The 72,089-nt window shown below is 28.8% G+C and overlaps 2 protein-coding genes across 5 annotated transcripts in view; both read right to left on the bottom strand.

Annotated features, from left to right (window-relative positions):
* LOC107438705 (SEC14-like protein 2) overlaps window positions 1-12,275 on the bottom strand; it is a 78,483-nt gene extending 66,208 nt beyond the window's left edge. For 2 of the 3 annotated variants that reach the window (XM_043049352.2, XM_071183205.1), the window contains exon 1: window positions 11,984-12,275. Coding sequence is in view for 1 of the 3 variants with exons in the window: in XM_043049351.2 (XP_042905285.1) it covers window positions 3,614-3,626 (13 nt within the window). In the remaining 2 variants the exon portion in view is untranslated. Of the gene's footprint in view, window positions 1-3,613; window positions 3,799-11,983 lie in introns of those variants that run through there. The other variant, XM_043049351.2, reaches the window with a different exon arrangement.
* Window positions 12,276-29,167: 16,892 nt separating this feature from the next.
* Window positions 29,168-56,823, bottom strand: LOC107438702 (SEC14-like protein 2). Of its 2 annotated transcripts, none has more exons than XM_016051028.3 (13): window positions 56,610-56,823; window positions 52,668-52,754; window positions 52,316-52,391; window positions 50,690-50,733; window positions 49,477-49,539; window positions 48,653-48,746; window positions 44,246-44,340; window positions 41,368-41,446; window positions 40,874-40,954; window positions 39,437-39,523; window positions 37,537-37,643; window positions 34,851-35,163; window positions 29,168-31,336 (listed from the first exon to the last, which is right to left on the bottom strand). In XM_016051028.3, the coding sequence occupies exons 2-13, from the start codon at window positions 52,749-52,751 to the stop codon at window positions 31,233-31,235; spliced, it is 1,227 nt and encodes a 408-aa protein (XP_015906514.1). In that variant the 5' UTR covers window positions 52,752-52,754; window positions 56,610-56,823; the 3' UTR covers window positions 29,168-31,232. The 2 variants fall into 2 exon arrangements, with proteins under 2 accessions (XP_015906514.1, XP_042905289.1); XM_043049355.2 differs by lacking the exon at window positions 56,610-56,823 and adding an exon at window positions 53,594-53,795.
* Between the last annotated feature and the right edge of the window lie 15,266 nt (window positions 56,824-72,089).

Below are 72,089 nucleotides of genomic sequence, written 5' to 3'. Positions count from 1 at the left end.
AAATCGATTCAATTTACTTTTCAAAACAGATTAAAACGGAATTTTTTTTTCTTTTTTTCCTTTTTTTTTTTTTTGCTATTTGGTTAGAAATCAACTGAAAAAATTTCTATTGCCGAAAAACTTCGAGATATTTTTTATTAACTATTAATTAATAAACCTCCCCGAGAGTTTAGAGAACAATATTTCATTTTTTTATTTTTCTGAACTTGGTTGCAACGGAGTAAAATTAGGTATTGTTTTCTTAAATTTCTCTATGGCTATTTTAAAGTACTTATTTGCAGTGGTGACTTTACTTGGCTGTTATTCGGGACTATCGCCAAATGTATATATCTTCTTTGCCCCCAATTAATGACTCAATCTTTTCGAAATTTTGACCCTTATTTTGAGGGTCAGGAATATGTAAAAGAAAATAGATGTTTAGTCAGAGTAAATAACTTTTTGTGTCTGATTTCTTAACCTAATAGTTAACATTAATTAATTAACATATTTGAAGTCCCCATCCGGGAGCTATTAAGACTGACACTTAGTATGTGAAAATCCGATCATTAGAACGAAAATTATTCAGGGTGATATCTTTTTTATTTTACGCTCTGTTAATCGAACAAAAAAACTAATAAAGTTTGATTAATCTAATAAGAAAATATTAGCTTTGATCGAATTTTGATCTTTTGATCTAATGATTTGATTTTTACCTTTCTAAGATTGTACCTTAATTGATGGGAGTACTCACGTTTTATATTAATAAGTACTACTTTTTTATAAATTTTGAAATCCGACCCAAAAACCTTCTTCCTTTGAGTAAGCATTCCTTTTTTCTACTCTTTCAAAACATAAACACTCATAATCGGAAAAGAAACGGTAGCTATGGAATAGATTCCTAGTCAAGAAAGAAGTAGAAAATCTGATTATATTTATAATACATGGGAAAAAAATCCTGATTATGTTACCGTACAGTGCGTAATCATATTTGTGGTAAAAATGATTAATATGGTAAAAAATTATATGATTTTACCTGATGACAGAAATTAACACAATTTGTTTAAAAAAATTTCGATACATTTCTATAAATAACGTCAGAAATATTTTATCCAACTAAACGGGTTTAAATTTTAGACATTCATGCTGTTAACTGAGTTTTATTACTTAGTGTCTACAGAGTAAAAATTTCTGTTTTTCTTATAGACTTTCTCTGTGGAATTGACAGTTTAAGGCTGTTTTGTCGTCAAAACGGTTTTTCTCTCTCCAACTAATTCTAAACGGATTAAAATCGTTTTATTCTTTTTATTGCCAATCAGTTTTGCTCTCAGTACGAAAACACTGATCTTTATTTTCTCAAATTATTTTACAATTATTTTCCATTCTACTCTTATTTTCTTAGTTATTATTACTTTTTTTTACATCGTATAAATAAAACAGCGATTTGACTTCATTGTTAAATTGATACTCTACTTGATCATTATTTGCCTTTAGATAAAATTTTTCGGTAAGTTAAATTGCCAGATATTTTTCTAAGGACGGCTTCTGCAGCTTATAAAATTTTTGAACTTAAATATTATTTCAAAGACTAAGACTTTGAAGATTAAAACAGCTGAAGATTTTTCTTGATACAAAGATGCTAGAGCTGTGGTAGCTCATAGGAAGGAGTGCTTGCCTCCCAATGTGGTGACCCAGGTTCGAACCCCAGCGTTGACTGGCCGTTTGATTGTTGCTCTCGGTTGTCACCTACCATAAGGCTAACATATTTATTTTACAGAATTTTTTTATTAAAATAACAGTTTGTTTGTTAAAATAACAGTATTTATCCACAAGCGTCTAGTTTTAAATAATTGCGTTTTTCTATGAAATAAACGGTTGCTGGCACACTTGCTCACAGTTTTTCCCCCACACAAATTTTATTGTTAACGATACTCTTGTGTTTTGAAAATCGAAGAAAAAATTTAACATGGTGTTAATTTCATTGAAGTAAAAAAGTTCATTGCAATATTTAGTGAATATAACAAATATCAATTGAATTCAAAATTAGGTGCTGCTAAAGTTATTGTTTGGTTATTGTAATAAATATTTATTAATGGTTTTATGAAATATTTTTGTAATAAAATCTTTTTTCTTACTTGTGAAATCCTGATGACTTAAATTCAGACACAGTTAGTTTTTTCTTTCTTAAATTTATTGTTTAAGATAATCTGATGTCTTAAAATTCAATCAAAGAATTTATTATGGTGTTAATTTTATTAAAATAAAAAAGTATATTGCAATATTTAGTGAATATAACAAATATCAGTAGAATTCAAAATTAGATGCTGATAAAGTTATTGTTTCATTATTGTAGTATTGTATTTATTAAAGGTTTTATGAAATATTTTAGTAATAAAATCCTTCTTTTTCACTTATGAAATCCCTGTTTGTAAAATTTACGTAACGTGCAAAACACCGAAAGTTTTTTCCCATAAATTTATTGTTCAAGATAATCTGATGTCTTAAAATTCTATGAAAAATATTATTATGGTGTTAATTTCATTAAAATAAAAAATATAATGCAATAGTGCATATAATATAGTGCGTCAGTGGAATTTTTGATTATCCTCTAATAACGTCATTATTCCCATCTGGCAGAGAAGTAGCAAAATATATTTAAAAATAAAAAAGGCTTCCTTATTCTGAATGACGTAAGTACATAAACATTTCTCGAAGTTATCAATGTTACCAACAGTAACTAAGTATTTATTTAAAGAGGTATAAAATATAGAAATAATGAGGAAAAAATACTTTCATAAATTTATAGAAAATTGCTCAACTGCAAAATTATATCAATAAATAAAATATATTTCTAAAATTGCTTGACAAGAAAATATAACACTCAATTAAAAAGTAAAATACAAAAATGGCAAAATTTTTTGCAAAGTGGTTTTCCTTATAGAATTTAATTAGTTAATTTCCTTACAAGTTAGTTTCCTTTTAAAATTTAATTAGAAGTTTCAATGCCTTTCTTAACACTACACGGAGAAAAAAATTACGTTACGTTTATGTATGAAATTTCTAGTAAAAAAACATATAGTAACATAGCAATAACTAAAACCACAGTCAAATTGCCCCATACAATTTATCTATTCTGATATATTTATTCTTATATGGCAATTTAAGAGGGGTATAAATCTCCAAATATACTACTGATATCTAAACATTCTAATTGCTCTTTATAAGAGCTGGGTTTTTTTGCTTTTTTAATATTTACTTATATATAATTATTTTCTTTTTAATACCTTGCGATATTTTTTCAGATTAATAGATTAGGAAAGTTATTTAAACTCTTATAAAAGTTTTAATAATTTGAGGATTATGATATCTTTTAAAATTTTTACCGGAATTTGTAAACTTATTTGAATTTTTATATGATTTGAAATACTTTTTTACGGTGTAGGATTATTTGTTTATATTTTATAGCACTTAGAATATAAATTTGTTTAATTAGATTTGAGAAATAACATTATTTTGTATATATATTTCAAGTACTTTTCTGGTGCATATATATATATATATATATATATATATATATTCTTAGTTATTTCTCAATTCTCAATGATAATCATAAAAACATGCAAAAAATTGTACTTACATAGAAGAAACATGCTTCTCTTTATATGTATCACTAATGAAAAAAATACTAAATATTTATGCGAAAGTTTTGTTTTAATTGAGAAAAATCGTTTGCCTTAGCAAACGATTTTTCAACTACTGATACTAAAAGTGTGAAATATAATAACCACTTAGAAATCGGAAGCATCTATTCCAATTTCGCTGTCTATAAACTAGTCTATCTAACAAAAAAGAACTTTGACATCTGTTATCAGTTTTCGACCTTGTAATTTAAAGTGAAAGGATAATTTATCTAGTATCCTTCACCCAAGTAATTTTTATTAAAGATATAAAAACTTGGTAACCTTTGGTTTTGAAGGTACGCCGCGTCTGCGGTAACAACTTGGTGACACAGTCGCGACCTTCCTGTTTCTTCTAGGTGTTTCATCTGTTCTCTTTTAACTCTAGAAATAATAGTTGTTCTTGGCCTTCAGTATTCTGCAAAAGTGATATCTGTGTTCTTCTTCGCTGCCCTTGGTTCAATAAACTTTCGACATCATATGGAATATTTAGTTTTGATTTTGTAGGAAATGTTAATTCAAGCTTATGGAAAAGGAAAAAGCTGGATGCTGATTTATGCTGGAGGAGTGATAATTATTTGAACGCATTTAACAGGCAATAACGCGCGGCGTGAGGATGAATAAAATGCCCAAATTAGGCTGATAGTTTGTGTAACATCAATGAGTTACGTCTTTTCTTTTTGCATATTTCCTTGCAATACCATATTATGCTGCTGTAATACCATATTATGAGCATAGCTGCTAGCTGCGCTTCTTATGGAAGATTCTCATCTTGGTAGAAAAAATAATGATTTAATATTAACTTTAATTTATTTTTTTTAATATTTGTGTTCAAAGTTTGTTTTAAAATTAAACTCATCTCCATAAATAATTTAGACACAAAAGGCTTGATTAACGTGCGGAAACGTAATAAATTACTAGCATTTTTATAATTGTTTGACTCCATCCAAATTGAGCAAACGTGGGGATCTATATATAAATTCGTGGCTAGTGTTCCAAATCCGAACATTCCTGGTGTGGTAGACCTTCATTGTCATCTATGGAAAAATCCAACGTAAACTGTTAAACAAACTTAAGATAAATCAATAAGGTGCCTATTTATTTGAATTACCCAAAGTCTCTTAGGTTATATAGCCTTTGAAGGCATTTTATTACAAGCTAGCAGGATAAAATAAATTTTTTGGGGAATTATGGCCACAGAAAAAAAATTTCAACCAAAAAAAAAGTAAAAACTTTTTTGTAATGTCTCTTGTAAATTTTAAAAGAAAGCTCTTAATAAGTGATTATGAGCTTTCCACAGATGTCACTAGCATTGTAAAGGATTACACCCTATGAAAGTATATTTTATTTCAAATGTTTTCTTTCCTTATAACATCATATTTTGTTGTATAGATAATTATTGTAAGGTATATTCATTTGTTATTAAATTTTGTTTTATGATGCAAAATGATATTCGTGGAAAATCCCATCACGATTCAGAGCCTTATTACAAAATTTGCCAAAACTTTTCAAAAAAGTGCTCGAAACTTTTTATTCTTCTGAAGATATCGGGTCGAACTTTGTTCATAAGTTACCAAACACGATTCTCAACAAAGTACTTAACAACATGTGCATGCGAATGAGCAGTGCGAAAGATTACTTTATATGTCCATATCTTAAGTTATTTTTATGGATTTTTTTCTTAAATTTTTAAATTAATAATTTTGTTATTAAAAATTACTACTAAAATTTTTTTTAATTTTCTTGAATATAATTAAAGTTGTAACAACAAAAAAATAAGACAAAAAATTCGTTTTGTATAAAAATGTTCATATTTTCAAAAATATTTGAACTAGGATTGCGAAATATTTCTTGCAATTACCGCTTACAATAATAGCAAAAGTAATCAATTTAAGTTGAAAACTTATTATGCTTTATTTTCTAGTATAGGGTGTCCAAAAACACTCTTTCTTTCTTCGTAATTTATTGCTGGTCCCTCTAACGGTTTATTAAAAGTTTTAAACTTTATTGAAAAATATAAGGTATTACATGAACTAAACAACCCTAAAATTACAAAGTTATTGCCTGATTATAATCGATATGATATGATCATATGATAAGAAATCGTCTGATTATAATCGATATGATATGATCATATGATAAGAAATCGTCTGCATATTTGATTCACGCAGCATTTTTTAAAGTTTTTTTATTTTTAACGACGCAAGTTTTATCTCTTTTTTTTAAAAAAAAAAAAAAGAATCATTACGAGCAAAAGTTGTCAAAATATCTTTCTTATCTTCTATGGAAAAAACTGTCCTTCTTCTTTGTAACATATTTAATTAAAATTGAATGCGAATCATCTACTACGATGCCACTAAATACAATACAAACAATTATATTTCACAGTATATTTTACTTAAAAAATAGTCTTATACTTCGACTAATAGTTTTTTTTAAAAAAAAACATTCAGTTATAAATGTTAAAATAAATTAAAAATAAGATTATAAAATAAAAATAAAAACTGATTCTAACTCGAATCCTTTATAAAATAGTTCCTTTTTATGAAATCAAAAGTTTGGAAGCATACGATTTTAGACTTAAAACTTACAGTGTCGATATTTTGGGCAACACCATTTTACTGCATTTCAACATTCAAATTTCCTTTAGCATTAGAGTTCCCTTGGAAACATTTATTTCAGCATAAGAAAAAAATATCTACTGTAACATTGAAAGTTTAAAAAAAAATGAATATATGTAAAAAATTGATTAAAAAATTTAAAACTGCAAATATTAATTATATATTACGACTTTCAAGTTAAAAACAATTCTTTTTTAAAAATTATATTATAAACAAACACATACTTTCAAATTAGTAGATAAATATACTCATACACTTACCAGATAAAAACAAATTTCAGTCTCGTTCTTCACTTTTATAGAAAACAATTAACCAGGAATGGATTGCTCATAAATCATTTTACTCTTAAAATTTCTTTTAATTTTTTAATACTTTAGTAGATTCCATTAATTCTTTTTGTACTCTCCGTTTAATTTTTTCTTCAAATTTTTTTCAAAATTTCTAACAAGGACCACTATGATTAAGGAAAATTTTATTTATGAAATTAGACAGTGTAATATAACAAAAAGTCTAAGTTATTTCACTATCAAATTGGAGTTAATTTTCTAAAGATTAGGTTTGGAATGTTGCAATGGAAATATTTTTCCGAATAAAAATACCCGGTAGTAAACTAGGTGGGATTTTTATTTTAGTATAGAGGAAACAGGCTAAAATTAAGTATTTAGTGGAACTAATTCCCTTAAGTAGTAGTAGTAATAGTTCATTTACGTCACACTAGGGCTGCACAACAATGGGCAATTTTATTTAGTAATCGGCGTTAAACTGCAGATCCAATTCTAAGTTTATGACTATTAATATTCAAATCCATGTCTTTGTAGTTTTCAGAACAACGCAGAAGACTAGAGAACGCCTGAATCAATCATTTGGACAAACTATTTTCGTATTGGACTTTTTGATGTAACTAACCTACATTTGCATTACATGGAGAGAAAAACCTCGAAAACCTCCCATGGTTAACCTGGTATCAAGGATATTCTTACTCATGATCTATCACGCACTGATGATATTTCCCGTAAGCACTGTTGTGAATGCGATCCAGGAGCAGAATTCGTCTCAACCAGCCACCACTGGGGTTCGAACCTGGGTAACCTCATTGGGAGGTGGACGGTCTTGGAAATACCCTGAAGATGATCCAAAGGAATGCCACCTAAATTTTTATCGTCTGCTGGGGGTTCCTCCTCCTCAGTAGCTCAACGACCAATGAGCGAAGTCGAATTTTTTACAGTATATCAGTTAAATGAGGACCTATACAGGTTCTGGTTCAAAGTTGTCACCTACTTCGGTGTTCTCCTGGGAACGGTGCCTACTGCTGGACCTAATTCCCTCAAAGACGAAACTGAACATCTTATATCGTTGTAAATTGCTTTTTCACATACTAAAAGTCATACAACGCAGTAAATTATAATAAAAGTTTGACAGACTGAAAAAAATCTGGCAATGCAAAATGCATTTTTTTTTCTGGGGCGTCGTCTTGAAAAATTGTAAATAATCGTGAGTTGAATCGAATTACAAGGTATTTCACAATAGAGAAAATTTAATATTTGTTTTTAATTGAAAAAATTTTACATAGATAAAGTAGGTGGTAGTTTGTTGTTCTGCTAGAAAAATGTGAAAGTTGCTCAGCTTGAGTTTCTTAAAAATGAAGCAAAAATGTGTATGATATCATATTGTATTTTATTTTACGCTGCTGAGTTGAAAAATAATGTAATAATGGCTTTTTTGAAGTAAAATATTTACTTCGGGAAATAAGCATTAAATTTGACACATTTGAAAATTGAGTGTGCAAAGCGCGTTTTTTTTCTGCTTTCACAATTACTAAATCCCAGGTAGTTAAAGTAAGAGAAACGCTAAAATTAAATTTTGGGTTCGATAAATTGTTCCAAATAATTTGTCCCAATATTCCAAATAATTTTGCACGCAATAATAAATATAACGTACCAAAAAAATTTTTTTTATTTATTTATATCACAGTAATGATTGAAAATTTTAAGTTTTAAGGTTTTATATATTCTTAGAAATCTCTGCACATTAATTGCGATTAGGATTCAAACAGAAAATGAGGAGAGAAAAACACTGGAAAAGAAATTCTGCAAAATCACCAAGAAAAGAAAAGGTTGCTTTTAAAATCATTATGCAAAAGTGAGCCCAAATTGTATATAGATGAATGGCAATTAATTATATACTTTAAAAAATAATTACCATACAATAATTAAATTAACGTTTAGAGAAATAAAACTTTAATGTTTCAATCTTGTCCGAAAATAAAACGTTTACATTCGAATCAACTAACTATCCGAAATTGATCAAATTAATAATGTCTGAAATAGTAAAATAATAACTTACGATTGAGAGAATACTGAGTTTTGTTAATTTGTTTATCACTCTAACTGCTATATTAACTCTGATATTTTTCTTATAATCATGAATATTATAGTTTATCCTAAATGTTATCTCCTTGACTCATATTAATTTGGACCAATCATTGTAGTCTTATATAGAAAGAAAAAAACACTTAATATATTTTTTTCTAGTGTCATAAACTATGAGAAAAGGGTTACTCAATAATTCCACTTTATGTTCCAAACGAATGCTTTTTTATTATTTATTTTGTCCTTGTAGTTTCCTTCAACATTCAGTTGAATAAACTCTCAGCCGACACGTGTTTTGCTTCTTCCTTTTTTCAGAATTATAATAGAATTATCAATTCTTGCAAACAATTCTTCAACTTAAGAAAAGATTAGATAAAATGAATGATTTGGATTTAAATTGGTATTTTAAAAGAGTTGTGTGCTGTATTTGTAAAGATAAAATTATAGACTGGAATTAATTTGTATTTGATTTTGAGTAGATTTTAAAATAATGTTAAAAAAAATTAATATTACTTTTATAAATGTTTCTCAAAAACAATTTAACTTTACAAAAGATTAGATGAAATGAATGATTAGGATTTAAATTGTATTTTAAAAGAAATATGTGCGGTAGTTGTTAAGATAAAATTATAGATTGGAATTAATTTGTATTTGATTTTGAATATATTTTGAAATAGTTAAAGGAAATTAATATTACTTTTGAAAATGTTTCGCGAAATTAATTTTCCAACTTAACAAAAGATTAGATGAAACTGAATGATTAGGATTTAAACTGTATTTTAAAAGAATTATGCGTGGTATTTTTTAAGATAAAAATTATAGACTGGAATATTTGTATTTGATTTTAAGTAGATTCTAAAGGAATTAAGATTAATTTTGAAAATGTTTTTCAAAATAATTAAACTTAACAAAAGATAGGATAAAATGAATGATTAGTTTTTAAATTGTATTTTAAAAGAATGATGTACGGTATTTGTTAAGAGAAAATTGTAGACTGGAATTGATTTGTACTGTATTTTGAGTAGATTTTAAAATAGTTAAAAAAAATTAATATTACTATTAAAAATGTTTCGCGAAATCAATTTTCCAACTTAACAAGAGATTAGACGATATGAATTATTATTTTTTTAATTGTATTTTACAAGAATGATGCGCGATATTTGTTAAGATGAAAATATAGGCTGGAATTAATTTGTATTTGATTTTGAGTTGATTTTAAAATAGATAAAAAATTAAGATTACTTTTGAAAATATTGCATTTAAGTAGATTTGATTTTGAAATAGTTGAAAAAAATAAGTTACTTTCGAAGAACAGGCATACTTAAGTAAATAAATGAAAACTGACAATACATTAAATGAAGGATTTTCTTTTTTTGCATAAATTTTAAATGAAATTGTATTCGAAACACTCATGCATAAACTCAATTTTAATATATAATTTATAATAGTGAATAAATGTATTATGGAGTTATTTACGAAATTATTTTTTATGCTTCGCGTGGAAATATAAGCTCTTTTTATCAGACTAAATCTTAGTATTTAATATAAGCTGTTTTCTTTTTTATTGCTTTTATAGAATTAAGTATTAATTAGTTATGCAAAGTAAGTCAAACATTAAAAAAAAATCAGTGAATGAATTCGTTTTTATTGCACAGTCAAATTAAGAGGAGAGTAATTGTTATTGTCCTTAATTTTTTTATTATTTATTCACAGAAATAATAATGTATTTTTTATTTAATTATCTATGTATTATTCATTGTTTTAAAATGTTTTCCTTTTTATTGTTTTACTAAAATTACACCTTAATTAATTATGGAAAGTCAGTTAAAAATTACAAAAATCTTTGCATGACTTTATTTTTTCGTGCGCGTTGTCAAACTAAGATACGAATAATTGTTATTGTGATTTATTTTTTTCGTATTTGTAGATTATATTAATAAAGTAATTTTTTTTAAAAATACATGTGTATTATAATTTAAACATGCTTTCCTTCGTATTATTTTACTAGAATTATGGAAAGTCAGTCAAAAATTTGTGCATGACAAAAATCAGTGCACGACTTTATTTTTAGTGCCTAGTCTAATTTACGATGAAAATAATTGTTAACGTTTTTTTTTTTCTGATTTCTAGAAGGAATTAATCGGATGATTTTTATTTAAATGCGTATTATATGTTATTTCAAAATAGCTTAAGCGTAGACTATTTACTCAGCATATTTATGTTTTTTGATGTAATTTTCAGTTCGATATAAAAATACATCTTTATACTCCACGGATAAGGGCGAATAAGATTTTAAATAAATAAGTTTTTGATCAATTTTCTCGAGAGAGCCGCATAAAATAACCTATGTATCGATAATTGTAGTTACTGTTAAAATTATAAAGGTGGTCTATGACACATTTTGTTTTTTGAAGTTTATACAATTTTTAAAACTTTTAATTCTGTTGTACCATTAATGAATATACAAAAATTGTTCAGAAACCTGCAATTAAACATTTAAAAATATTTAAAATTTAAAAAAAAAAACAAGTTTTTAATTATATATTTATAACGGAAATCAGTCTGCCTTTTTAATATCTACAAATTATATTTCAATTATACTTAAATTATTCAAAAATTCAATTTGTTGTCACCATTTTTTGCTATTATCATTTAAACTTCGAATTTTAAAATTGAATATTTTTTCTTCTTACTGTTTTTAAGAAATTTATTTAAAAATTAAATATAAGAGTTAAGATGAATTGATGATAGATTTAAAGCACCCGAAAGAAAATTAAAGTAAAATACATTTTAAACTTAAGAGAATATTCGGCTTCAATTTTTGAGTTATATTGTTTAAAAGTAGAAGAAATATAGCGAAATTAGCATTGAAGAAAATAACAGTTTCAGTTTCAGCATCCCTGGAACATTGTAAAAAATTCAGAATTAAATTGCTGTATAAAATATCAAAATTTTGGTTGCATCAATCATAAAATCCATTTACCGTAAAATATTATACCGTAAATTTTACAATAATATTTGTTTAATTTTAATCTGATTCAGTAATTTTTACTGTAAAAATTTTGTAAATCATATTTTATATGTAAATTAGATATTATGTTACAATAAAAGTTTATCTTACGGTAGTAATAACGGCAATAATAAACGTTACTTATCCTTATTTCACTTCTTAGTTTGGACACGATATTTTCCCCCGCTTTAAAGAGAGATATTAAAATTATTTTTACCGATAAGGAATCAAATCCCTACATTTAAAAAGACATTTTTTCAGATCCCCTTAAAATAAATCGCAATTAATGAAACACACAATCAAAGATCAATATGAAAACTAAGTACTTACTAATTATAAGATACCAACACAAACAAATGTCTAAAGGCACATTCCGTGCTGAAGTTTTACAACTTCATCACTCATAAACCTTATTTAAAGTAAAATTTCCCAGACAAAACTATTATCTGTGGAGCCCCTAGTATCACATTCATCATTCAAAAGAAAATTGGAATTCTCATCAAGATGAACTCCGTGTAAACCGGATAGTAGGGGGAAGTTTGACTGGCTTACTCCCACAATTGGGGGAAAATATGCCCTTCCCCTTACTCGTATTACTGATAAGTTTAAGAAACTAACGGCATATCACCCTGTTGCCCACCAGTGGACGTGCAAAGGAACTCGTCTTTGTATTCTGAAGGGGACATACTAAAGGACAGAGCTGTTGTTGACTAAAATAATAGACGAGATTATTTCTCTTCTATTTATTTTGTGCTTGGTATCTCTACTGAAATTATAACAATTATTATTGTTGTTGTCTTAAAGAGATTTTTTACTTTTTATAGATTAAAATGAAATGTGTGATTAGAAATTGGGGTAAGATGTTTAAAAAATAGCACTTAATTCATAGTGAGTGTACTGTAAAAAAATCCCAGATCAAATTACGATATAAAGCTCTGAAACTTTGAGTACATGACTTGTATAATTCATTTTTACCATAACATATTAGACCATAGTTTTTACTGTAAAATTTATTTAGTTAGAGTGATTCAGTGACTATCTGTGAATTATCAGAATTCTTATCTGTTATTATGTGAATTATCTGTTCTCATGTGAATTATCTGCGTATGTGATGAATCAGATTTTCTTTGTGATTTTTTTAAAGCAAATATATTTTTAGTGAGGCTCCAAGATAATAAATTTAAAATTATTTTTATTGTAATTATTTTAGTTTAAATACACGATTCAATCAATTCGAATTTATTTCTATCAATGCTTAATTTTATACTTTCATAAAGACAAAGTCAGAAGACAAGAACTGAAAAGAAATTTTTTTTTTATTAAATATAATTCGGTTGAAGTGCCGATTTTTCAAATTTATATTTATTTATCACAAAACATGATATTATCTTGAAAGCAAGGTTTTCCTAGAGGAGCTTTTAAAGTTCATAAGTTACTAGAAATATTTTGCACTTTGAATTAGTTTTTTAAATAATGATTATAACATTGTTCTATTTTTTACATTATTTATTTTAAAGACTCAGGGATTCATCCTCGGTTCGAATCCCAGGGGAGACTGTTTGATACGAATTCTGCTCGAGTGCTGATGCTTAATATCCTCAGTAGTAAACGAATCATGTCTTAGACCAGTGATTCTCAACCTTTTTTTTTGTGACTGCACACTTTTAACGATTTCGAAATTTGACGGCACTCAATGAAAAAAATTAGTTTAGAAGTTGCTTACTTACCTATAATACTCCGTGTTAAATAGTTTGTGATAATAATTTTGAATGTGAAATAAAATAATATGTACTACAAAAGAAGTTTATTATGAGATTAATTATTTTTTTCGACTAATTTTTATTAGTTGGTAACAGTTATTTTTTTTTGCTAGCTATTAATTGTTAGCTTGTTCTCTATAGTTATTAACTGTTAGTTTTTTTACATTGTTATTTTTTGTGATTTCTTGTTAACTAGATTTTTTGCTAATTATTAATTGTTAGCTATCTTTTTGTTAGTTATCCTTTGTTAATTTGCTTTTATAACTATTAATTATCTAGCTTACTTTAATGATTAGCTTTTTTATTTCCGTTTGAAAGTTAATATTTAGCTTTCCTTCTTTTGTTAATTAATAATTTTAATAGTCGTTAAATTTTCTACTTATTTCAACATTTTCTAAAATTGCCAGAGACAATTTAAACGCTTCAAACACTATATATATATATACCTANTTCATTGGATAACTAGGATGTAATAATAATCAACAAGAGCAACAAAAAAAAATTACAACGTTGAGGTTGGTGTGCCCCTAATGTTATTCTAAAATAAATAACACAGAAGTACTTTAAAAAGTTCAATAGAATTTTGAGAAAACTAGCAATATTAAAAAATTTATATATATATATTGTAATTTTTATTGTATCATTTCTAATATTTGGTGGCACACAAAAGTGCCGCGGCACAGTGGTTGAGAATCACTGTCTTGGACTTTCTTTGCCGTCTAGCTAACCATGAGTAGCCTTCCTCTTCATGTAGCACAAATGCGGGTTAGTTTCATCATAAGGTCCACCAGGAAGGTTTGTTTGTCCAAATGTTTCATCCAGAAATTCCCTTGCCTTCTAGGTTGGGTTCAAAATTACAAGGCTACGGAGTTTATTATTGATAGCTGTAAACTCAGAATTAGATAGGCTGTTCAAAGTCGGTTATAAAATAAAATAAAATGCTACTATTTATTTTTATAATGTTCAATAATTTTCTATGCAGAAGCGTTGCACAATTCGTTCGTAACCACTATAAATTTAGGGTTTAATCGAAAATTACATTCAAGATTTCTGAAATCATCACTTAAAATGTTTATTCATACCTAAGACTCAATAAAAATTATTTTAGAAAATTCATTTCTAACTCAAAATATGTAAAATAAAAATGAAAAAAAAAATTCTCAAATTGTAAAGGAAGAAAAAATATTTTTGAAAATAAATCATTTTATAAATGTCTTAATTTTGTTAATTTCGATACCTCAGCTTATTTTTTTTTACTTGAAAAAGGAATGCAATCTTCAACCACAAGATATTGTTATAAAGAAATACATCATTAATAAATAATGACTATAATTTGCTTCAAATGGTTAAATTGCATGGAACCCTGCTCTCTAAATTCATTTTAGTTTATTTTTGACTATTTTTTTCCCTCAGACATTGGTTTTATAATTTCGTATGGAATATAATGAAGGGAGATGGGGGGGGGAGTGGGTATAATTGAAAATGCTCTTAAAATCGAACAAAATAAAAGTAAAAACAATCATGAATACATACGATAATATCTACGTTTTTTTTAAATTTCGTTTAAGGAATAAATATACAAAGGCTTTTAACGCAACCAAAAGTAAAATTTTTTTTAGTTTGTTGTTAAATTTTTCAGACATTCAAACTTTTTTTAAAATTCCAACTTTCATTTTATAATTTGAAAAGTCGAATAATAATAATAATAAGCCGTAAATAACTATTCAAATCCAAAAAAGAGAATCTGCTTGAACTAGAATCTGACCATTGAATTCAGATGTTTTTTCTGGGTCTCTTATTTCTTATCTGTCACGGATAAACCATTTTAGAATGTTGTAAGTTAACCTTCATCTGCCTCTTATAATTCATCTACCTCTGTATTAAAATTCTCGAAAATTCTTTTAGGTTCATCATGACTAAGCCATCAAGTTATTTTTTTAAATTAAATTTAAAGAATTTATTTTTCCCCCAGAATTATTTTGAATTTTGTTTTTAACTTAATTAAATTCGAAGTTACGATATCTTGAAATAGCAAGGTCTGTCTGCTTTGCCGTACATCTCAAAACGTGTTCGCTCTCAAATTCCTCTCATTTTAACTGCGATACCTTAAAACATTTTAATCTTATTTTTTCTTAAAATTCTGCATATTTTTTTCTTTCCCCCTCTCTGATCAAACTAATATTTTATATTTTGCAGTCAAATTAAAATAAAAATGATTAATTAGATACTAATGCATACTCTATTCCCAAAGTTAATTATTTTTAAATGCTATAAAGCAATTCATAACTAAACAATTATAATTTGCGGCAACCTTACGCGTTTTTTTAAATAGCCATTTTTATCCATTTAACACCCTTTTAAAAACTGAAATTTTTTTTCTCCAGGTTTTATTGTATTTAGATCTTGTTTAGTAGGGGAGAGTGGGGTCAATTGCAACAGGGTACGATTGTAACAGAGCAAAAATTTCGAGTGTCGGGTTCTAGATTTGGTTCCTAGGTGGAGCACAAGGTGTCTTTAATAAATCTACATGTACACCCCTGCTGGCAACCATTTTTTCGCACTTTTGAAAGAGTTACATCCCAAAAGATATTTTCACGCTACGTAAGTACTTTTTTTGGTATTAGAATATTATATTGTGAGAAAGTAATTTTGTTTAAACAAATAAAAATTATTAACCGTATATGTAAGTGGACACCTTAATTAACATTTCAATTAAAAAAAATTAGTTTTGTTAACTAACTAGCATAATTTTTAACAAATGAAGCTGAAATGGCGTCTTGGGGACGATTGTAACAATAAGTAATGGGACAATTGTAGCAACTGAAAATAAGTAATCTTATGTTTACAAACCATTACTTAACTCTTTAAGAACCACCAATGGTTTTCTATATGATTTATATTATATTGCATGTGCATTATTTTATTTGTCACCTTTCACAGCATAAATTTAAATTTTTAACCCCTTAAAGTTAAAAGTTTAACCCTTTAGGCCTCTGCTCATTTTTAGTTTTACTCCTAAAATATCACTGCTATTTTGATCAATAAAGAAATATATCACAACTATGATAATATGTATAATTAACTATGTTTTAGTTGAATTTATGAACTGTTACAATTGACCCCGTAAGTGGGGACAATTGTAACAAGTGCATGACTGTTATAAATTGTTAATGACTAATGTAATAACATTTAAAATAAGGTATTTATTTTTTTTCCTTGTAGAGGACAGTCTACTTTACTCGTCTGTCGATTAATACTAATAATATGTTAGATTTTTTGTTAGTTAAAAATAATTAAGTAAAAAATGTTACAATTGACCCTACTCTCCCCTACATTTATCGAAATGAAACAAAAGTCTAAACTAAACACATGATCTTCGATGACTTGGCGCACTAAATATTTCCATCAGTATATCCATCTCTATTAGTACAACCAACTCCAACCGCATATGCAAGTATGCCTATTTTCCTGTGATCCAAATCCTATTTCAACAACAAACTCAATGAATTCACATCCTCGAAGTTTAATTAGTAACGCCTGATCAATTGCACGCTCTAACAAAGGAAGAACCTATATAACAGATTAAGGTGGTTAAACATCGTACAAAATCAAGGATTTTAACACGTTGAATGCCATGGGGGTCACCGGTGACCGGCGAAGCCAAGATTATTAGAAACACATAATTTGACTAAATTTTTAATTTTTTTTAATATTATTTTTGTTGCTAAAATGGTTTGAGGAAATTATAGAACGCACAAAAATGTATTTTTAGTTACATACACAGAGATGCCAACTTGCTCCGGACAGCGAATAAATATTTTCAAGTGGTAGTTTATTAATTGTGAATTTTGGTTTAATAAATTCAATTTAGTAGATTTTTATCCATCATTATTTTTAAACAATTCGTAGGCTTATATAATTCCCCACTTTTTTCGGATATCTGATGCTAAACCTTTTCAGAAACTAGCAAAATCTGTCTAATATTTACAAATTTAGTTTGTTGTTATTTACCGTCGTGGTCAGACGGGCAAGCCATGTAGAATCAGCGTGGCATTCAACGTGTTAACAAATATCTTTGTCAATCAGAAAATGACACCGCGAATTTTCCTCAGATAGTTCGGTTTATTGATCAAATTAAATTTATTTTAGATATCCAATGTAGATTTGTCATTTTTCATCAGTAAACAAATATTTCATATTTATTCAGAGCATAATTATTGATAGCGAAATTCTCTTTAAATTCTCGCATTTAAATAGTGTGTAAGATCGCTTTTGATTCCCGTAGGTCAAACCTCCCTTATAGTGGATAAAAGTACAGCCTAGTTTGATACAGTTTGTATACTCTTAAAAAATCCCTCTATATTAAACATAAAGGCCAGCGATGCTGCTGTTTAGACTGTTCACCTTAAAGTTGCATTTAGTTTAATTGCACGAAAACTATACAGAAATTTAAGATTACTAAAGTGTGTAGAAAAATGTATATGGATAAAGATGGAATAAAAAAAAATACAATCTGATTATTAGTTAAGAAATTCCTATTTGCTCAAAAATTATTTCAACTTTAAGTCCATTTTAGCGACTTTTTTCTCTCTTGTTTTCGCTTAACATTACATTTTTTTTTACTGCGCAACTGTAAATTTACTATAAGAATTGGAAAGTTTATTACGCCGGCGAATAGAATAAAAAAAAAATATATACGATTCAATTATTAGTTTGAGAACTATTTACTGTCAAACTCGTAGCTCGTTCGTCAAACTTTTTCCTTAAATAATAATTATTCATCCATTGTTATACAAAAAATTTTCCCACTCGCAATTTGCATTTTATAAGCTCGGTCTTTACTAGATGTCAAAAATTGCAGCGAGGAAACATGAAAAAACAACAAATAAAAGAGATGTAGGTTAGATGTTTCCATATATACATCTTAACATTTATATCGAAATTTTAAAAACATGAAAACTGGTTAAGAATGATATGTTTCCAATACAAAATGCTATGTAATATAAGGTGTCCGTTATACGTTGCTAACAAGTAAAATTACTTCTGACTTATTTACTACTTATTGTATCGCATATTCCGTACTAAGTTTAATTTTTTTCAAGTACATTTGATAATTTTCCAAATCCAGCTATCCTTTTATTTCATTATGATTAACATATTGATCAAATACGCTTGCATAAAATCCTAATAATTTTTTACTTTCTAAGCAAAATAATCTTTTTTATCCACTTCTAAATATTCATTCGAGAAGATAAAGGGGAAGATAAAAAAACGAATTTCGCACTAACAGGAACTGTATTTCACTGCTCGATCCATCTTCACCGAGTAATAACTAATAATTCAGTACTGGGGGGTAACAACTTTCCATCTTATTGATTTGACAAAACTTAGTAATTTTCAAAATTGCTACAGATAATAGTCAAATCATAATAGTTATAAAAAATGGACTGAAACTGATTTTACCTCTTGATCTTCAATGATTTGAGAGAAGCTATCACGGGGATAGGTGAGCGAAGCGAACAAGGTGCAGAGCTTCCATCATGTCATTTATAAAAGGAATGCAAAAGGGGGGGGGGAATAATAATGAAAAAAGAAACCAAACAACTTTTTGCGGATATAATCATGTGGGCTGATGAAAAGATTATATCTTTTATTTTCCGGATTTTTAAAAAAAATTTCATCCTTTTTTTCTTCTTTTTAATCAGTTGTTTGTTTGTTATTTTCTTCATTATTATTCCCCCCCCCCTTTTGCATATGTCTATAATTTTCTTTTGTTTTATCTTCATTTAGAACTTATCTAATGAGTTTTGTTTACTTGCAGCTTATGCGCAATAAATGAAACTCATTATTTTTCTTAACTTTCTTCGTGTTTCCTTGTATTTATTTATTTTGTTGTATATATATATATATATACATATAGACATAACATTTAAGTTCAAAGTTTTAATTAACACCACAGAAAATTTCCTATTTATTACATAAAGCTTTATTCTGTACAANCTTGTAGGTTAAAAAATAATTTTAAGGGTAATAGTAAGCAGTGCGCATGAGTCGTCATTGCATTATATATAGTTAAATAATATTTTTTACAAGTTTCGATTTGGTTTGACTTTGTGCCTTTCTAATAAAATTCTTGTTTCAAGACAATTATTTTTAACTTAATTCTTGAAATGCTGAAGCTCTAAAATATTGAACAGTGGTCAAAAAGAAATTAAAATTACTGTGTAAAAATGCGTATCGAAGTATTATAACGAAATTGTAAATGTAATTATTGCACGTTGTGTATGTAATGTTCTTATTTCTTACATAACAACATAAATATTAATAATTTCTTCATAAAGAGATGATATCTTTTCATTTTCCCTAATCTTATCTACAACATAGTTCTTTCCTTGATATAATTATTTCGAAAAATCTAGAAAATTTCGATTTGGTGTTACAAATTGGTCAGATGTTCTCTGATGTTTATCTCTTCTTTTTGTCGAAGATTTTTATCTTTCCTACCAGTATTCATAATTACTTATTTAAATAACTACATTTTTTAAGCGAGATATATAATGGAAGAGTAAATTATATTAATCAATTCTTCAACAATTGCGAAAAATGTATATAATCAAAGTTTCAGAATCAGAAATTACGTCTTATATAAAGCATTTTCCAAATGCAGAGTTACGTAACTGAAAAAACAGTTATATATATATATATATATATATATNTCGAAAACCATTATATATATATATATATTTGAATTTTTCTTTTGTTGCCAGATGCCAGATATTTCGCATAAGAACGCATACCATCGCTAAGCTTTTCCCGTACCCCTAGGGGTACATGCGCCACACTTTGGGAAACACTTACTTAGAGCACCTAGCAAAAAATTTCAAAATCTAATTAAAAAATTGCTTGAAAATTATAACATTTTTAAGATATTTAAATCGGACTTTTTTCTCCAGTTACCAAACAGGACCCTAAACAAAATTATGAAAAAAAATTTGTAAATGTTTACCATTCAACCGCAGTATGAAAGGGTTACTTTAAATAGTCATATCTTCCCCATTTTTTAACGATTTTATTTTTCAAAATTTGAAAGGATATTTTTATTATTAACAAAAAGTTCCTCGAATTTTTTTGAAACCTTTATTGAACATTTCTGCAGTTGTAGTAAGAAAATAAAAGTTAAAAAAAAAATGTTTTTTTTTTCTTTATACAAATATCCGTACTTCCCTGAATATTTAAGCTAGGTTAACCAAATTTTGCTCATTTATTGCATAAGATAATCACTGTGATGGACACGTGTTACGAACTTATCGCTGCATTTTTTGGCATAGGGTATTCTTTTATTCTTCCCGAAAATATAGCTCTTTATTTAATAATTATAAAATAGCCAGACATTTTTTCGTTCAGTTTTGTTTTGTTGTTAATTGTTGTTTTATTTTTTAGTATTATCCATTAGCAAATTGGGTGTCGTATTGAGTTTTTACCCATTGGCAAAATGGGTCTTGTTCTGGATTTGACGGCGTGCGCACCCTATTTGGACGTCATCACACTTTTCAACTGTGTTTATGAGCATATATGGCAGTACTTTTACTTTCGTTACTTGTACCGCCGGTACAAGTAAAAAGTACGTACTTTTACTTGTACTTCGTTACTTTTTAAATTTAGTACTTTTACTTGTACTTTCGTTACTTTTTTAGGGAAAAAGTACAAGTATTTGTAACGGAAATGTCGAATGAAATCGTTACTTTTTTCTAAAACTCGGTAAGCTTTCTGAAAAAAAAAGAGATTAAAAAAAGAAAAAAAAATGCTTATGTTTTTTTAATTTATGAAATTAATATGACATATATATGCATACTTTTGAAGAAGAGCTTCATAGTAACATTATTAAAACAACAGTTTGTAAACCTTAAACAAAGCTCTTTTAGCTGGCGTGCGCGAAAGGTTTCGCGATGTGAAATCGCAGGAAGATTTATTATATGCTGCAGGTCTGGTACCTTGAATCAAATTTAATTGGTTGGAAGAAAAAGCTAGGGAGGAGGCTACAAAAAAACTGGAAAGAATTGTCCAAGCTGAACACCCTGCTATAACTATAACGTAACAGAAAAAAACCCAGGGATTTTAAATTTTCTAAAGTTGAAAACATCATGCCAATCACCAGCGACAGAAGAATTTATGGCATACATGAGCTCAAATGTCGAAACCGAAAGCATATCAATTTCGAATCGATATCCAATCGTAAAAAAATTATATGTGAAATATAATACTGCAGTACCTTCTAGCGCTCCCGTGGAGCGCTTATTCAGCGTTGCTAAGCACGTTCTGAGAAATTCTCGCAGCAGACTCAGTGACACCACTTTCGAAATGCAATTATTTTGCAAAATGAATACAAATATTAATTAGCAAGTTATTTTCATTCATTTTCGAGTTTTATGCATGTATTTAATACATTTTAAATAAAAAAATTCGGATTTTGTTATTACGTTTTTCAATTTTCCGTTTGAACTCACTAATAATACATTTTTTACTAAATACACTTTAACCAAGTACATTTTTTATTAAAATTATGTTCATGCCCGAACTTGTTAAATAACGCCCAGTCAAATCTCTAAGAACTTCAGAACTATTTGTGCTATTGAAAACTATTATAATTACTATTTTAACTCTTGAAAACTCAAAAGTATTAATTTAGCTGGTGATACTAAAATTCGTTTACAAATTTTAATTAATCTGTTAGGCAGAAATGTTCGGAAAATGATTTTCTCGCATGACTTTAACATTAGCCATTGTTACAAATAAAAATGTAGAGTGTTCTGTTTCAACTTATACTGCACATTCAATTATTTTTTACTAGCTCAAAGATCACAAGACTATCTGAAACCTTGTGTTTGCTTTGTTTATGTTTGTGCTTTCAAAACGCGTTTCTATAGAGTAATACAATTTTAAATCAATGGTAATTTAAACAAATAAAAAAAAAATTAAAACTAAAATCAATAGATAAAATTTCTTTTTCGTGAAAATCCATAAAAAATTTGATATTAAAATTATATTTGATTTTAAAGTTATATTATACGATTATATTATAAAATTATATTATAATATTCTTCCGAATTTAGAAATAAATTAATGTCCATAACTTTCAAAATTAAAAATAATTAAATAAATAACAACAATTTTACAAAAACATTAAAGAACATAAGAATATTATTCAATAAAATTTTAGGTTACTTTGAATTTTCGATTTCCTAGAAATGCACTTTTAAATCGTTACTTTTTTTATTTAGAACTTGTACTTTTACTTGTATTTTTTACTAGTTACTTTTTAAAATAAGAACTTTTTACTTTTTACTCGTTACTTTTTTTAAAAATACTTGTACTTTTACTCGTTACTTTTTAAAAGTAACGTTGCCATATATGTTAATGAGTAATAGTAAGCAGTGCGCATGAGTCGTCATTGCATGCGTTGCTATGACGACCGCCGCTGTTTCATAATTTTTTTTGATATTCGCTATGTCAGATAAATTCAATGAATATTACGTGGTAGCACGTGTGGTCTACGTCACCAAATTTATACTTTGTCTGATGCAACGTGCTTTTATTTTTTTCATATTAATTCTTTTCAACGTGTTTCTAAGAAATTACTTATTTAAAACCAACGGAAATGGAATAGAAAAACTAATATTTGTGTATTCAAAAGCAAAAATTAATGGAAAAATGGTACTTATTTGTTTAGGAGAAACATTAAAAATCGGTGGCATTGGGGCTTAATTATGTCAACTATGCTTAAAAAATTAATGTAATATATGCATTTTGAAATAAAAGAATCTAGTTATGTACTTGAAAACAAAAGAAATGGAGTAAAGGTATTTTTTCTTTTTGTTTTTCTCACACTTTATGAATGATTTGCTTTTTCAAAAAATACAAAAGATATCGAAAACCATAAAAATTATTATAGATTATAGAAGTGATCGTAAAGGTATTTAAAAATTAAAATGGAAATGAATCAGCTATAAGGGTATTTAAAAACTGCACTTTAAACGATTCCGGGTCAAATTACAGTAAAAAACACTGGTACCATGACTGTAGCATTCGTGAATTTTATTTTACCGTTTTATTAATAGCAGTGATTCAACAATTTTACTCTAAATATTAGTGTTAAACCTGGGGTACGTTAGATATTTTGTTCTGTAAAATTTCCGAAATAAAATGTATTTTACCGAAAAAAGTACTGTACGCAAACTGAGTGTCGATACTTTTTTCTGCAATTTGATCAGGAATTTTTTACAGTGCATCAATATAATTAAAAAAAATTATAAACACAGCAGAATCTACATTTTCTGTTCATTTGATTCACTTAGCATACAGTTATGAAAAACATTGTTTCTCGAAAACGCGATTTAAAGTTTGATAAGGCCTATTTTATTTTCATGCACTAATACCTGTGTTACGTGGTTTTGTATGTAAATTTAGTGCGTCACTTCATGAAGGCACTGTAAAATTCAACTCATTTCTAAGATTTTAAAGCTTTTTACTTATATTTTTAAGGCATCTCTTAATTATGCACATTCGCAGTTAACATTATCGATTAAATAACATTATCGTAAAAATAACATTACCGATTGTTCGGAAATTTAATAATTTCCTCTTGGCATTATAAACAACTTTTTGCTCTTTACTACAGAGCGACTTGAAATCTTCGGTACTATAAAAAATTCCAGATCAATTACGGTAAAAAGTACAGGCACTCCGGACTTTTTTACTGTGTAAACAGTTCCCCAGTTATTTGACTATTCGACCGATTTCGTTATTTTGCTACATAAAATTACATTCTTTAAAATGATAAAAAAAATTTATGCATTACAATTTGAAATTTTTTCGACCAAAACTCTCTTGACCTTATTCAATTGGGTGCTTATTTTTCAGTCTGCTACTATCCCCTATATTTAGAAGGTCAGGAATCATAATCTCATAATCCGTCGAAAAAAGGGTATGAATTTAAGAAAAGTCGTATTTTTAAAATTTGATTTCTCAGGAACTATTGGATCGATAATGCTCAAAATTTTTATTTTTGCATTAAAATTCCATTCGTTAAATTGATGTAAGAAATTATAAATATTACAGTTCAAAGCGTTTTCGACTATTATTCAATAAAATAATGAATATTTATAAAAAAAAAATATTTTATGTATGGAATCATCTTTCGACAAACGAATTTTATATATTGTGTGCAAAATCTTTTTTTTAATTCGCTTAAAAAGTTCTCGAGGCTAACACCCGCCGTATTTTGTTTGAAATCCGAATCCGTGGATAGAAAGTTATATTTGTTCAGAGAAAGTACGTTTTCCAACTGATTTCGTAGTTTAAAATATTAAAATATAAGTTAATAATAAACAATATATATATATATATGCATTAAATAATTAGAATATTTGAAGTCACACCCTCAATTTATTAAGATTGAGTTCTAGAAAGTGAAGATCCGATCATTAAATAAAAAGTTATTCAGGGTGTTCCGTTTTTTTCCCCGCACTGTGCATAGTATTGCAATAAAATATTTATCAGACTAAGTTTGCAAGGTTTAGATATTACTAGTCATAAATCATACCAGATGACGCAACATGAGCCTTTGTAAAATTACGCTCATTTAATTCAGTTTCTTGAAAATGTTATTTCTTATTTCTGAAGTTGTCAGTAATTAAAGAAAACAGTTAAAATTAGTAGAAGTCAATCGCTATAAGTCAAAATTTTTATTGTTAGAAACAATTGAATTGAAATCAATTATTAAGATAAATTTTTTGTTTCGATTTTCTTTTTTTTTCTTTCTTTTTTTTTTTTTTTTAANTTTTTTTTTTTTTTTTTTTTTTTTTTTTTTTTTTTTTTTTTTTTTTTTTTTTTTTTTTGCAATGTAGATATACTTAAATTAATTCATACTTTTGCCCTCGTTTTTGCCAAGAATGAAATTCGTTTGGCGCCGTTTAGTATAACAAGATTAAATTATTACTAATTAAGGCTTGAATTGGTGCTTACTAAACTTTAATTGTTTATAAGCATGAAAAAAAGCGAATCAAAATTAAACAATTTCAAGATTTTTTACGAGTCTCACATGCATTTTTCAAGGATAATATCATATGAATATGTTTTATATAAACTACTTTTATAAACTACTTCATTTACTTTTTATAAACTAATATAAGACATTTATGATTAAGTTTCAGCATAATAAAACAACAAATCGATATGAAATATTTTTATGTTGCTTATTGGTGCTTATGTTGTTCTCAAATAAACCCGTCCAGCCGAAATGGTTTAAAAAAAAAAAGTAATGCGCCATTGCTGCACATCTGGGCCTTTTCGCCTTCTTCAACTACTAGCGAGCGCCACGACAATTTTTTCGACATTTTCCATATCTCAGCATTCATTTGAAATGTAAGTAAATAATATTTGGGCTGAATACTCTTAGATGTATACTTTCCAAAGTGTTTTCTAAAAATACCAAAATAAGTTCGATATTTGTAATGAAAGTGAATGATGAACATTTACTTTACATAAGCATCAATAGATGGCATTACTAGTTACTAAAGTTAATAGTTCCATAAATTTTTTTGACTCATTGAAATCTAAGATAACCATTTACTGTACTATAAAATTTTCTTTTTTTATAAAGTAAGTTCTATTTCCTCCCTTCTTCCATAAAAACAAATTAAAGCCTTTTTAATGAATCGCGAATAGCATTAAAAGCAAGTTTTGTATTATTTTTGAAAGGAATAATGAAAAACTTTTATTTTTAGCTTTGCCACTAGAGATAGCACCATCTTTAGAAGAAGGCGAGGTTTTTTTAAAATTTGAATTCGTTTTCAAAGGTGGAGTGGTGCCTTTTATTTTATCCTCTCCGGTTACTCTAAACGGCAATATGAAAAATCCAAATAATGTAGAATAAATTTAGCAGTTTTCGTGGCGCCATCTACTTTACCAGTATTAAACTATTACTTATGTGGTTTATTAATAACAATAATGAACTTTTAAGATGCAAAATAAATACCAACAAAAACTGGGAAATAATGATCTAATATGTTTAACTAATAATATATATTAAATCCAATTCTAAAACATCAAAGACACATTTTCAACGAAGTATTAATATTTTCCTGAAAAATCATTTATAAACTGTTTATTAAACATTCTTTATTGTAAACAAACAAATAGTTTTTTTTGACGTGTATAAGCTATAGGTTGACCGTAAGGCATCGTATATATGTTGCTTTGCGTTAAATTTATAAGCAAAATAGTGGTTTAAATAGCTTGATGTAAATATATATAATAACAGTTATTAGCGTAACAATTATTAACGTATAATTGCAATTATTTATCGCAAGATAAACTTTTGCCCATGAATTTAATGCAGGTAACAATTGTGACCTGTATTAAATTCATGGGCAAAAGTTAAGAAAGTTAAAAAAGAGCTCATCCGAAACATCTAAAAAATAAATAAACAAATCGAATTTGTTTTTATGTACTAGAAATTGTTTTAATCATAACATTATCCATGCGACAATTATAAATATAACATTATTTTATGATTAAAAATAAATATTGGACCATTTTCCTTCAGACGCTGAGACCATTTGGTGAGCAGGAAATAGATTATGAAATTTACTTCGTCACCTGAAAAATTTTAAAGGTAAAAATTCTATCAATTAACTCACAAGCAATGAATATTACGTAAGAACTTATGCACCCAGAAAACTTGACTCAAACTAAATTATTTATGAAAAAACTAAATTAAAATTATGAAATTATTCGGAGGTTTGTCTGACTCAGTTTGTTATGGTCACCACCAGAGAAATTTTTTTATATTTTTTTTTTATATATTTCTTTTATATTATTTTAGTTTTTTTAAATTACCAAAATACCTATTGATTTAATATTACCAGTCAGTGTGCCATTAGTTTTTAAATTCGTGAAAGATTCATTATTGCTTTAAAATTAACAGAATACCGAAAGCTTTTAGAATATCCAAAATATTGTATTAGAAACATCGATGTACTGATTGCTTCAGAATTACTTAACTATCAATTTTTCTTGGTATTCCTAGATTTCAGAAGTTTCTATTGTTTTAGAATTACCGCAATTTCTACACATTCTAATGCTTATAAATAAAGGTACTCAAATTATATAAAATTTTATACTCTTTAATTTTTAGTATCTGAAATATTAATTTTTTTCTTTAATAAATATTAATCTTTAATAAATAATGTCACCATTACTTTTACATCTCGAAAAAAATGGCAGTGCTAAGATGCAAATAAAAATTATTTATTCTTTATCATCATTGCATCGTCATTTTGTTCGCTTTAATCAGCAGACATGATCTTAAATTGATCCAATTATCATTGAATTTTAAATTAGTTAATTTTATAGTTAAATTACATTAAACCCTTGGTATGTTTAATGCCTTCTCATATGCGGAGTGTCCCAAAGATTGCACGTGAAGTGAAAAATAATTTGCAAATAAGAATAATAAAATTTTTTTATAATAAACGGAAAGAGATATAAGTGTACTGCTCCCTCCGTTGTAGGCTAGAGTTTTCCTCACAAAATTTTAAAACTAGTCACAAATTTTGTCAACTGATGGCGTTACTGACTTTTAAATTTTTAAAACAATAATTCTTGTGATGCTTAACTGGACTATCCAAATATAATGAAGTCTTAATATATTCCTCAAACTGCACCACGTAGTTGCCGTAAATGCAGGTTATTTTTGTAAACCTTGTTTTATAATTTTTCTCATTTAAAAGCGTCACCTGTTAGCGAACATTGTTACTATTTTTGAAACATACTGGGAAGAAACCACCAATTTTCTAAACAAAGCTCAGCAAATTTCTTTTTAAAATTAATTTTTAAATTTGTCTGTCATTTTGAGATTTTCGGTACACAGCAGCAAAACCTAAAATAAACTTAACTATTCAAGCGTTCATATATTATTGTATGGTTCTTTCCAGCGTCATGGTTACCAGCTACGAGAATTAAACTGATAATTTTAAATAGACATTACTTCATTAAATAGTATGTCCATTTTAATGTGTTTTTTAAAAAAAAAAAAAAAAAGTGAATAAAGCACAAACTTTTTGTTCAAGCTCATTCCCGTTTCACCATTAGTTACGCCACATTTTTAGTTACAGCAACGCATTTCTTTAACACCCACGAGATAGGATATTCGCTAAATAAATCAGTGGTGTTGGTTTCTCTCGTACTTTCTTCTGTCATTTTGTGTTTCGACACTGAAAATAGTTCTTATTTTTAGAGCCAAAGCTAAAGCTCTTTCAGTTTTGTGCAATTATTTTTGTTTTATTCACGATGTTTTGCTTTTGTTCAAAAGGGGCACATCCTACATTCATTTTTTTTTCGTTTTGTAGTATGACTGTTTAGGCAGTGGGGGGTGCGATTTTTCCTGTTTTTCAGTGGCGCCATCTATGGCCAGGAATTCGACTTTTGCAACGCCATTCACACAACCACAACCCGTTTATAGAGCGGGTCACATTCACACACAAAGGAGAAAGGACATAGAACACACAGAGAGAGAAAGAAACATCCATGCCTTGCCCGGGATTCGAACCCAGGACCTTTCTGAAGCAAGGACAGTTCCCTGCCCCCTACGCAGGCCGGTAGGCCCCATATTCATTGTTCAATCGCAATAAAATAGACAAATAAAGCATTTTAATAATTTTTACTTCATTGTCGAAATAAAAGATGCAAGTAAACATAAATTTTATTAATTTTTATTTGCTTTTTTGCATAATATAAAATAAATTAACATTTAAACATTAAAACAGGTACTTCATTATCGGCTAAATGAACATCTTTTTTTCAAGGGTATCAAATCAAGTTGGATTTTTAAAAATAATTTATTCACAACGATATTGAACGAATAAAAAGTAATTGTTAACACAGTCTTATGGCAAAACAGTGTTCGAGAAAAGCAACACTGATTTTAATTTCAAAATAACAGTGTCGATCTCAGAAAAATTTAAAGATTGCTGATTTAATATGTACTTAATTTGAAGAAAAATAGAATGCTACAGAAGCTGAAATGGTAATATTGTGAAAGTAAAATAGCTAGGTCATTTGAAAAATTTTAGTGCCGAACAATACCATTATTTTTCAGAAAAAAAGAATTTAAATTAAAAAAAAAACCTACTTGCATTAAAATTTAACTTTTCAATCACTTTAAAAGATGGAGAGAATAAAATACGAGCTCATTACCATAAAATATAGAAATGAAGATTTGTTATCGTTTGATAGAATGTATAAACATACATTTATATATTGTATGCTTGTAAAAAAAACAGTATTATCTTCAATATTTTTATCGTTATTGATAATCAATGTATATATCCATGCTACTCATAGAAATCATTTGAAGAAGTTTACCACGATATTATTTTAATGATTTCTTCTTTCGTCTGATAAGAAGTTTTGATAAATTTCGAAGAAATGCAATTACCTGAGTCATCAAAAATCAATTATATACACAACACAAATGAATGTGAGTCAAAATTTATGATGGTTATTTGTTTGAAGGATCAAAATTTTGATGAAATATTTATCAGCAATTTTGATGGACTATGCTTTTTCCATTTTTTTTGTTTGCAAATTATTCATATGAGCTTTATACAATGATTTCACGGAATACGCTTTTTATGTTAATTAAGCAGTTAATTATGTTTACACGATGAATGAGAAAAAAAATAACGAAAATTCATATGCAATTTTAAAAAGAGAAAATAATAGTTTTGTATTATTTTCTTCCTAATTTTCTCTAGGTGTTTCAATAACGAGAAGAGAAAACTATTGAAATACGCAATTATAACTTCAACCTACAAACAATTTAGAACATACAAATGACGGAAAGTTTGTTTCAAGAACATGCAGGGTGACAATTATTGAACTGTATGAAATAAAACCATCATAACTTCGAAACTGCTAGAGTGATAATGTTCTAACTTCGTGGTTGGCCACATGGCATAATGGGAATTAGTATGCGCATGCAATCGATTGCTGTCGGTATTTTGCAAACATTGCTGCGCTGAAAACTGCAATTCAGGAGGTTATCAATAGCATCGATGTTCCGACACTTCAGAGGTCATCATTGGAGGCGGTCATCACTGGTCAAGCAGAATTTTGCTATTCGTCTTCGCCACATCACAGTCAATGATGTCAGGTGTATCGAAAATGTCATAACCTAAATCAGAATATCTATAGTGACAGAACCGTAGTGGCACAGGGGATAGAAAATTCGCTTTCTAATGAGGTAAACCGGGTTCGATTCCCAGCGATAACTATTCGATGCAAATTCCACACTCGGCTCGCATGAACCACAGTGCTGACGTAAAATACCCTCAGTGGTAGACGAATCATGGGCTAGAGTCCCCTTGTCTCCAGGTTAACCATGGGAATCTTAATGATTTCCCTCTCTGTGTGAGACAAATGCGGGTTAGTCCTCTTCGAATGCAAAGTTATCCCAATACTTGATCCAGGAGTTCTCTTGTCTTCTGGATCAGGTTAAAAATTACAAAGCTACAGAGTTGAACTTCGTATATCGTAAGCCCAAAATCTGGTCAGCTGTTCATAGTTGGTAAGAAAATAAAATGAAATATTTGTAATGATGTTTACATGTGAAATATCACTTTGGTTTTCTTAAAAAAAGAAGGAAAAAAGCGCCATTCAGGACATTTAAGCTTAATTTCATTGAGTTCAATAATTGTCAGCCTGCAGTTAATGCACTATCATGTTCAGTTCAAAAGGGAAAAACAAAATGAGCTGCTTCTTTAATCACTTTCACTTTCGGTTTTTATTGGTGGTAGAACTGAAGCTTTGTAATAAATTTCTTTAGAAAACATCCAACTGTAGGAGTTGTCAAAGACCAGGTGATCTGGAAAGAAAAGGATTATCGTTGAATAAAATTTTTAGTGGTTATGAGAAGGTTAGACTCTAGATATGGAAAAATTAGCAAGGTTAAAAATTGTTTAGTTTCTTGTGGCTGTATCACTGAATCCCGTTCAATATTATAAACTATCTGTACGCTTAACTTCAGGGCATGAAGATGCTGCTGGAAAGGCACTTTCAAAAATATTGGTGAAATTCGAACAATACTGCGGAGAAAATTTGCGAAACATACTAAAAAGTGTCAAAGTTAACCAATCGCACAGTAAAATTTGTGGCATAGTATCTCTGAGAACTTGCCTTTAGAGAAATTTACCATAAACACACCCTTGGTGGTCTATGGTAACCTGTGGCAATCGTAAAAATTTGTATGGTATTCATATGACCAGACACCATAGGCTTATGCTAGTTTACTATACGCATGTGTTTTTATGCAAGAGAGAGGACATGGTTGCAGAAAGAGACATGAGTATTTCTCTGCAACTTCGATTATCCAATTATTATTTCGATCCATGAATTATTTTCGATATTTCAACGAAAAAACAGCATTTTTCAAAAATTTTAATTGCCGTCAAGTCAACGGCAAGGCAAGCGTAACGTCAATTCATCGACGGAATAATATTCGACTAAAAAATTTAGAACATCTTTTTTTTCTTATTTATCTATTTTTTGAAATTTATTTTTGTACTCTGTTATTTTATTTTTTCTTCGAATTTCTGACAAAACTTATTTTTAAACTTCTTAAAATCAAACTATATCCTACTAGTTTCGACAGACTTTTTCTAAATTTTTTAACTATGAACAGCTTGATTCTGGATTCAAATGATTTTGGAAGAATCCAGAACCGCCGCAACAATAATGTTGTGTACAATTTCGCTAATATCAAATTTTATATTTTGTGCCCTTCTACGATGTTGTTGTGATTAATTTTGTATTTGATGTTGTGATTAATTTTTAATTCATGAATGATGGAGAATCAACAAATCTTTAAGTCCATTCCAATTTTTTTTTAGTAACTCAAATATCTTTATTGTTTTCTAATTAATTTTTGCCGTAAAGATTTGAATTATCTGGGTATTGTCCGGAAATGATCCTTCGCATTCTAACTTAATTATATTGTATTTTGTCATAGGTTTAATTACTTACTCACTTTAATTATCTCACTTTAATCTATCTTATTATAATCATTCTTGTAGCATAATTGTTTTTATGAAAAACTCTAAAAGCTCACGGTAATTTAATGATCCTTGTTTATGATTGTCTTTGTATAAATTTGCCGATAAAATTTGTACCATAGTACTTTGTACTTACGAATATTTGTACGTACTTTGTATAGATTTGTACGATAAAATTGCTTAATACTGTGCAGAAATGCTGCCATAGTCTGAGAACAAATTTAATCCCAGGCTATAGCGCACCATAGTTTTATGGCAAAAATTTGCTAGATAAAAAAAGACCATATGATATCCCAATGTGGTTTTTCATACGGTTAAATTTCATTATATATTTTTGCCACATACGTATTGCCACATACGCATATGGTAAGAATTTTTCATGCATTGGCAAAATTTTTTTATATTCTTATCTATATGTTTTTCTACATGCTCTCATGGCAAAAATTTTCCATATGTTATGGTAAAATTTTCCCTCTATCAAAATCCCATAGAGATATCCTATGGTATTTATTGCAAACCTATGACAAATTTACCTATAGGTTTAAACAAAGCAGAAGGAATTACAAATTAAAAATTATTAAAGTATACAATTAACAGATATTTAAATATTAAAATATAATAATACTAATTGGAGAACTGATAAAAAAACACGCATTTTGTTACAGAGAACTTTTGCTTCTGCTTAGAGAAAAAAAGTGTAGTCAAAACTACTAGAATATTATAACATTTATCGGTTTTCTATCTCCAAGGGAACACCTAAATGCTTGGTAGTTTTATCGAAAATACTTTAAAAGCACTCTTTAAAAGCATACTTTATCGAAAATACAATAAAAAAAAGTTTTATTAGATACGATAAAATTTTTTATATGTGATTAAATTTGGTTAATTTTTTCATGATGTCTTAGATCATGGCACTGCAACCATTACTTCTCAGCTTTGAAATATTTACTAAACATGTGGCAATAACAACGATAATTTTGAAACCGGGAACTTCCAATAAACGTTACCTAATAAAGTAAAAAATTACCATATGATTGGTTTAAATTTAAACACCGTATATTTGAGCTATATTAACCGGAATGTTTCTTTTTGGTCCTTTATTTTTTTTTAACTAGAAATGTCATTGCTATTAAGTATGGTAATTTTACAAGAATTTCTTTTTCTGTAAGTAGACGCATATAATAGTGTATAAGATAATAAATTCCCAACACGTCGATCTCGATAATAAATAAGCCCCGTTGCCCTCGAACGGTATTTAAACGTGCTCCGACTTAGGTGTTTTCAAAGATAATCATTCATGAATGGTCTGAACGAGTGAGTTCTGGGTAAGCATTTTTCATCATTATAAAAACACTTTATTTGGTATAGTGCTCATTCACATAATTTTTGGGGCAGTTCAGCACCAAAATTGAATTAGTTTTAATAATCTATGTGCACTGTGTGTATGTTAGATTAACAAAATCGTATTTTCAGAACGTATGCATGCATCTTAAATCAATAATTCTAATTTTATATTGTATCGTAAAAATAAATTTACTAACTCTTATGTGTATAATATCTTACCGATATTATCAACTTTAGCATTATTAAATACCAAAAATGTTGGCAGTTGCTTTACACCATGTAATGTAAATAAACATTCTTGATTTTTCTTTATGCTAATCCTTGTTTATGTTTAATACTTGACTTTTGGTGTAGAGAACCACCAACAACCAAGAGTATTTTTTGGTGTTCCGCCACACCACTCTGGGGCATAGTAGTTGCCAATAAATTTGTAGCTTCTTATTTTGGTTCTTATACAACTCACCTAAAGATAAACCATAATTCAAATTAACTCAATAGGATACCGATTTATTTAAATAACAAATTGAGTGGAAAATGCCGAAGTTAAGTTTTTGTTTTTGAATTGTTCGAAATTTTATTGTAGAAATAGTACGAAATCAATCTTGATGTCTACACTTAATACATTTTCATAAAAGTACAAGTGTTTAGTTAACCGTTTGAGTGCTGAAGAGTTTTCTTATATATATGCTAATAGTGCGGAAAGAAATGCGTACAACACTACTAGCCCACTACTAACTACAACCAACCAACTACTAACCAACCTATACTAACCAACAGCAGCGTCTCCGCATTTTCGGTGCAAAACAAGAGAAGCGCTAATAGCGCATTTTTGGCACTCGCCACACTCAAACGGTTAATAAATAAAAAATACTAGAACAGTCGAGATTCTTCTTATTTATGGCATTCTTAAGCATAGTATAAAAGTAAATTACAACCCAAGTTAAGATTTGTGATTCCATTTTAGAAGTTTCTAACATTACTTACACGATCCTGTTCTTTCACATTTGTAGATACCAGTTTCGGGTTCAAATAAGGTACAGATTCTTAGTTTGGGCACAATTTCTTTTAATTCGGCATCATTCCTTCGTTCATCCTTGAAATAAACAGCGAATCCTATGTCTTTGCTCTTGGTTTCGAATTCCCATTCCAAATACGAACCAGATTCATCAACTTGGAATTCAACACTGCAACTTTTATTTCTGGTCACGTGCAGCGTTTTCACACCGGGCTCTGTCTGGATGCTCCTCCGCAAATTAGAAAGATAATAACGCTCAGGTACTGTTTGTCCATGAACTATCTGTTGAAATAAATTATTGTTCAAATAATTATAAGAAATATGTTTGATCCATGAAAAGTGCAACCACTTTGTTAATATCTCATAACAATGTTCAATTTAATTCATCAAAATTAACTTGTATATTACTCAGAGCAATGAGCGATATGATTATTTTTTTAATAAGATAGCCTACTTTATTTTAAATTCATTAAATATTAAGCTTTATTTATTTTATCACGCGTAGTTTTTGTTGTTTTTACAGTTCAGTTCGAGATAAAGCATAATAGTGTTAAGGATTCAAACATAATTCCGTTAAACTATTCTACATGTATGAAGCAAATAATATTATTTTGTTCTACTTGGATATTGTATTCTGCTCTGATTTGTCCCTTTAAGACTCCGTCGTATCTCTCGGCTACCAAGTTTCGTTTTTTTTTTTTTTTTTTTTTTTTTTTTTTTTTTTTTTTTTTTTTTTTTTTTTTTTTTNTTTTTTTTTTTTTTTTTTTTTTGCTTCTCTTTTCTTTCATCCAAGATATTATTTTATTTTATAATTTTATATTTTATAACCGTCGTTGAACTGCCGACCCAATTTTATGGGTTTACGACTACTAATGTTCAACTCCGTAGCCTTGTAATTTTAAACCCAATCCAGAAAACAAGGGAATTCGTGGATCGAGTATCGGGAGAAATTGCCTTCGTGGAGGACTTTTTGATGGAGCTAACCCGCATTTGTGTTACATGGAGAGGAAGACCGCGAGAACCTCCCACGGTTAGCCCGATGGCAAGGGGACTGTAACCCATGATCCGTCTACCACTGAGGATACTTCACGTCAGCACTGTGGCAGGTGCAAGCAGGAGGCGGAATTCGTATCGACTGGGATTCGAACCCGGTTTGCCTAATTGGAAGGCGAACGCTCTGTCCCCTGAGTCATCGCGGCTCTCGAAGATATTACTGTCTTTGTAAATATAATAGTCGTTTCAAGGTTATGTGATTTCCCTCTCCGTTACCATGACATCCTCAAATCTCAATTTTCCCCACATCAGTGTGTTATTATTATAATAATCAAGTTTCAGTTATGAGTTAAAAACTCTCCTTAACTGCCGTGTGAATAAAAAGAGTAGCGTTGCTGGCTGTCACATCGTTGCCAAGTTGAAGAAGGTAGAAAATGTGATCTTGAGATGAAAATTTTAATTACAAGGAGTATAATAATAGAGCTGCTGCTGAAGCTGTATGCCTACACGTTATGTGAGAAAGTCAGATGATTCTCTCTGTTCGTATCGTCCAGGTTGTGTTTCGAAGTTGTCTTATAAATAGGTTTTCATCACAGCCAAAGGACGTAAAGTTTCCCATTCGAAATTTTGCGTTTCTATTTTCAAATCTATTTTTTCTTATGCTTTTGTCGGTGGGTCTTGGTAACGAGCGCCATGTTTTGAGCGCGTGAAACGCGTCTACATTTTTACTTGAAATCTGAAGCTATTAATGAAGTTTTTACCTCCACAACTATATTTTACATAAATGTTTGATTATATTTCTAATATGTTAATATTATACATATTAATTATATGCTTGCATTAGCTATTACGTTGATGTTTTTTAAAAGTATATCCCAGCCATATAATTTTGGGTAACCCAGTTTCAAGTCCAACGTCTTATGTTTTCGATTTTCATAGGTAAAAAAAAAAGAAGCTGTTTGAGGCACTTACACCTCAACTCGACGTTATAACATATATGATATTTGTCTATTCTATGCAGTTCTGTGCGATAATAGATATAATGTTTTACTATTTTGTCAAATGCTATGCTATAACAAATATGATTATCGATTATTTTATGTAATTCTATGCAACAGCAGCAGATATGATGCTTGACTATTTCATGCAGTTCTATGCCATAACAGATATGATGCTTGTCTATTTCGCGCAGTTCTATGCTATAATAAGTATGATGCTAGACTATTTTATATATTACTTCATAATTATAGCTTCTTAATAACTCACAGAATATTTGCATGTGTAATCAATTTCTCCTGAACAAAATAATTACTTAAAGGCACTTAAATAATGTAGAACATTAATCACCAGTTGAAAGTTAGATATTTTATACCATATCATGCTTGTGAAATTACATTATTTGTGTGTTTGAAGCCCACTTATATCACATAATTTGATTTAAGCAAAATTGTTTTTTAGTTTTTGAAAATATTTCTTTATATATGGTAATGAAAGTTACGCTAGTTAATTTATAATTATCACAATTTTACCTTCATGGGCCCAATATGCTTCTTGCCTTAACTCTGGCTTCTTCTCCGTTTCCCTAATGTCCCTCCCCATATTCCAAAGAAATTAATATTATGGGGATTTTGAGGTTCCAAAGAATACAATCGATTTACTTACGAAACTTTTGCAAAGGGGGTTACCATCGGGGTCGGTTCGTTTTCCTCCAAGGAATGCAGGCAATATTTCTGGAGAAATTATTTCTTGTAAGTCCTCTTTCCAACCCTCTGTAACAAAATAAATTTCATAAAATAACATTTACTTATTATACAATTTTATATAAAATTCTTAACTTTTTCTTTACTTAATATATAATTTTGTAAGTTTTTTTCTTATTATTATAACCACTTGTTGGAAGGAAATGCTATAAGATTAATTACTTTAAAAAATTTGAAATAACCAGAATTTGACTTTGAAGGAAAGTTTTTTTTCGTTTTCACTTAATTTTTTGTGGATCGACGAATATTGCTAGTGAAAATTTTCATGCTTTTGGAGCATTTTTCTTATCTGAATTAAAAAATTTGAAATTCAATAAAAATGTTTAGAAATTGTTATATGTTAATTTATTAACTGAATGAGATGACTTACTGAACTGAATGCTGCAACATTATTCTAGCAAACTTAATGAAACAATTGTCGAAAAAAATTTTTTAAAAAAATAATTGCGCAATTTTTTAATTTAAAATGCAGTAAAAATATCATTGTTGTCAAAAACACCACTGTTGTCAAAAATATCATGAATGAAATAAAAGTACAGGGTGTTCCAAAATTATCTTTACATCACCTGGCTTGAAATTGATTACAGACTGGAAGTGCTTAGGGCCACCAATGGTGCGCATGTTGAAGTGTACTAAACGAAACTTTATTAGTTGCAGTAATACATGCAAAAGACAGAATATAAATATCTTGTTTATTTTCGAAGTTATGAATTTTTGAAGTTGTAAAGAGAATTTTGGAACACCCTGTATATTAAATATCATTATCAACAAACACTATTTTTCCTTGAAATTTCGTTTACTGCTGATTATGATAGATTACAAAATTTCCATATGCAGTTTCAATTCACTCTAAATAAAGAACAATGCAGGATATTATTATATTATCTGCAACAGAATTGTATGGGATTCCGTTAAAGACGTGGACAGTCGTAGATGTTTTTAGTGTGGCAACTTAGTTGGACACATTAGTTGGACTCACGAGAATCCGAATTCCCAGAGTAACAAGAGTGAGATTTCCTTAAGGTTAATGTGTTTATTGCAGTGTCCAGAAGGACCATGTTCGGCCCCCTATTTTTCATAAACAAACTGTCAAGAAAGCCACTTTTTTCGGATAAGTTTACTCTTTAACTGATGCTACAGTAGTAGTAGTTCGACATCGACATCTTTATTTTCCAGTTGGACGGCGCACCACCACACTGATTGACCTGCGCGAACATCTCCACCGGGATGAATATCTCAATTACCAATGGAGACGTAAACTACAGCCTTGTCATTTACCCAATGAGCACCCACAAACCCTGACGTTACCTCTTGGGATTTCTTCTTGTAGGGGTAAATTAGGGCAATATTATCTAGCGGAACTGAAACAGCGCATCAAAGCCGCCATCAATGGATTTAATCCAGATACCTTGACATGTGCTTGGGTGGAAATAGATCATCGATTATGGTCGTGCGACTAAGGGGTCAAAAATAGAACATCCCTAATAAAACTTAAAATAATCCCAAACAATTCTCTTGCAGGTTCCATCTAATATCTTAACTTGTTTTTGATGTATTAGAATTGGATTGGAATTGTATACTTCCTTAAGAATCACTCTGCAGTGTAGAATATAAATTTAAAAAAAAATAGCTTACGATTTGATAAATAACTGTAATTATATGTTACAAAGTGTTTGATGTTGATGATGCAGAAATTAAGGAATTTAGAATTGTGATGTGATTTTCATATTGTTTTTTTTTAAAACTGTTTTTCAGAGATTATGCAATGAGAATAGACAAGTTTCTATTCTTGCTAAACTTACCTGTTCCATAAAAATAAACTTTCTTCAAAACAGCAGAAGCCACAAAGAATTTCAAGGCAGAAAAAAGTAAGGTAAAGTAAAATTGTGCTGTAAAAGTAAATATGTAGATATTACTTAATTATATACAGTCTTATTTATTATCAAATAAGTTTAGGTACACTTTCATACTTTCATGAATTATGTTAAAAGTTGATGATCGGATTTACTCGGGGTAAATCCTTATCGGAGTAAATCCTTTTTACAGATAGTTTTTAAGGTTAGAACATAATAAACAAAATTTAGGTACTTTTGGTTTATCTTGAGCAAAATATAGAACTGTCAAAAATGTAAAACGCCGCCAACATTTATTATTTATTCGTTTATTTTTAAACACATGCAAATTAAATAAAATAAAAATAAGCAAATAAATCAAAAATAGTAGAAATTCTTAGCATCCGGTCAACCCCAAAGTACCATAATTTATTTCATATATTTTAAAGTGTAGTTATCAAGTTATATATTATTAAAAATTTCTAAATTGTACCTCGGAATCCTAACAAAATAGTATTTTTAATAATAATTGATTTAAATTTTTACTGTAAGGTACATAATTTTTTGCATCGTTTTAAATAGAGTAATTTTATAAGGAAAATTATCAAATTTGCACAAAAAATAAAATTAAATTTTTTAAAAATCTTTTAAATGATGTAAAAAGTTCTATACTTTACAGTTAAAAATTAATTCAACTATTATTAAATAAATAAGAAAAAATAATAAGTATTTAATAAAAATATTTTTTGCAGTTATTTTTTATTAAATACTTTTTATTTATGCAGCTATTTTCTGCAGTTATTTTTGGCATTATTGGAACCTTATTTTTGCATAGAATCACTTCCATACGTTTAAAAATCCTTCAGAAATGGTGATTTTCATCCAGAAATGGTGATACATTATTTTATTAGCTATGCATACAAAGTGAAATTAACGTTAAGGTGTCCAAGCTTTGACCTTATTTTCTGGATTACGGCTACCAACCCTATTTTCAGTGTTAAAAATCCAAATTCATCGAAAAAAAGGTATGAAATGTTTATTAAGAAAAAAATACGTTTCTGTGCCTGATTTTGCAACTTATCAATTATCACTAATTATTAAGCATATTTAAAATCAATATTTTATTATATTTTTTTCATCATCAAATATGCAAATTGAAATTGATTCGTTTTAAAACCATAGTAATTTAAAGTAATTTGAGTATCTTTAAGTAAATTGGTTTTTCCTAAAGCAAAAAGAGAAATTGAATCCGAAATTTAATTGACAATCAGGAAAAAAATACCTCATTTGCGTTACTTATTTATTTGAATTTATTTTCTTGTAAATAACTTATTTATTTTCATAAATTAATAGCTTTAAACTATATTAAAAGTAGCAATAATTGGTATTACTTGAGATCTTTCTTACCATTGATGACGTAAATTGCTTTGATTCGCTCAGGATAGTTGTCTTGGTACATGGTTACCCAAGTTATTAACATTTCAACAACTAAAAAAAAATGAAAATTTGTTTATGAGTAAAATCTGAATTAAAACAATATTTTAATAAATGCCAATTTTGTTTTTAAAATTAGTAAAATGTAATTTTGAATGCAAGGAACACTTCATAATTCTGAAATGCAAAATTCTCTACTTATGAACGTTTTCGGCAATGTTTGCTGTATTGAAAATAAATACTTGCACTTTTTTCAATTTATAAATCAATAACATATATGCAAACAAAAGAATAGAAAGAAACTATTTCGAAATTTGAATTTATGGACTCAAAAATATTGATAAATTTGAAAATATTGTGATTTGAAATATGTGATTCATTTCATTGCACATTAATGAGCAGTTGGCAAAATTTCAGTTAAATATCAAACAAAATTCTTCAATTTTATTTGTTTGTTCTAAACTTACCTGTTTTGTTAGTGGCCATAGAGAATGTCAGCTGGTCGAAATCGTATATGTAAACAACTTTTGTATTGAATTTTCCATTCTGGGAAGAAAAAAAAATTATTCTTCACTTATTCACTAATTCACTTATTCACAAACAAATTAACAATATTCTGCTTTCAGTGAAATGGGAAAATGATCAATATACTCAAAGCTAAAATTCTATATGGAAAATTTAAAAATTTTTCAGATCACAGATTACCCATTGGCACAATGGTTGTTGTCAAAAACTTTTTCCTGCTTCAACTCTAACCTTTGGGAGCCTGTTAATCGCCTTGGAACCCTCTTTATTTGTGCTATTCACCTGAATTAGTATTGAAAACGATCCAGTTTGAATTGTGTGTTAGAATTCCAGATTCTTAATTAAAACAATAAAAACAAAAATATCGTTCAAATGATGAAATTCTCTTTTATTCACAACTCAAGAACTATTTGTAGGATCTCTCTGATCCCATATCGCGAAAATAAACTTCCCAACTTAATGCATAACAAAATTAAAAGTGAAAAAAGTAATTCTAAAAAAAGTTATCAAACAGCAGCGGTCACCATAGCAACGCAAGCATTGACGACGCATGCGCACTGTTTACTATTATTCTTGAGCACAGTTGAAAAGTGTGATGATGTCCAAATAAGGTGAGCACGCCATCAAACCCAAAACTGCACACATTTTGCCAATGAGAAAAGAACATTACTTAAATTTAACACGTCATGAGCTTATATCTTTTTATTTAATAATCTGATTAGTAGGTTAGAAGTGGTTTTGGAACATAATACCCCTTTTGCATGGGGTAAAGTAAAAAAAAAAATTAAATAAACATTAAACACCATTCACAAAACTAGATGTCATACAAAGACAATTAAAAAGAACTTTTGTGTGGGTTATTCCCAGAAAAGTTATAATTTCATAAGGTCATTCTATCTCATTTGTAGTCCTGAAGACGTATTTATGAAATTTCAAAAGGCAAGAATTGTTGAAACTACCTATCGTATTCAGTTACACACATAATAAAATGAGTAACAAATAAATACGTACAAATAAAATGAATTATTAATGAAGTAAATATTAATAAACTAAAATGATCAAAACTGAAAAAAGGACCACCCTGAATAACGTTCGATCCAATGATCTTCAAGTCTAGGGACTCTATCTTAATGGCCCGAGGAGACGACCTCAAATTTGTTAAAAATACGACTTTTTCAAAATATGACTTCTCAGAAACTATTCGACCGATTTTGCTCCAGTTTTGAATTTTGAGATGTAAAATTAAATACTTTAAAATTATGTAAAAATTGTATACCTTACAATTTAAAATTTTTTGACTATTATTAAACATAATAATAAACAAAAATAATAAATATTTACCAAAATTTTTTTCATAATCTTTGAGTAAAAGAATTTCGTAATTGTGTACAAAAATTTTTCAGTTCGTTAAAAAATCATCAAGATATGACGAAATACATAAAAACTAAAATTAACATTAAGGTTAATTGGAACTTCGGACCTCTTTCCTGATCAAACTATTAGAATTATATTTTCTAGATTGCTGCTAGCTTCTATATTTCCGGGGTCGGAAATCTAAATTCATTGTAAAAAAGGTATGATTATTCAGGGAAAGTACGGTTTTGCGTCTGATTTCTTAACTTAAAATATCGTCTGCACTAATTATATAGCATATTTGAGTTTTATAATTTACGAAGAAAATTTGTTTTAATGAAAATTAGCTAAATTTTTGAATTTTATTTTAAGTTTCATATGGTTTATCATACAATTTTATAATATGTCATTATATATTTTAGATCCTCGTGCTTTAGAAATTACTTTTTGTAAAGATATTTCTTATTTAAATAGAGGAATAATAAAAATAATAGTAATGATAATAATAGATTGTAATATTATGAGTGAGTAATAAAAAGTTTTCAAAGCATGCTTTCTGTGTAAAAATATATTTAAGAGTTTGTGATGTACAATTGTAAGACTTTATATTAAAAAAACTTTATTACATTAGTTGATGAGTTAAATATTGAACTATAATAATAAGCGATTTTCTACAGTCTATAAAAAAATATCTACAGATAAAAACAGTGAAATATACTGTGACAAATAATAATTTCAAGAAAATGAATCTTTGTCTCAGACTTTCACCATATGGAAATAATATTTCTCAGTAAAAGGTATAAAGTAAATCTGTACTCACACCTGAGATAAATATTTTATGTCAGCAGAGTTTGTATCAACAAATCATTGTTGGGATTAAAATCTCCGTCACTTCATTTGGAGGCTCGTGCTTTGTGCCCTTAACTACGTGCATTATTATGAAGAAGTTATCATAGAGAGAATTTTGCTTCTATAGTGTATCAATTTCACAATGGAGTTGAATCCCAGTTTTATTTACATAACGTTTAAAATTATAAACTATTTGCTAAAATGTAAGATCTAACATAGAAAATAATCGTAAAATGAATAAAAAAATGTAAATTTATATAATGGAACTCAAAACTGCATAGCAGAAACTAAACGGTTTTAATTCATTAGTGATTAGTTTGACTAACTGTTAAATATACGGAAAAATTACGAAGCAATAATGGGTATTTTTTACAGTGTATGTTAATGATAGTATTATGGTAATGTGAAAATATTATATTTTTGTGCAATTTATTGATAGATCATAACTACTGAATATATGTATACAATTACTGTAAAAAGAATTAAAAACATATTATCTAACACAAAAAATAAAAAATATTTGCTTAAAATTTCTGGCTATAAAAATCGATTAAGTTTTCACTCTCACTCATAGCGTTACAACCATTACAATATATAAACTATATTTCTCTAGTTTACCTTTTCATTTTCTTTTTTTAACAAGTCTATTGCTGTTTCTGTTCGCAATAAATTCAGTTTAAATATTTCAATCTTCTTCACAGAGTTCAGAATACCTGTAAAAGCATTATGATATTGTGTTACAAAACTTAGGCTTCGCCGCAGTAAGAAATGGTGCTATTTAGTGAATAATATGCTATTTCCACAACTTTAGTGAGTTTTCAACATAGGATAGATCATGATTGTTAGGACAAGTTTAGCCTATCTAAAGCTAGCGCTATTCATACTTATTTTGAAAATGGCATTTCTGATCGAATTTTTTAATGTTTAAAAACTTACTCCAAGGCTGCATTACCTGGACCCAGGAAAATTTGCAGAAACTGATAATAGAGTAGAGATTTTGATAATTTTCTTCTAGGTGAGAAAATGTGGCAAAATTGGTGAATCGTGAAAAAGTTTAAAAACCTTTAAAAGGAAAAGTTTTTTGACATTTAATAACCTTTTTGTCTTTTAATTATTTATCCGTTCTAAAGCCCAGATAATTCTTCGCAACAAGATGATACATAAAGTTTGAAATAATCGTTTTGCTTCAAGTAAAAGGCACTTAAACTGTGACTTTTTTTATTTTCCTTGGCGACAGAGCTTCGTAAAACTATGTTAAGGGTTGCTCATTGACTCTTCTTATTTATTGTTGCTCAAGTTTTGGATTTTACCCCTCTTGAAGCATTGCCCTCTAATCCAAAAATGCATGTGGATAGATCAGTTAACAAACAATTAAATAAAAAAAATACAATATTGTTGTAGTTTTTTATTAATTTTTTGGAAAATTTTTAAAATGCATTATTTAGGATTATAAAAATTTTAAAAGAATCGAAATAATTTTTATCTAGGCTGAAACATTTTGCCAGATGGGTCATTTTTTCAAAAAATCTTAATTTCTTTTAAAAATTTAAAAAATTTTGATCATTTTTAAATCCGCTACATGTTAGCATTCAGATAGCAAGATAGCAAACTTAAAGCTTATAATATTTGTAAGCTAGCTATAAACTTAGATTTTAAAACGTTTGAAATATTTTATCTCACAATTAATCTCGCTTAAATTTTTTTTTTATTTTAAAATTTCAATACAATTTGAAAAAAGAAAATTGGATCACAAAATATATAAAACAATTCACGATATATTTTCCTCGTAAATAATATGCGATTTATTAACATAAGTCTCCTTTCTTATCATTATGTTTATTCTATTAATTTTATTTTATTATCGGATTCGCAAATGATTATTGAAAAAAAGATTTTATTTCTCCATTTTGGAATGAACTTTTACTGTTCGAACGGATACCAAATGATTTCCGTGATTTCTACGTCTTCTAATTTTTTTTCTTTTCATTCAAATCTTTCAGATAAAATCAGGCAAGAAATACTCGGTAATGCTGTATAGAAGCATTTATTGCGATTCATTTTCAGAAAAGTTCCATGTACGCATAATAAGTATAAAATAAGCTAAAATATATTTGAGTTATTTTTGAGTAGGCATTATGAACCAAATATATGTTGTTCTTTTATTAGAAAAGGAGTAATCAATATTTTTTGAGTAATTGTAATACTGTCTTAAATTCATAAAATAATGTTCGTCATCACACTGTTAAAATTTTCATTCTAAAATTATGGTAAAATAACTGGCAGCTGTCTGTCCATCCGATTAACCGTTAAGTTTACCATAAAGAATTTTTTTTTTCCTTTATGGCTTTGAAACAATTTATAAAAAGTATGGTTATAAAACCATGAAAACAAAACTTCACGGTTTTTTAACCATTTACAACTAGCATTTTTCAAAAACGTAAAAAAAAAAATTATTATATAACTAGATATAGGAGCTCGGCTTTTCGTAAGGTAATGGGCATTGGAGAGTGCCGGACATTGGAAAATCTTTATGTGTTGAATGTTTATGTGGGGAAATATTGTGATGTCAACACTAGGACTCGAACTCAAGTTCTGCCGGTCATGAGATTGACAGATAAGCCCGCTCGGCTTTGATATGTGCGCTTTTGCAAACAACTAAGTAGATTCATTAGGTCGTTCTAGTTGGTGCCTCAAAATTGTGGTTGTTATACCGTTGAAAGCAGTTAATAAACAGTTTTTCTCAAATTTAACAGTTTGACTACCATTTTATTTATGGTTATTTGACTGTTTCGATTAAATATGGTAAAATAATCATTCAATAAATTGTCATTTACCCATTTTTTCAGGGAAATTTCTAACAGTGCGTAATGACTTAAATATCTGGCTGTTTTTCTAATTTTTGTAACTGTAGAATAATTCGTTGTGCTCAAATGTCTTCAAAGCACAATTCCAATAATTTCTATGATGCGGAATTTCAGATGAAATAGGTTTCAGCTCATTCTACCGATAGCTTATAACAGTTTTACTTTTAAAAATATTATGTAATAGATCTTGTAAGAAATTTCCGCTAAATTGCAAACTATAAGTAGGGGAGAGTGGGGTCAATTGTAACAGGGTACGATTGTAACAGAGCAAATATTTCGAGTGTCGGGTTCTAGATTCGGTTCCTACGTGGCGCACAAGGTGTATTTAATAAATCTACATGTACACCCCTGCTGGCAACCATTTTTATGTTCTTTTGAAAGAGTTATATCACAAAAGATATTTTCACGCTACGTAAGTACTTTTTTTGGTATTAGAATATTATATTGTAACAAAGTAATTTTGTTTAAACAAATAAAAATTATTAACCGAATATGTAAGTGGACACCTTAATTAACATTTCAATAAAAAAAAAGATTAGTTTTGCTAATTAACTAGCATTGTTTTTAACAAATGAAGCTGAAATGGCGTCTTGGGGACAATTGTAACAATAAGTAAAGGGACGATTGTAACAGCTGAAAATAAATAATCTTATGTTTACAAACCATTACTTAACTCTTTAAGAACCACCAATAGTTTCCTATATCATTTATATTATGTTGCATGTGCATTATTTTATTTGTCACCTTTCACAGCATAAATTAAAATTTTTAACCCCTTAAAGTTAAAAGTTTAACCCTTTAGGTCTCTGCTCATTATTATTTTTACTCCTAAAATATCACTACTATTTTGATCAATAAAAAAATATATCACAACTATGATAATATGTATAATTAACTATGTTTTAGTTGAATTTATGAACTGTTACAATTGACCCCGTAAGTGGGGACAATTGTAACAAGTGCACGACTGTCAAAAATTGTTAATAACTAATATAATAATATTTAAAATCAGGTATTTATTTTTTTTCTAGTAGAGGATAGTCTACTTTACTCGTCTGTCAATTAATACTAATAATATACTGGAGTTTTTGTTACTTAAAAATAGTTAAGCAAAAAATTTTACAATTGACCCCACTCTCCCCTACTATTAATAAGTTACATAACCTTGTTTTTACTTTGAATTTACTTGAAATAATCAGCAATTTAATAAAATTTAAATAAAATTAATGGATAATAATAAGGTATCCGACTGGTTTTCACAAAATTACTTTTTAATACAAGGGTTTAAATGTATTATTTTTACTAATTTGGGGTCATAAAATTATAAATTTAAATTTGCAAATTCATAAGACATTTTTCCAAATAAATTCAAATTTGACAACAAATTGTTCATGTCACGCTAACAACTTTGCAACAAATTGTAATGCATAAATTTCGAAATATTTTTTTTTTTTGGATTAATAATGTGATAGTGTTTTGAACCAAAATCTTAAATTTTTTTTTTTAAAAAACCAATAAAATAGTACCAAATATATTGTTAAATATTGGTTTTTTAAAGAAATTTTTTAAATATTTGTACTTAAAGCTTGAATAAAAATAATAAATTCATAGTTAAACCTTAAATTTTATTTCAACACATTACTAACATTATTCTAAATCTGCATATGAAATTTCAAAGAATTCTAAAATAAACTTTCTTTTGCAATGTGTAAGAATCACATTTTCTCAAAATCAATATTCATTAGAAAAGGCATTTAGAATGCAAGGAAAAATTTATAATTCGAAAATTGATTACTGAAGATTAATTTTTTTGCTTTAAAAATATTGATTTTCAAATTAAGAAAAGATTAAAATGCTGGAACATAAGAAAAAAAATCAGTTTCGGTTTTGGGAATTTACTTCCGGTTTCGTAATTTGTAATTTACTACCGTTTTACAATAGTTTTATTTCTAAAAGTCGGAGAACAAAAATTTAAGTGTTTTAGAAAGCTATTGAACTAACGATCAAATATGGGTGAAAATAATAATAAAAGAACGAAATTTTCGCCAAAATTGCCGATTTTCACTCAGTCGGGTACCTTAAATTAATAATCAGTACCAAAAATGATGTAATCTATAATTTTACTTTGATTAGATCAGACAAATTTAAATATTTTACTGGCCTTTATCGTCTGCCTTTCCAAGCCCGGAATAGATTACTGGACAACCATCCTTATCTTGACCAATCACATTTATTGGTGCATACATCGCAAGAACCTATAAAAAGCCACAGATAATTTTGTATAATTATAATTCTTGATCCTATAGGTTATTTTTGAAAATACATCGATAAACAATATGAATAAACAGTTAACATTACATTTTATCTTAAAATTGATTTTGGTTTGATTATTGGCAGGATTTGATTTGATTTGATTATTGAGAATATTGGTTAAACATAATTATTAACCCTTATATTAATTATAATTTAATTAAATTTAATTAATTGACGCTTTATTTATTTTGATTTGATTATTTCGATTCCCTTTTATACCTACTTAAAAAGATTCTAGAGTTAAAATTAAAGAATATAGCTTTTGTCTTTTCAGTCAGAATTATCTCTATTATAAACCTTGTGAGGGCAACCAACGCTAGTTACTTAAGTTACTTTTGATTTAGTTACTTTTTATTGCATACAATGCGCGAGTTAATGCCAAAAAAAGCATTTGAATTCCACGGGATTCTGAGTTTTGTTTAAAAAAATGAACAATTTGTCTTGCAAAGTTAGGAACATGCAAAGTAAGGTTACAAAAATTGAAATTGTCAGACTAAATGATTTCGAAATTATGCAGCTTTTATATTCACGTATAAGACAGTGCTTACAAAATAGTACAACTTTTTTGTGTGAAGTATTCCTTATTTTTTTATTTATTTATTTTACATTTTTATCATTTTACTGTGATTTATCTAATTTTAAATTCTCATGTTTGATTAAAAATTTACTTACTTCGGGAAGTTGATAGTCAGTCAGGATAGTATCTATATTGTACTCCTTCCTCCATGAAATGTGCTAAAATCATACATTTGTAAAATCATATATACTAGAGTTTAAATTAAATTAATATTTTCTAATGTAAATATCGCTTTCGATTTTTAAAAATAAAACATAATTTTGGATAATATACTGTTCATATGTTTTCGTGAATGTGGAAATTTTCGTTTTACTATGAGAAATGTAAAAAAGAAATTAATTAGTACACGAGTTAATAGGTTAAAAGGTTAAATGCAAATTTTAAATCATTTAAATTTATTTTTATTATTAAATAATAATTAAATTATGATGTTTATAATTAAATTATGATGTTTGTAATTAAATTATGATGTTTATAATTAAATTATAATTTTTATAATTAAATTATTGTTAAATTATAATTTTTATACGTAAATTATTTAATTATTAAATTACTTATTTCATAGAAAAACAGCAAACAAAAATATATTTAGTTTATGAAATAACGATATTATAGACCTTATTTTTGTATATAGTTTTCTAAATTTTATACGGATACTTTGCATAAATAAATACATAAAAAAATAAGTGGCTTAAAATATCTTTTTTGAAAAATAGGGTGAAAAACATAATTTTCTTGTATTTTATTCAATTTCTGATCTAACAAGAAAATTTGTGATTTTAATTCTTTTTGTCATGCAATTTGATATAAATATAATATAAATGAATGCATTTTAAGTGAGTTACATTTAGTTCTGTTCAATAAAGAGGAATAAATGTTTCAAATTTTATTTAATAAAATAAAAACATAAAGTATTTATTCTATTCATATGGGACAGTAATTATTTCATTACATAATTTGGTTAAAGTAGTAACAATGACTTTTGATAATATTTACACATGAAGTTAATAATTATTAATAATTATTATTAGTTATTATTAAAGATTACTAATAATTACGAACTTTATAATTATCATTATAATTAACTATAAGTAATAGATAACTAAAATCTAACATTAATAATAATATCCGTTTCTAGTTTTAGTTACTGTTTATCAGTGACATTAAGTTAAACAGACTGAATTAAAACACATTAGCGGAGCCAGGACAATTGATAAGTGAAAACATAATTAGAAATCATTAATATATTTTGAAATTGAAATTTTTTATTAATAATTCCGTTATTACTTACTTTACTTACACACTTACTTTTCTCAACATAGATTCAGCATTCTTCATGTTGAAATCTCTAGCTTTAAATAAAATTGGGAAATGAAATTATTGTTGATTGAAAAATATCATCTATGATTTAAGCATTTAATTCATAGTTTTTAAATTTTAGCAATGAATAGGAATAAAATATTTTCTTACATAATATCTGTATGGGAAAATATTTATCCATGTTTTGGTTACCGACGCATTTGCCTTTAAAATTCAATCTTATCAATGAGTAGAAATAAAATATTTTTATATTTAATATCAGTAAGTGAAATGTTAATTTTGTATCGGTTTTCGATACATTTGCATTTTAAAAGTTTAATTTCGGCAATGAAAATGGAATACAATATTTCCGTATGAACATTTCGCTGCGTTCTTGTAACGAATCGAAAGTTAATATTTTAGTCTAATTAAGTGCAAGTTTGAATGTTTCTTATTAATTTCGGAGATATCTTGGGTAATAATTATGGTAAAATAACCGGCAGCGGTCTGTCTATCCGATTAACCTTAAATTTTAACGCGCGCAATATTTTTCACCTTTATGATTTTGAAACCGTTTACAACTTGTATGGTTATAAAATTAAGGACACAAAACTATACGGTTTTTTAATCATTTTAATCATTCCAAGGTTTCAAAACCATAGAAAAAAAAATTTAACTGGACGTAGGAGTTAGGCTTCTCCTTAAATAATGGACATTGAAGAATGCCGGACACTTAAAATTCTTCATGTGGGTTAAAGAGAATGGATGTGCCAACGCTCGAACTCAAATCCCCGTTCTGTCGGTCATGAGATTGACAGATTAGCTCTCTAGGCCAGGAATGGCGAACCAATGGCACGCGAGCCAATTATGGCACCCGACACATTATTTCGGGCACGCCACCGATCACATTTGTTATTACACAAATGGTATTACACTATGAAGTATATGTAACAATTAAATTAAAATTCACAAAAAACACACAAAATAATAAACAATTATTAATAAAAAATTAACAATTAATGCTAAAAAAAACAATTAATAACCATAAAAAAAAAGCTCTCAATAAATAACTAGCAAACAAATTAACAGTCCTGCTTAAACTAACATCTTACAACCTAATATAAGTTATTTGTCATCTAATCTGCAACAACAGAAGTCACACTGATGTTACTTTAAGTTGAATTACGCGTATAGCTGAGACAATGCAAATTTTTTTTTCAATGTAAATAATGAGTTTTGAGTTGATAGTATTTAGTATAAATATTTTCCCAATAGTCAAAATTATTTGACGGCACGTCTATGACCTCATCAAGGCTGGTGTATAAAGGTTCGCCACCCCTGCTCTAGGCTATAATATGTACGCAAGGAACTAAATTTCTTCACCAAGTGGGCTTAATTGGTGCGAGAAAATTCCTGTTATTTAACCATTTTAGGTTAAAAAAATAGTTAATAAATGATTTTTCTCACTGTTAATAGTTTCATTACCATCTTATTTATGGTTATTTTACTGTTTTGTTTAAATATGGTAAAACAACAATTAAATAAATTGTTATTTAGCCATTTTTTCCGAAAATTTTCTAACAGTGAAAAAAGAGTTTAAGTGCTTACCATTCAAAAAAAATATTAAGTGCTTACCTTTCAAAAAGCGATAAAATAAACTTGGATCCTCCAACATCTTATCAGATACTTCAGTTAAAGTACGTGCTTTTAACTAAAATAAACAAGAAGAATTATGATTTTTAAAAATAATTAAATCCCGATAAATTTCATATGGTTATTTATATCTAACGGGAAGACAAAATCAAGTGAAATTTATTTAAACTACGTTATTTTTTGTTGCTAAAACCGTATTGCTCAGGAGCAATATTTAAATATTTTATTTCATAAAATAACATTATTTTTTACCGAATTAAATTATGCTAATTACTAATGTTTTCAATTAAAATTTTGATATTTTTTGTTTAATATTTAACAATAATATATTCACCTCTTTTATTGCGTCTTTTTCTTCATCAGGGATTTCATCAAGCCATGTCGTAGGCCTGGAATCATCAGAACTCTTCAACCCCATCGTCTGAAAATAAGTAAAACAATTTTACTGTCAATAAACAATTTTAAATCATCACCTTTTTATCCACCCAATAATGTAAAATTAGTTATTTAAAAATCTTTTTTCCAATAATTAAAAACCAATAATTTTTAAATCGTCCTTTCAGTATTAAAAAAGCCTATAACTTAAACATAATTTTTTCAATAATTGAAAACAAATAATTAGAAAATCATCCTTTCAACAAATTAAAAACAATAAGTAGAAAATCATCCTTTCAATAACTAAAAGCAATAATTTGAAAATTATCCTTTCAATAATTGAAAACAAATAATTTGAAAATCCTCCTTTTAATAATTAAAAACACCTAATTTGATAATATCCCTTCAATAATTAAAAATTATTAATTTGAAAATTGTTCTTTCAATTATTGAAAACCATTCTTTTAATAATTGAAAACCAATAATTTTAAAATAATTCTTTAACTGATTGAAAACCTAACTAATTGAAAACCATAGATTTAAAAATCATTCTTTCAATAATTGAAAACCAATAATTTTAAAATATTTCTTTTGAAAATTGAAAACCAATAATTTGAACATCATCCTTTCATTAATTTAAACATCATCATTTCAATAATAGAAAAACAATAACTTGAACATTATCCTTTCAATAAAAATCCTAATCAATAAATAAAAATGAATGTTGAACTGCTTAGTTAAGTAATTTTATATCCATGTTTTATATTTATATTTCAATAAATAATCTTTTTTTCCCCTCAAAAATCTTTTAAAATTTGGTGTATACTTTAGAAACATATAACACACAATATCATCAAAATAGATCGTTAACACTGTTCATCATACCTTTTTTGTAGGAGTACTTAATTTCTTTTCCATAACTTTCTTTGAAATCATTTTTAGCATTTTTTTCTTAATGACATTCTTAGAAATTGACACTCTTGGACAGTTACTAACTTTGCCTTGAAAATAATCTTTTTTAGAATAGTCTTATTTGCTGGTTTAGTTTAGTTACTGTTTTTTTAAAGAACAATCTTAGCCTGTAAAAAGAGTATTCAATAAGTAAGGAGCACTTTCCAACTAAGAGATATTCTTATTGTCTTAGCAATATACGCATATCGTATATCTAATTTTTTTGTATTACGCCGTCATAATTTTTTTACAGTCAGGTTTCCCCCCCCCCTTTCATTTAGTTATGTTTGAAATAATTTTATTTGACGTCATTTTTAATTGAAATAACTCAAGATTGAAAATATCGATGTCTGGTTGGCTAGTAAAGAAGTTACATTTATTAAAAATAAGCTTGTATTTAAGCAGTAAAGGAAAGTTAGATTTACCTTGGATACTTAAAAAATATTAAATTGAACTTTATTGACAAATAAAACACTTTTCCTTGATTTAGTAACTTTTAACTTGTTCTGAAAAATTTATTTTTCTCCCCTATCATTAAATGTCTAGTTCTTCATGCAAATTTATTTTTCCTTTTGCAGACATCATTAGATGCTGTTTTATGAACGAAAATATGTTAAATATGTATCTTGAATTTCTATAATGAATGTACTTTTACTACCAGAAGTAATTCTCGTTATTTTAAGTTGGTAAACAGAACTGATAAAACTATAGAATAGGTCAGACAGATTTCATCAGATTTAGATTACATCTGTCTAAATCAGCAGATTTAAGTTAAATTTGATTCATCAGATGTAGACAGAGTTATGAGCTGTCGCGTGTTTATAATATTGAGAAATCAATGTTTTAACGAGTATATCATTTTAAATCATTGCTTTATTTTATAGTGAAAGTGCCCGATTTTGTAAACAAAAACTTTTTTTAGCAATATAGGGTTCATTCTAATAAAAAACATTTTATATTTATTTACATGGTATATAACAAGTGAGGTACATTCAGAAACACGTTGCAGCAAACGTTCGTCTATGGCTATCAGTCATATATTAAAGATTAAAGTTTTTTTTCGTTCTTATTACTTCATTTCGATAATGTGCATCTTCTGTTAGCAATTTTTTTGAAATGTTCGTCAATTTATTTCTGGTAAAAACTTATTACTTTATATTTCAAATAAAACAGTTAACCTAAAAGCAACAAATTCGTTTTATTTTATAACCGGCGGTGAAAAGCCGACCCAACTATTGAGTTATCAATGTTCAGCTTCGTAGCCTTTCAGTTTTGAATTCAACCCGGAAGACAAGAAAGCGCATGAATCAAGGATTGAGACAAACTAGCCTTCGCGTAGGGCTTTTTGATGTAAGCAATTTGCATTTGAGTTGCATGGAGGGGAAAACCATGAAACGCACGACGGAAAAAGGGATTCGAACCCTTGATCTGTAAATCATTAAAGATATTTTACGTCCGGTTGGTACGAACCGGGATCAGAAATCACATCAACAAGCCTCCACTGGGATACAAACCTGTGTCACTTCATCGGGAAACGAATCCCGGAGCTACCATTTCGTCCATTACAGAGAATGTAGACAACCGTGGATTCATTGTAGCATATACATTGTGAAGCTTTTAAAATTTTATTACTTTCACTTAAACGTCTTAAAATATTACCACAATTTCTAAGTTTCACATAATCATAAAAATACGTCTTTTAAAAACAGCTTAATTGAGAACATAACTTAATACTATAAAGTAGCTTTCATTTAAAAAAATAAGGCATTTTATATTTTTCGATACTTTCACTTTTACCTAACATCAGATGAGAAAAAAAATCCAGGTTTAGTTATTATACTGAATGGTTATGGCCTTTTTGGTCTAAAAAACCATAAGTCTGGTTAATAAACCGAAATATACGGTAATTGAATTACCAATTATCAATTTACCAATTTAATTACCGATTTCCAATTTACCTATTAAAAGTTTATTTGAAATACAGGTTTTCAAAATTATAGTTTTTATTACCACACATTTATTAAAAAAAATACAACCAAGAAGCAAAGAAGTATAAAATATATAATTTTGTTTTCTAATTTTAATTTTTAGAAAAAAAATGCACAAAAAAATTTACAGCATAAATGTTATTTATGCCATAAGTTGTAAGGTGTCATGATAAAACTTTAAAATTTTATTGCATGTATAAAATAATCTAAAATTATTAATAAAGCGCTTCAGTAAAAATTATTGAACTTTTTGGTGCTTCCATTGACCCAGAAATACCGTAAATTTTACCATGTTCTGGTAGTTTTGACCATACATTTTTCTCAATGAGATAGACTATTAAAAAAGTTATATTGCAATAAAAAAAATCAGAAAAATTTTCAGAACAAAATAACTAACACTGTCCCTATTTTCTGTTATTTAATTGTTAGTTATTTTGTTCTGAAAATTTTTCTGATTTTCTTTATTGCAATATAACTTTTTTAATAGTCTATCTCATTGAGAAAAATGTATGGTCAAAACTACCAGAACATGGTAAAATTTACGGTATTTCTGGGTCAATGGAAGCACCAAAAAGTTCAATAATTTTTACTGAAGTTTAATTTACAGTTTAATTTACAATAAAAAAAAACAGAAAAATTTTCTTAACAAAGAAAACTAACACTGCCCCTACTTTCTGTTATTTAATTGTTAGTTTTCTTTGTTAAGAAAATTTTTTCCATGCACAAATTTAAGAAAAATTAGAAAAACCATAGTAAAAATAATCTTATTAAGCAATAATATTTGATATTTAAATTAAATTGATACACTATACATGACTTAAATCTGAAACACTTTAAAAAAATTTTTTTTAAGTAAATCAATTTCTTAATACTAACGTAAATATTCATTTTTTTCAAAATCAAATTTATGAACGATACTAATAATAAGGATTTTTAAAATAAAAGGAAAATATTACACTCACTTTTCTCTAGAAATTCTTTTAATAATTTAATTAAATTATTTTATATGCCGAAGTAAACTTCTATTATCTTTCTGTCTAAACATTCAGTTTGGGGGGAATCTTGTTTTATAGCCTCCTTGTACACCTCTCTTCAAATAAGGAAAGTTATCATATTCTCTCATGAAAAATTCTCTGCTACGAAAATAAGAAAGTCTTATCATCAAGATCTTATCGCGATACAAAAACATTTTACTGAATCTATAATTTTTATGACTGCCCCTACTTTTTACTAGCAATTACCAGAAATACTTCATATTACGCTTAAGATGCTTGTTTCTTTTGATTAAGAAAGAAAATCATTTGTTTATTTGCAAAATATTTATCATTATAAGCTTTTCTAAATCTATCATTTTATTGATAAAAAAAGATTTCAGTATTTTAAAGGCGTATAGGGGGTAAGGGTGTAATAGAATTTTATATTGGGTTTGTAAAAGAATTTAAATTTATATATAATAGAAAGGAATATAATAAATAAAGAAAAGATTAATGGAAAAGAATATAATAAATTAAGAAATAATTAATATAAGGGAATATAATTAATAGTATATAAATCTGTAATTACATTTATTTTATTCACATGGTTTACGAGTTGAAAGTATGAAATACATTCGCATTTTATGATACGTCTTTCACATTTTATCAAGATAACAATAATTAGTTGATTGTTATTAATTAAGACATTCTATTTAATACTTTAATCATTAGAATATTTAAGTTTTCTATGTATCTTTAAATAAACTTATAATAAATTAGTGCTAGACTCAGCGACTTTTGCCCTCTTTAATGAAAAATATATGACCATATATCTATAGAACTGAGCATTGAGACTACCATATAGCACTGAGACTACTCATAATAAATAAATGCAGAATTTATATTTAAACGTTTAAGAAATCACAATTAAATGTGGGTTTTGTAACCCTGTACTTTTGTTACATGTAACGAAAAAGTAAAAATTATGTTACTTTTCTAAAATGTATGTAAAAGCATGTAACGAGAAGTAGAAAACAAAAAGTGCTTAGTCTTATGCGCTCTGCTTTCTTGAAAATAAGTATTACTTTTGTTTGCATTTTTTGCTAGTTACTAAAAATCTTTACATATAACGATACTGTAAGTATTGCCGTTACCTTACAGTGTTATGTATCGTAAATATTAACTGGAGCGTTGATGTTATCATTGCTACTGTAAAGGTTTTTGTAAGATTTATTCGTTGCAATGTAGCGATTCTTTGTTTTTTTTCATGTCATATTTCCATATTGCTCTGAAGTATTCATTTGCCATCATTATTTGTTATCAAATTGGAGAAAAAGTATGATGGAATTCAATTCGCTTTTATTTTTATTTATTTATTTGTATAAAAAAATATACTACAAATTACCGAGTAAAATCTCTGGCATTAAAGGAAGAATTTTACTTTTATGAAAAAGCTACAGAGAAATAATTATTTAGCATTGCAAATGCAAACTCTATGACATTCTTTTGAAATTCAAATGTTTAGTTATGTAAAGATTACCGCGCAATTTATTACGATACATTTATTCCGGCTTACACCAAAATTTAATAGTATTTAAAATTAAATCAGAATAAAAAAATTTGCTGAAATACTCAGTTGTTTATTGTTAAATAAAAGACTTATTTTCTACACTAAAAAGTGCTTTTTCTTCGAATAAATGGCAAATACACCGTACAAATCCTGAATCGAATTACGGTATAAAGTACTGGCACTTTGGGTACATTATTCGTAAAATCCATTTTTACAGTAAAATATTATGCCGTACTTTTCCCATTATTCTTTATTTAATTAGATTGATTCAGGGATTTTATTATAATTATTACTGTAAAAATTACGGTATATCAGATTTTTTGCTCCGTAACATGCTCCGGTAAAAGTAAAAAGTATCGGCACCCTAAATACCGATACTTTTAACCATAATTTGATCTGGAATGTTTTACAGAGACTAATTTTTCAAACTATTTCATTTACTTTTCAATTATTTCAGCCCAAACACAATTTATTCTATATCTTATCACAAATAATAACATTTTGATTATTTAAAAGTGTAAATCAATAAGCAGTTTTTTTCACTGCGATTAGGAGCTAATATTATAAGCAATGTCTTTAATGCTGCAACTAAGTAAATACACATGTGCTTAATGTCAAGTTTTATTTGATAACAAATCTTCGTTTTTCAAATCCCTGATAATTAATATGACTCCCTAAAATCAAATTTTGATTGAATAAAAATTGATTGACTGAAAATTAATACAATATTAATATTATATAGTTGAAAGATTCATAGTTGAAAAATTCTAATAATATTTTTTGCACAATATATTAATTTACACTGTAAAAAAATCCGGATCAAATATACGGTATGAAAGGGGGGTACTGGTACTTTTTTTTTACCGTAAAAAGCCTTTTTACCATGTTCTGGAACAAACAACAACATATTACGGAGCAAAAAATCTGATACACTGTGATTTTTACAGTAATAATTACCGCAAAACCACTGAATCTCTCTAACCAAATAAATTTTACTTTAAAAACTACGGTATAATATTTAACGATAAAAATGGATTTTACAGATGGTACACTAAAGTGCCGGTATTTTTTACAGCAATCTGGGGTTTTTTACAGCGTACCAAGCGATTTTGTTCTCCAGATGCTGCGTATAAATATTCTTTTCAATTGTACTTAAGCCACGATGGATCAGGGGATAGAGCGTTCACCTACCAATGAGATGAACCGGGTTCGAATCCCAGCAATGGCTAGTCAATACGAATTCGCATCCGGCTTGCACGGACCACAGTGCTGACGTGGTTGAAGGATGATGGATTAAAGTCCCTTCGTAAATCAGGCTAACCGTGGAAGTTTCTCGTTTTCTTCCTCTCTGTGCAAGTCAGTTCCATCAAAAAGTCCTCCACTGTGGTAAATTTCGCCCAATACATATACTTGATCCAGGAGTTCCCTTACCTTCTGGATTGGGTTCAAAATTGCAAGTCTACGGAGATGAACATTAGTAGTCGTAATTTAAAAAATTGGGTCCGCTGTTCAACGACAGTTATAATTATAATAATTTAAATTCTACTTGGCGATGATCATCATTAAGTTAATGTAACTTTGAGCAAATTGTAATTGAAATCCCAAAAGTTTACTTTGACTGATGGACGTGACATAAACACTTCGATTGATGGGGTCAATATGACCTTTAACGAAGGTGAACGTTTTACTTCACGTTTTATCAGGATAATAGAAACCATACTATACACAATCTCTGTGAGTTCATTTTTTAAGTTGAAGGCGATTATTTTCACTCAGTGTCAACAAATTTAAGATAACTCTATCGAAATATACTTTAACGAGGCATTATTTATTTATTTTTAAAAAAACATCGCATTTTTGTTTTCGAGAAAATTAAAAAATAATAATAAATAGAAATAAAAAAAGGTTTCAATGACCCCAAGTTAATATGAATGATATAATCAGTTTTAGAAAGGCCAATGCCGCTGGTTGTTAGCAGGATTTTTCTCTCGAAGGATTTTTAGAATTAGGATAAAAACTCCATTATTACGATAAGAATTCAGTTACATAGCTATGATAAAAATATATTTAATAGCCTCATCAAAAATGTTGCTAGAATTACAAAAAGAATAGTGAGAAAACAGAAACTTTGCTTTTTTTGCATTCTGTAAAAAAGTTTTCTTAATTAAAAATAAAATATTATTAAATTACACGAATTGTAGTTTAAAAAAATCTTAACAATATATAATTAATAATTTGATTTTCAAAAAGTATAAATTTATTTTAAATTTTTATTTTGCTTTCTGATTAAAAGAGGGCAAATAACTAATTTTTCAATGTGTTATAAACGGGGCAAGATTTCATTTTTCAAAATCGATAGCAAATTTTGCTAGTGCTATAAAACTCTACTACCGAAATCAAGGTTCATACAGGCATTTTTTAAGAGAAATTACAAAGCATTTTATAATGCAGAGTCTTCAACATAATCATTGCTGTGAAACTTATATAGTAAGTATTAAATATTTTTTATGCGTATGAAAGTTTAAATACTCAAATGCGCTATTCCGTTGGCAGTATAAAGTTGGCAGTATTAGCGAGCTACTTTATATGAATCCTCTTCAAAATTTAGTGTCATTTAGAAATTTAACCCTACAAAATACACCAGTAAGATGAATTAATTCTTGAGGATTAATCCTGTTACACTATGTACCCTCTAGGTAATAACATCTTCATTTCATAAACGTCATTGCCAAAAAAATGGGGGAAATAATATAATAAGTAAATTGCCAAAATAATTAAACGCGTGTACTTCTCTTTTGGTATTTGAATGCTTTTCATGATGCTTTTCATTGATGCAGAGGCCCAATTTTGTACAACCTCTTAAATGTAGGCAACAAGAATAATTATTTTTCTTATCTCTTGTTTTTAACTTTAAGGAATTTAAATCAATAATACATAACGAAATTTTCTTTATTCGCCTGAATTATTGAGGAGCAGTTTTAGAAATTTCTAATTATTGAGGAAGCAATTAACCCCCTCCCCCCAACAATGACGCCCATGGATGCAGACTTTTTTAAACTATCTTTAGTTAACATTTCTTTAACCAGTTTTGATGTCATGTTCACCAAACCCTTATTATCATTTTTTACTTCTTATTTCATAAATCTATTTTAATATAACTAATAAATAATTATGATTTTGAAGGAAAACCTTGTAAAATGTCTCCTGTTTAACACCATGTTTGCCATGTATGTTACTAGATATAGCAACCTATCTATGTTGATTTTATTTTATTATGAAATTCTTTTCTTCAGTTAATTTTCCTACCTTTTTGGTTTGCGCATTTTTTAATGCGTAGCTCTTTTACAGAATTGCATAATTGATACGAATAATTTGAAAGAAATTTCGAGGACAATAACAACGAAATCAGTAACAGTTAAACCAGGAGTTCCAAAATAAATAAATATTTCTTAGCTTTTGTTTTTAATCAAAGACAGTTCGTAATACACGAAAGGTTAAAGCTGTTCTTAAGATAGATAGATGTTCATTTTTATATTTGTTTTTAGCATGTAAGAAGAGAATGAGCGATAAGGAATTCTTAAACTTGAAACATTATCGAAGAAAGAAAGTACATAGATGATAAACTGCAAATAATCGTGATGAATGATCGTGTAAAGGATACAATTAGTTATTGATAAAAGCTGTTTCAACGACCTTAGCCATTAGATAAAGATGAAACGAAACTAATGAATCATTTTTACAAGAGTCACCATCATATATCTGTCGTTTTATGGAATGACTAGATAAGTGACAATTTAAAACTTACGATAAAATAAGGAAAAATGCAAATTCGATATCATAATTTCGGGAAACATTTGGTACAAAAAACAATTTGAATGTTTTATATAAATTTGTTGAACTTCCTTATATTATGTAATTATCTTGTAAGTTACCAAGTTTTCTCAAAAAAAGTTTGTAGCATTTTTGTTTAAAATTCACTGATTTACTTTGTCTACTGAATTCAAATCCGTTCAGGATTATTTTAAAAAAGAAAGGCATTCCAAACACGATGATTATTATTTATGTAACGATATACACCGAAGAGCCATTACATTATGACCACCCTGCTAATTACATGTAGGACCACCTTTAGCCCTCAAAACTGCTAGCAACCGCCGTGGCATTGATTCCACAAGGTGCTGATAGGTAGTCTTAAGGTATCTGACACCAATCGATCACCAACTGGTTCCGCAATTCCCTCACATTGCGAGGGGGTAACGTGGCAGCACGAATTTGGTGTTCTATGAGGATTATGGGTCCTAATGTGCCCCATGAAAACATCGTTCCTGGGCCAGAAACCATGATAACCTGGGCAAGCCTATTGTTATAGATGGAGGGTGGTCATAATGTAATGGCTCTTCGGTGTATATAAATTGTAATCTATATAAATATATAATAACTTATGAATAATAAATAATATAACTAAACTAACAAACTAAAGCCAATTTTAAAGAGTAATAATGGTAAATAGAATAAAGGATTTACTTATAAGGATTAAGATCACCAGTAATTTTTTTAGCTAGTGATAATTGCTAACAGACATATGAAATCAAAGCACAATAACAAGAATCAAAGCAACGAAAGAAAAGGGAACCATACGTAAGATAATATTCTGCCTTTATGTATATCAGGATAGAAAGTGATTCTAAAGAATTTAACCTTGAACAAGGGTCGGCAAAGTGGTAGGAATCGATGCAAAATCAGGGGTCGATCCGTACTAGGGATCGATATATAATTAGGAGTTCATCTGATATAGGTATTTATTAGAAACTGCTGAATGAATACCAATGCTATGTTTTACCTTTTAAAGATCGCTCGTTTAGAAATGCGTTTCTCAGACTTGAGAGAAATTGTTTCTTCTCCGTTCTGCTATAAGATGGCCTAAGCTCTAGCCTTTGAAACACAAGTACAATCTTTCGAGACGGGATTATTCTTTGGGACAAAATTTTTTTATTTCGCAAGATGCATTTGCAAAGTTCAATTATGTTCAAAGTTGTCTCCAAGGAAAATACATAACATCAATTCAAGCAGGGGCAGTTATTTAAAACTTTCAAATTAAAATAAACTTATTTAAATCTTATTTAAAATAAAAAAGGTCGTGATTTAAAATACACTGAAGAGTTCATTCTCAAAATGCCCATCAACTGACATGAAACTGGTTGCCAGGAATAAAATTAGTCGATAGAAACAGCAACATGGAAACCTGATTTTCAAATTTTACTTTTACTAAATTTTTGGAAGCACTATTTTTCCATTAAAACTAGTCATAAATTAATAAATCAAAATACATATGAAGTCCACCTTTTAAGGAATCAAAATTAGCACTTGGAATACAAAAAAACCTAACATTAGAGTAATATTTTTAGGTGCTTCTTTTTTTTTCCTTACTGGACACTTAAATGCTCTGATATATTGATAGGGAGATTCAGGGACAATAAGTCATTTTGGGGTCTTACTTAAGCGACCCTTTACTACATGAATCACTATCCTTTTTTCCTCATTCCTATGGGAATAAAATGAAACAAGTAGTATAAATATTTGATTAAACTTTTATTTTATTAAAAATGACGTCATTCATTAGACTCAAACCATACCTTTACTTTTAGATAGCTAATTCTATTTTAAATTAAAAATTAGTAATAAAAAAGTTTATAAATTAAAAAAGCTCGAAATATTTAAGCAATCCATTTCTTCTGGAAAAATATGCTTTTGAATTTCTAAAAAGAATTCAGATCATCAAAATTGAGGGAGGACTATTTGACTGGTTGGCAAATTATTCTCATTATATTTGCATAAGACGTGATGATAATCGGTTGGTTAGAGGAAATCAAACCTCGATTATCTTTTGTTCGAAAACATGACAAATTAAGCGTTCACCTTCAATACCTGAATGATAAATTGCGCAACATTAATCTTAATCAAAATTATGAGGCGTGACAACATGCAAAATAGGATAAATATATTTTTTTTATGTTCAAAAAGGAAAAACGAAATGAAATTTCAACAGAGATTGAAAATATGCGACATCAACAATAAGTTTGCCAACAATAATCTTTATACTTGTTGTCTGTCGATAAGCAATTTATTTTGAGCATCATTAGAAAAACTTATACACACTTTTGAGATTTTTTTAAAAAAAACTTTTTTAATTGTATTGCTAAATTAAATTTTTAATTTAAATTTTGTCTGTGTGAGTGGATTTACCCCTTGAGTCAAAGATGGTCGAAGCACAGGAAAGATGGTTTAAGGTTAAATTGAAAAATTTGCGAGTGGAATTTTGTCCAGCAAGCTACAACCGTAGAATCTTGAAATTATACAATAATTTAAAGAACGTACGTTACACTAAACAACTGATTAGGGAATCATTTTCCTTCTTGACTTCGGTGACCTACAAAATGCTTCTAAATCAAAAATAAATATTCTGGAAGCCTAAATTTGATTTCTACAACATTGGTCAGTGTCGATTAAAATGTGTTACAAATGGGTTAAAATAAAGCTTCTCGGGGTTAATTACCTCTCTCTATCTAACGAGAACATTGACCATTCGATGATGCGTGCATCGACTGCAACACGCATCCAAATAATTTTCAATTTTTCTAATATCTGATTAAAAATCTGATAATGGTGATGAAAAGGATGAAGATGAGCAAAAAAATATTGGAGGTTATGCCCACAACTGATCAAGATTTTGAAGGCATAAAACCTTTAAAATAATTGACGTTACATATAAAAAAAATTGTAAATAATAGCAAGTATTGAAAGAGATATAGTTGAAATTGTATCTTGGAACAGAAAACATGCAAAGATTAAACATTTTCTCTAGAAGTTCTCGCGTCAGTTTTTGAAGAATAAGCTTCATTTTTTTTTCTTACGCCATTTTATGTTACACCATTTCGCCCGTTCTGAACTCTAGTCCGACAGAAAACGTAAAATCGGGGTTCTGTATTAATATGGACAGAGGGGAACTTAGTTAATAGATGACTGTTGTTACACACGGTGCTTTGTCTTTTTGCTTAGAATCATCAATAAAACAGTTGCCCTCTTTTACACTTAACCGCAAGAAAATACTCATTATGGAGAAATCATAAGCAATCTTTTAGATAATTACCTTACATGACATGAGTAACGAGTTCAGGTAAGCGGGTGTAATGGTCTAGATATTTAAAAAAAAATCGAATTATTTGGTATAGTTGAAAAAGACGATCCCACGTCGGCGAGGTCTTACGAATTTTACTGATTTACAGTATGCGATATAATACGCATTATTATTTTTTAATAAATGGATTCATAATTAGTAATTAGATAGATTCATAATTAGTAAGTTTTCTAGTGTTTTATTATTCACGAAGATAGATTCGGGTGTCTTAAATCAGCTACACTAAATCAGCTTTTCCTTTTTGTATAGAGACAGTAATCTGGAACTTAAATCTTTGAATAAAACTATTCCAAAAAATTATTATTTTTCAAAACTTCATTTTTAATCTATGAGCCGTTATCTTTTAAGATAGACTTAAACCTTTATCAGTGAAATTATCAGAAAGATAATCTAGAACATTATCTATTGCAAGCACACTTAATTATCTTTATAATTTTTTTATTGTTAATTAAATTACATCTACATCTTAGTAACAATATTTTTAAAAGGAAATTCGAAATGACTTTTTCTGCTTTTAAATTTAATTAAACTCATGTTTGTGAAAATTGCAACACAATGAAGGAATCGTCATAATTGAGTGAAATTTAATACACAGTTGAGTGGTAGTGGTACAAATAAATGATTGAACTTTCAAAACAAACAAACGATAACAAGAGATCGAAATCAGTATTTTGTGTATCCACCACGCGCCGCAATAAGTGCTGCTACACGACGTGGCATGAAGTGAAACAAATTTGGAATGTCTGTCTGAGGAAGAGCATTCCCTATTGCTAATATGCGTACCCAAAGTTCGTCTGTAGAAACAACAGGAAGAGGATCATGAGCGAGACGCCGACCAACGAAATCCCACACATGTTCAATCTACGACATATCCGGGGAATACGCTGGCCGAGGAAGAAGCTGTAGCTGCCGCGATGCAAGGAAGGATTGAACAGTCCTAGCAATATGAGGGCGGGCATTGTCCTGTTGAAATACAGCGCCTGGCAAGGAAGGGAACAGCTTAGGGCTGTTGAACTTCACTGCTGTACCGGTTGCTGTTCAGATTACCCACAATTCGTAGCAATTGAGATCGTCCTTGATATGCTATGGCACCCCAGACCATAACTCCGAGTGTTCGTCCACTGTGGCGTTCGATAATGCATTCCGGAAGGAGGCGTTCACCGGCATAGCGCCTGACACGAATGCGGCCATCATGGTACCACAAATTAAAGCGGGATTCGTCAGAAAACACGATACGCTGCCAATCAGCACTCCAGTCCTTATGCTGATTGGCCCAGTGTAGCCGCATGGCGGTGATGGTTTAGCGTGAGAGGGATCCTGTATAAAGGAGACCTTGCGCGCAGTCCACGCTGCAGCAGACGTCTACGAATTGATGAAGCACACAATGAAACACCTGTAGCTATTGACCACTGTGCTGCCAGTTGTCTAGAGGGAGCCGTACGGTCCGTCAGCGCCATGCGGACCAGGTGTCTATCATCGCGATCTGACGAGACATTTCGGGGCCCACTCCTGGATTTCCGAGTTGTCCGACACTCGTCCGTCCACTGCTTCCAAACACGCATCACAGTGCATCTGTTACGCTGCACACGAGCGGCTACTGCACGATAAGACTATCCAGCTTCATGAAGACTGATGATTCTCCCCCGTTTAAACTCCATAAAATTTTGAAATCTCACTGTCTTTCGTCGAAGAGGCATAAGTGACGACTGAGTTAACGTTTACCACTAGCAGATAACCACTGATAACCATACACGCCTCGCTACAGCCGTCTATTTATTCGGATCTATCCGCCGTTCAGAGGGCGCTGCCCAGCATACGCATGCACTACAGGTCTGAAATTCTAATAATTTGCATATCATGCTCTACTTTGCATTTCCTGAAAATTTCTGCTCACTCGCGTAACTCCTTCATGGTGTTGCAATATTCACAAACATGAGTTTATATGCAAAAATCTACGTATGTAGTTGAAAGACATGCATTGAAATTCTCAAAGTAGGCAGTTACAATATAAGTAGTAAATTATAATCAAATAAAAAGTTATATTTATTTAAATATTCTTACAATTAATATATAGGTGCAACTTTATATTTTTTTTTTCAGTTTAAGTTGTAACCTTATTACTATTAGAGAATAGTAGTAGTAAAATTAATGTTATTTTCCATTAAAAAAATCACAGCAAGGATACGCTGTAAAGGTAGACTCTGCCCTTTGATGCATATTTTGGGAACATGTGTCGAGGAACATAGATGGAAAAATAAGCCTTTTTTAAAAAAACTGACAAACAAGCATCAATGTCAACTACAGGGAAGTTGAGATTGTAAACGTACGAATAAGTTTACTTTCAGAAGAGAATCGTTGAGGTTGGTGATTTTTAATATCAGTTTCATTTCCCCTTCTCTTATGAATTTTACTGCATTTTAATATACTCAATTTTGGTTGTTCGAGGATGGAATCTTAAGGGAAAAATCTCTATCCAAATTACTTAATATCTACTTTTATATTTACTTCATGAGTAGGAAAATGCAAGCTTCAATTAATTTCGAATCACTACAATCACTATCTCCATGCTATCCCTAAGAGAATTTATAGCAAGTGGAAGTCTTCGCCCATTTCCGAATGAATAACCGGCGTTGAACAGCCGACTCTATCTGAGTTTAGGAATCTCAACATTCAAATCTGCAGCCGTGTAATTTTGAACTCAACCAAGAAGACAAAGAAACTCCTGGATCAAGCATTGGAGACAAACTAGCCTTTGTGGAGGATTTCATTTTTGATGCAACTAATCTGCATTTGCATTGCGTGAAAACTTCCCATAGTTATCCCAATGACAAGGGGATTCTATCCCACGATTTGTCTGCAACCGAAGATATTTTATGTCAGCACTATGATCCGTGTGAGGCGGGAGTAGGATTCGCGTCTACCAACAACCACTGGAATTCAAACCTAGGTCAACTAATTTGGAGTAAAGGGTTCTATCCTCTGAGCCACTGTCTTTTCTTTTCTCGCTAAGGTGCAAGTATAATAATTGAAATTCTGTGCTGGATAAAACTACCGCCACAAGCAGAATTTATCGCTGGAGGAAATTTTCGTCAACTAAAACTAGAGCACTTTCCTACCAGCTAGAGCAGTAAATCTACACAAGAACTACACAATTGGCTATTTTTTTAATATTTTATAACCGTCGTTGTACAGTTGATCCAATTGTGGGCTCGCAACTACTAATCGAAGCTTAACCCCGTCCCGCCCCCGTCAGGTGAAATCCGGAGAATACTGTAGATTCAAACTGCGCGCAAGTGACTTCTCAGTAAGAAAGAAGAGGAAGGTAGGCCTGGTGACGACTACTAATGTTCAACTCCATAGCCTTGTAATTTTGAACCCAATCCAAAAGACAAAGGAACACCCGTATCAGGTATTGGGGAAAATTAGTCTTCGTGGAGGACGTTTGAATTGAACTAGCATGCACTTGCGTGACATGGAGAGGAAAACCACCTGACGGCAAGGGGACTCTAACCCATGATCCGTCTACCGACTAAGGATATTTTACATTAGTGGTGTGGCTGGTAAGAATCGGGAGCGGAATTCGTACCAATTAGCCATCGATGATGGGATTTGAACCCGGTTCACCTCATTCGAAAGCGAAAGCTCCGCCTCCTCAGCCACCACGGCTCACAATGGGCTATTGGTAACGAACTGGGAAATATGTCTGAGAATGATCAGAATACATGCCATTAGTGATCCTCTGCAGAGGGGACGGCTCCCCCGCATTGGTAGACTGACGACCTGCTCCCTAAGTTCAGCATTTTATAGTAGAACACTAGTTATACTACTAGTTATATACATAGTTTAACAGAGACCGATACAAGCACCTTCGTTCCCTACGTAGGCTGATCAAAATCGCAAACCACTTGCTCACTGACCATTGCCAAAGATGCTTAACTTAAGTGACCTACTGAGAACCGTGTCTTACGTTCATTCCACTGTGGGCTCTCATTATTTTATAAAGTTTTTATCGTGTTATCACATCACAATGCGATTTATTAACAAAATATATTATTTATTATATAATGAAACTTGGTTCTGAAAAATTACATCGAATAAGGAACTTTTAATTGACAGAGAGTTTTAAAATGAAATGTAGATTACCGGCATTAGCTGTTATCCGTGGCTGTAAGCAAACTGAGCATATCCACTATATGTAAGTTTTTTAAAGTAATTTATCTCTTAATTTTATCTCTATTGCTTAGGTTTTGTAACGGATTTCTATATATTTCTTTAAAACAGATAAAATATATGCATTGAGTTTTGTTCGAAACATAAAACTGCTTAAACTATCAAATGGTAGATTGTGAAATTTATACTTATATCTACTATTTACAAATTGTTTGAAAAATAGATTTTTTTTTCAAGTTTGTTCGAAAGAAAAAACAAACCAATTTGACTACTACTGCTTACCTGGCAGTTTTACTGTCAACATGATTGATCAGTAAACATTCACGTGCTGTTTATTCACGTGTATGTATTATGAATCAAACTGGAAAGAAAGAATAAACTTTGTCAGATAGTAGATGATTCTAGATTCGGAAAGTCACGTAATAGCTCATTACAAGGAAATAAAATTTTAAACATTTCTGAAACATTGTGTTCATAAACTCAGGACAACTACTCCATCGTGCAATTTAAAAAACAACGAAACGGCTTCACAATAGGTGCCAAGAAAAGTGGCTTTAAAATTCTTTTTTTTTCTATTGCTAATAGTATGAACGCTAAAATAGAATTTCAGAAAACGGATAAAAGCAAATTTAAAAAAAATTTTCTTTGCAATTAGATAGTTAATCTTACTGAGATGCCAACTATATACAAAACTTAATTTTGAATTTTTTATCACTTACTTTGATTTTTCTTATGCGCGACTGTAATTCATTCAAGGAAGACCATTTTCGGCGTTATTAGAATTATGTAAATATTCGATTCACTCTATCTAGATTTTGTTGTTAATAGAACAACGATCGTAGTTACAAATATGTACAATTATTTATAAGGAAAGTCAAATATTGTTAGTGGCCATAACTTCGAGAAAATTTAAAAACAAATTATTTATTTACTAATATATATATATATNTATATATATATATTAGAATAAGAGTTATGAAAGGGATCTGAACCCTCTAGCTCCACGCTATAGAGCTTATCGAAATGACCGCCTCTGGCCCCCTTTTAGAACTATGAATGTTTTAATGCTTATGAATGTTCTTGTTTAAAAGCATGCCCGGAAATTATTTAGGTGCAAGAGTTTAGTATATAACTCATAATACCTGCAGTCCTAAATATTTGTAAAGTATACAGGCTTTGCATAATGTTCCATAACTGAACTGCATGTTTTTTCGTTAATTTATCAGGTATGCCTTTTAAGATTAAAATTTAGCGATGTGGATAACTGAAGTTTGGTATCACTGACAACAGTCAATGAGCAGGTGGGTGGCCACTTTGATCAGTCTGATGCACGGTATCAGAGATTCTTTGACACGGTATCGGTCCTCTTTGAACTGTTCAACAGTAAGACGCTCGACTTAGTGTGCAGCTCACCAGGCTTCCAAAGCAGAAAATCCATCCCATATCTTCAGAGAATCAAAATGGTGATGACATGCCTTCAGATCATCCTCATAAGCGTTTCCCTGACCGTCGCTATCCCATTTCGCAGCTCTGGTACGACGTAAATAAAGTACTACTGCCTGTGACTCCCGATTCTTTTTTTTAATTGATAAAACGATGGCAAATAGATTCTATAATTCAGAATATTTTCAAAACCTCAGAAATTATTATATTTTTTCGGAAAACCTACATACAACAGACTTCATATATTAAATGGTTGTATCATATCCCTTATACTTAAAAACTGGACTGTATTATAAATTTTCCCATAACAAAATGTAGGAATTTCAGGTATTTTATAATAAAAATAAATAAATAAATATACTCTGAATTACAGTGTTTTAACATTTCTCTGAAAGCGAGAAACTGAAGTCAAAACTTTTCAATAAACAAAAATACATCTGTTGATAGTTAGATATCGTGTAAGTACCACAATTTATTTTGTTGACTAGTAGAGTCTGGTTTTTTATTTTTTATTCAAGATTATTAAACCTTTATGAATGTTTTAAATTCCTTTGGTGTAGTTTTAATTAAAGTTAAATTGGAACTTGGCAAAATAAAATAAAATAAACTCAGCGGCGCGACTGCCCTAGAGGGCCAAGGCCTACTGTGCCCATCTCAGTTTTCTTGACCTTGGGCTCTGGGGTGCAGAAGCAGATGTTCCGGTTAGGTGGTCAGCCGAACGTGGAACCCCCAGTGTTTTGTTCCCAAGCATGCTTGGTACTCATTTATCGACCCACTGAAGGGATGACAAAATAACTGAAGACTAAACTAACTGAAGACAAAATAACTGAACTTTGCAAAATAACTGAAGAAAAAACGAACACTCCAGAAAAAACTGAATCTATTTAATTAAATTTAATCATAAAGAACTAATAGAATGGTCTTAAAACAATATTTTATCAAAGACTTTAAGATAGAATTATAAATTACATAAAATGTGTAATAATACCTATCATTTACAGTTTTCTCGAATTAAAAGCTTTAATTTTAAATTAAATTTATAAGATTTTTATAATTTCATAGCAACATAACATAAAACGTTTTCATTAGC

Source organism: Parasteatoda tepidariorum, chromosome 7 (assembly GCF_043381705.1).
Source record: "Parasteatoda tepidariorum isolate YZ-2023 chromosome 7, CAS_Ptep_4.0, whole genome shotgun sequence".
In the NCBI taxonomy this organism is placed as follows: Eukaryota; Metazoa; Arthropoda; class Arachnida; order Araneae; family Theridiidae; genus Parasteatoda; species Parasteatoda tepidariorum.
The sequence above is the reverse complement of the archived record's forward strand: the minus strand, read 5'-3'. Positions and strand labels throughout refer to the sequence as shown.

What these genes read in the sequence shown, in the direction of transcription:
- LOC107438702 (XM_043049355.2), bottom strand. Translation starts at nt 53,653, where the DNA reads ATGCTAAAAATGATTTCAAAGAAAGTTATGGAAAAGAAATTAAGTACT. An exon ending in TAAGTACTCCTACAAAAAAG is followed by an intron (nt 52,755 to 53,593) that starts GTATGATGAACA and finishes ACTTATTTTCAG; the next exon opens with ACGATGGGGTTGAAGAGTTC. An exon ending in AGCAATTTACGTCATCAATG is followed by an intron (nt 39,524 to 40,873) that starts GTAAGAAAGATC and finishes TTACTTTTACAG; the next exon opens with CACAATTTTACTTTACCTTA.